Source organism: Rhinatrema bivittatum, chromosome 6 (assembly GCF_901001135.1).
Source record: "Rhinatrema bivittatum chromosome 6, aRhiBiv1.1, whole genome shotgun sequence".
NCBI classification, from domain to species: domain Eukaryota; kingdom Metazoa; phylum Chordata; class Amphibia; order Gymnophiona; family Rhinatrematidae; genus Rhinatrema; species Rhinatrema bivittatum.
The window spans coordinates 324,479,190-324,551,278 of record NC_042620.1 but is presented as its reverse complement, the minus strand read 5'-3'; the positions used below and the strand labels follow the sequence as shown (position 1 = coordinate 324,551,278).

The 72,089-nt window shown below is 46.1% G+C and overlaps 1 protein-coding gene across 1 annotated transcript; it reads left to right on the top strand.

Moving 5' to 3' along the window:
• The first annotated feature begins 36,038 nt into the window (after positions 1–36,038).
• On the top strand, positions 36,039–64,299 carry NKRF (NFKB repressing factor). Its single transcript, XM_029607610.1, has 3 exons — positions 36,039–36,427; positions 37,489–37,610; positions 61,839–64,299. Exons 1-3 carry the CDS (start codon positions 36,189–36,191, stop codon positions 63,995–63,997), a joined length of 2,520 nt encoding a protein of 839 aa, XP_029463470.1. The 5' UTR covers positions 36,039–36,188; the 3' UTR covers positions 63,998–64,299.
• Positions 64,300–72,089: the final 7,790 nt, after the last annotated feature.

The following is a 72,089-nucleotide window of genomic DNA, read 5'->3' as shown; positions in this document are numbered from 1 at the left end:
AATACAACAATCTAGGTAGGACATTCATTTTGACAATGGCTATATGGCCGAGCCATGAGTATGTACCTTGATTCCATCTGGATAAGTCCATTGTGATGGATTGTATAAGAGCAGCATAATTCAGAGAGTATAACTGAGTGGCTTGTGACCCTATGCGGACCCCCAGATATTTTAATGCCTTTGTCGCCCATTTAAAAGGATATTTCTGAGTGAGGGGGGACACCTCAGACAGTGGAAGAGACAGGTTGAGTATCTCTGACTTATCATAGTTCACCTTAAGACCCAAGACTGATGTGACGGCAGCCAATTCTGACATAACTCCTTGCAGGGAAGAGGATGGGTCAGTTAAGGTGAACATGATATCATCAGCAAATAAAGATATCTTAAAATGATGAGAACCTTGCTTGACACCTGTGATTGCGCTAGAGGATCTGACTCGTGTGGTAAAGGGTTCAAGAAATAAGGCAAAAAGGAGAGGTGACAAGGGGCAGCCCTGTCTAGTACCTCGGCCAATAGAGAAGGACTCCCCATAACCACCATTGACCTTTACACGGGCATGCGGATGTTCGTAAAGCTTTTTAATCCAATTAATATAATGAGCTCCAAAAGCCATACATTGTAATGTATGAAAAAGGAAAGACCAATGAACCAGGTCAAATGCCTTTTCAGCATCTAATGATAGCAAAACAGCAGGTGTGTATGTGCTATGTGCCAGGTCAATAATATCTACTATTCTGCGCACATTTATCAGCAGCTAGACGGCCAGGTACAAAACAGACTTGATCAGAGTGTACTAGACACGGTAGAACTCCGTTTAAACGTGCTGCTATAACTCGCGCCAAAATCTTTTGATCTAAGTTTATTAACGAGATGGGTCTATACGATCCACATTTAGTGGGCTCACGACCTGGTTTGGTTATGACAGATATGCCTGCTGTATTAGCATATTTAGTAATGGAGCCTTGCCCACGTAAAGAGTTAAACATAGACATAAGGGGGCCCACTAAAGTGGTAGCCAGGGTATGGTAGTATGCACTAGTAAACCCATCCAATCCCGGTGCTTTTCCCAATTTAAAATTTTTGACAGCCTCCATGACTTCCATTTGCTCAATGGGTCTATCTAGAAACTCCTGTTGGTCCTTTGAGAGAGCTGGAATAGTCACTGTGTCCAGATATTGAACTATATCTGAGGCATTTATGATATCATCTCTGGCATAAAGTGTGGCATAAAAGTCGGTGAAAGATTTACGAATGTTTGAGGATGTGGTTTCTATCTTCCCCTGATTGTTATGTACTTTAGCTACAATTGTATGGGCTCGTGCGGACTTCAATCTTTGAGCAAGGTAACTCCCCGTCTTATTACCTCCTTCGAAGAATTGCTGCCTAAGCATATTTAGATGATGGCTAATAACCGCATCATCAAGGGCTCTAATCTCATCCTTCACGTGTAGCTTACGATTATAGATAACCGTAGAATTAGATGTTATATGTTGCCATGTTAGAGTATCCAGCTTTGCCACTAAAGAGTACGTGTGCGTTCACGTTCCCTGTTGCAGTAAGCTGCTCGTGAGATAAGTAAGCCTCTCGCCACAGCTTTTGAGCACTCCCAAACAATAGAAGGAGACATGTCACCCTGTTGATTAGTCTGAAAATACTCTTGCATTTGACTAGCAAGATGGTGAGTGAATTCTTTATCTTTGAGTAAAGCATCATTAAGTCGCCATGAGCAAAATCCCCTATCCGGGTCCTGGAATTGGAAATTCACCCATATTGGGGCATGGTCGGACCATGTGATAACATCAATCCCCGTGGAGTGTACATTATTTTGTAAATATGCAGATACAAATAGGTAGTCAATACGCGAGTATGTACTGTGAGGAGATGAAAAAAAAGTATAGGAGCGGGAGTGGGGGTACCTCTGTCTCCAAATATCTATTCGACACCATTTGTCCAAAAAAACTTGCCATTCCCTTCTCATACTACAAGCAGCTCCACTTTTAGAGGAGGTAACAAGTCTGGGATTTCTGGTAGCATTAAAATCCCCCCCTAAGATCAAATCCCCCTCCAGATGTTGTATAAGAAGCTGATCAATAGTGGACAAAAATGATAGTTGATTGGTGTTGGGGAAATACACATTAAGTAGTAGGGATGTGCATTCGGATTGACCGCATATGGAAAACGCAACTCAATATTTTTTTTTAACTTAAAAAAAAGATGGGGCGTATACGAGCAGATTTCCGACATAAATGAACATAGATATGTCGGATACGGCGAATCGCCATGCGCGCGCTTTCTCGCCGCCATTACCTGCGACTCGAGCTCGGAGCCCCGGATTACCTGAAAATGGCGGCGCCCCTGCGGTAACCATGCCAACCTGTCTGACCCTGTCCTGTGAGTCTCAGTGACTCACAGGAAAGGGTGGGACAGGTCGGCATGGATACCGGAACGCAGCGAATCTGCGTTCACCTTTTCAGAGAAGCACTGAATGCAGCGAATCGCGCTGTCATTCCGTGCTTCTCTGAGGATTTCCTGACGAGCCAGCAGCACTATAAAAGCAGCAGCAGCACGAGGACTGACGGACATTGTCAGCGATTCAGTGGGGAGGTGGGATCGGGATCGGGATCGTGCAGGGTGGGCTTAGGCAGGCTGAGGCAGAGAAGATAGCAGAACCCGATTTGATAGACAACACAGAACAGAACCAGATTTGATAGACAACACAGAACAGATTCTTTGTTAGGGAAAAAAAAAAAAGAACATTCTTATTGAGTGAGTCTGTACATTTTATCCTGGGCAGTGCCAGGCAGGGCTGGCAGTACTCTGCCTCATATTTGCTATTTTTAAACAGACTTAAAAGCATTCTCCTTGAGTGGTTCAGTGCTGGCTGGGCAGCAGTTCCAGGGCTGGGAGTACTCTGCCTCATATCTACTTTAGTTCTATGTGCACTGCAGTGCACATAGACAGACACATTCCGTGCATTGCCAGGCAGACAGTGAGGCAGTGGGCATTGTAAACAGAGTGAACATTGCCCTTCAGCGAGTCTGTTACATTTGCTATTTTTAAACAGACTTAAAAGCATTCTCCTTGAGTGGTTCAGTGCTGGGTGGGCACTGGGCAGCAGTTCCAGGGCTGGGAATACCCTGCCTCATATCTACTTTAGTTCTATGTGCACTGCAGTGCACACAGACAGACACATTCCGTGCATTGCCAGGCAGACAGTGAGGCAGTGGGCATTGTAAACAGAGTGAACATTGCCCTTCAGCGAGTCTGTTACATTTGCTATTTTTAAACAGACTTAAAAGCATTCTCCTTGAGTGGTTCAGTGCTGGGTGGGCACTGGGCAGCAGTTCCAGGGCTGGGAATACCCTGCCTCATATCTACTTTAGTTCTATGTGCACTGCAGTGCACACAGACAGACACATTCCGTGCATTGCCAGGCAGACAGTGAGGCAGTGGGCATTGTAAACAGAGTGAACATTGCCCTTCAGCGAGTCTGTTACATTTGCTATTTTTAAACAGACTTAAAAGCATTCTCCTTGAGTGGTTCAGTGCTGGGTGGGCACTGGGCAGCAGTTCCAGGGCTGGGAGTACCCTGCCTCATATCTACTTTAGTTCTATGTGCACTGCAGTGCACACAGACAGACACATTCCGTGCATTGCCAGGCAGGCAGTGAGGCAGTGGGCATTGTAAACAGAGTGAACATTGCCCTTCAGCGAGTCTGTTACATTTGCTATTTTTAAACAGACTTAAAAGCATTCTCCTTGAGTGGTTCAGTGCTGGGTGGGCAGCAGTTCCAGGGCTGGGAGTACTCTGCCTCATATCTACTTTAGTTCTATGTGCACTGCAGTGCACACAGACAGACACATTCCGTGCATTGCCAGGCAGGCAGTGAGGCAGTGGGCATTGTAAACAGAGTGAACACATTCTCCTTCAGTGGTTCAGTGCTGGGTGGGCAGCAGTTCCAGTGCTGGGAGTACCCTGCCTCATATCTACTTTAGTTCTATGTGCACTGCAGTGCACACAGACAGACACATTCCGTGCATTGCCAGGCAGGCAGTGAGGCAGTGGGCATTGTAAACAGAGTGAACATTGCCCTTCAGCGAGTCTGTTACATTTGCTATTTTTAAACAGACTTAAAAGCATTCTCCTTGAGTGGTTCAGTGCTGGGTGGGCAGTGCCAGGGCTGGCACTGGCAGTTCTCTGCCTCATATCTACTGAAAAGGAAGCTTGTTCTCTGTGCACTCACTGCACACACACAGACAGACACATTCCGTGCATTGCCAGGCAGGCAGTGAGGGAGTGGGCATTGTAAACAGAGTGAACATTGCCCTTCAGCGAGTCTGTTACATTTGCTATTTTTAAACAGACTTAAAAGCATTCTCCTTGAGTGGTTCAGTGCTGGGTGGGCAGTGCCAGGGCTGGCACTGGCAGTACTCTGCCTCATATCTACTGAAAAGGAAGCTTGTTCTCTGTGCACTCACTGCACACACACAGACAGACACATTCCGTGCATTGCCAGGCAGGCAGTGAGGCAGTGGGCATTGTAAACAGAGTGAACATTGCCCTTCAGCAAGTCTGTTACATTTGCTATTTTTAAACAGACTTAAAAGCATTCTCCTTGAGTGGTTCAGTGCTGGGTGGGCAGTGCCAGGGCTGGCACTGGCAGTACTCTGCCTCATATCTACTGAAAAGGAAGCTTGTTCTCTGTGCACTCACTGCACACACACAGACAGACACATTCCGTGCATTGCCAGGCAGGCAGTGGGCATAAACAGAGTGAAGATTGGCCTTAAGCGAGTCTGTTCAATTTGTTATTTTTAAACAGACTTAACCGCATTGTCCTTGAGTGGTTCAGTGCTGGGTGGGCAGCAGTTCCAGGGCTGGGAGTACCCTGCCTCATATCTACTGAAAAGGAAGCTTGTTCTCTGTGCACTCACTGCACACACACAGACAGACACATTCCGTGCATTGCCAGGCAGGCAGTGAGGCAGTGGGCATTGTAAACAGAGTGAACATTGCCCTTCAGCGAGTCTGTTACATTTGCTATTTTTAAACAGACTTAAAAGCATTCTCCTTGAGTGGTTCAGTGCTGGGTGGGCAGCAGTTCCAGGGCTGGGAGTACACTGCCTCATATCTACTGAAAAGGAAGCTGGTTCTCTGTGCACTCACTGCACTCACACAGACAGACACATTCCGTGCATTGCCAGGCAGGCAGTGAGGCAGTGGGCATTGTAAACAGAGTGAAGATTGGCCTTCAGCGAGTCTGTTCAATCTGCTATTTTTAAAAAGACTTAACCGCATTGTCCTTGACTGGTTCAGTGCTGGGTGGGCAGTGCCAGGGCTGGCACTGGCAGTACTCTGCCTCATATCTACTGAAAAGGAAGCTGGTTCTCTGTGCACTCACTGCACACACACAGACAGACACATTCCGTGCATTGCCAGGCAGGCAGTGGGCATAAACAGAGTGAAGATTGGCCTTAAGCGAGTCTGTTCAATTTGTTATTTTTAAACAGACTTAACCGCATTGTCCTTGAGTGGTTCAGTGCTGGGTGGGCAGCAGTTCCAGGGCTGGGAGTACCCTGCCTCATATCTACTGAAAAGGAAGCTTGTTCTCTGTGCACTCACTGCACACACACAGACAGATACATTCCGTGCATTGCCAGGCAGGCAGTGAGGCAGTGGGCATTGTAAACAGAGTGAACATTGCCCTTCAGCGAGTCTGTTACATTTGCTATTTTTAAACAGACTTAAAAGCATTCTCCTTGAGTGGTTCAGTGCTGGGTGGGCAGCAGTTCCAGGGCTGGGAGTACCCTGCCTCATATCTACTGAAAAGGAAGCTGGTTCTCTGTGCACTCACTGCACTCACACAGACAGACACATTCCGTGCATTGCCAGGCAGGCAGTGAGGCAGTGAGCATTGTAAACAGAGTGAAGATTGGCCTTCAGCGAGTCTGTTACATTTGCTATTTTTAAACAGACTTAACCGCATTGTCCTTGACTGGTTCAGTGCTGGGTGAGCAGTGCCAGGGCTGGCACTGGCAGTACTCTGCCTCATATCTACTGAAAAGAAAGCTGGTTCTCTGTGCACTCACTGCACACACACAGACAGACACATTCCGTGCATTGCCAGGCAGGCAGTGAGGCAGTGGGCATTGTAAACAGAGTGAACATTGCCCTTCAGCGAGTCTGTTACATTTGCTATTTTTAAACAGACTTAAAAGCATTCTCCTTGAGTGGTTCAGTGCTGGGTGGGCAGCAGTTCCAGGGCTGGGAGTACTCTGCCTCATATCTACTTTAGTTCTATGTGCACTGCAGTGCACACAGACAGACACATTCCGTGCATTGCCAGGCAGGCAGTGAGGCAGTGGGCATTGTAAACAGAGTGAACACATTCTCCTTCAGTGGTTCAGTGCTGGGTGGGCAGCAGTTCCAGTGCTGGGAGTACCCTGCCTCATATCTACTTTAGTTCTATGTGCACTGCAGTGCACACAGACAGACACATTCCGTGCATTGCCAGGCAGGCAGTGAGGCAGTGGGCATTGTAAACAGAGTGAACATTGCCCTTCAGCGAGTCTGTTACATTTGCTATTTTTAAACAGACTTAAAAGCATTCTCCTTGAGTGGTTCAGTGCTGGGTGGGCAGTGCCAGGGCTGGCACTGGCAGTACTCTGCCTCATATCTACTGAAAAGGAAGCTGGTTCTCTGTGCACTCACTGCACACACACAGACAGACACATTCCGTGCATTGCCAGGCAGGCAGTGAGGCAGTGGGCATTGTAAACAGAGTGAAGATTGGCCTTCAGCGAGTCTGTTCAATCTGCTATTTTTAAACAGACTTAACCGCATTGTCCTTGACTGGTTCAGTGCTGGGTGGGCAGTGCCAGGGCTGGCACTGGCAGTACTCTGCCTCATATCTACTGAAAAGGAAGCTGGTTCTCTGTGCACTCACTGCACACACACAGACAGACACATTCCGTGCATTGCCAGGCAGGCAGTGAGGCAGTGGGCATTGTAAACAGAGTGAAGATTGGCCTTCAGCGAGTCTGTTCAATCTGCTATTTTTAAACAGACTTAACCGCATTGTCCTTGACTTGGTCCGTTCATTTTGTTATTTTAAACAGACTGAGCATTCTTCTTGAGTGGGTCTGTTAATTTAGTTATTTTAAACTGACCGAACATTATTATTGTGGGACAGTGGGCAGTGTTACCACTAGTACTCATTGACATTAAATCCATAATGTCAGGGAAAGGGAGATGCAAGCGACTTAGTGGGAATGGCAGCGGAGGCACCGCAAAAGACACCAGCGCAACACCACCAGTACAGGTAAAAAGGCAACTGTCGCAATCAAACGTCTTTGTAGGGGATGGCAGTTCCATGGCAAAAAAAAAGAAATCAGACCATGAAACTTTGCAATCGCCAGCACGTGTTTCTGGCACTGTAGTTTTGGAGGAGAGTGAAGAGGAGGCAGAGTCTAGCCAGACAAAAGTTACACACCCAAGAGCAGCCAGGGGACAGAAGTGTCCTGCAAAACTTCGCGGTGACAAGGTAGCGCTGGCACTGTTAGCTTCTGATTCAGAAGAAGAATCTTCTTGGATGGGATTCTCATCAGAAACGGAAGATGTAATACCTGAGCAATCTTCGGTAGAATTGTCAGTTAGTCCTGTTTTAGCCTCCACCTCCAGAAGTCTGCGGCAGGGGAGACATTCCACTGATATCGAGGAGGAGGAAGAGCTGTCAGAAGGGAGACAGAGGGTGACTGTTGCCCCCGCTGGCATTGCTTCGCCAGGTGCAGTGGGTGCACCACCCACACCCAGTAGTACCTCAACTCCAGTGCCACCATCCACCCCCAGGGCGGGAAAGAGAGGAGGATCACAAAAGAAATCTGCGATCTGGGCATATTTTAAAGTGACAGAAGACCCGCGTTATGCTCGGTGTAATTACTGTGCCAGGGATATTAGCAGAGGCAAGCAACTGGGACATCTGTCAAATTTTGGCATGGAGTATCATATTAAGAGGCAACACCCAACAAGATTACTGCCATCTGGGGATGGTAGCATTTTCCGTCAGGGGACCCCTTCCCCTTCCAACCAGGGTGCAGTGGTAGGAAAGCAGCAGAGTCAGCCCACGCCCTCATACCCTTCTAGCAGTCAGGCGGCAGGCCAGAAACCCACTGACATGTGGGAGAAGCGACAATGCACCATGGAGGAAATGGGGTGGAGTGCGGTAACGCTATCCCGGGGTAGGAGGCAGGCAGCCGCAAAAGTAGTAACCAGGAGCATTGGGGAAATGATTGCCCTTGATGACCAGCCCCTGCAGTTAGTGGAGAATGTGGGTTTCAAACGTTTCTTGAAGGTCGTACTTCCAAATTACAAAGTCCCCTCCAGAACCACATTTAGTAGAAAGGTCATCCCCAGCCTGTACAAGCACTGTGTCAGTCGCGTGCAAGCACTGCTAGGAAAGGCAGACGGAAGAGTGCATTTCACCTGCGATATCTGGACCGCCATGAATGCTGCACACTCTTACCTCTCTCTGACAGCACACTGGTGGGACATGGCAGAGGCAGGGGCAGCCAGCAGCTCTATTACTGAACAAGCATCAGGGTGGAGGTGGGCTTTACTGAACACCCACCTGACGGACCATTCCCATACCGCTGCCAATATTCTAGCATGCATCAGAAAGATGCTGGCGAGCTGGAAAGTACACCAGCGAGACAGTAAAACGCGGGCAGGCTTTTTTGTCACAGACAACGGTGCAAACATGGTTAAGGCAATAAGCGATGGGCGGTTTAAGAACATCCGATGTTTTGCACACACTCTGCATCTGGTAGTGAAGTCAGGTTTGGGCTTGGAGTCCAAGGACAAGGAGACTGAATACCTGCGTCGGTTAATACACAAGTGCAGGAACATAGCAGCACACTTCCACAGAAGTGTCAGGGCGGGGCAGGTTCTCCGAGAAAAGCAGACTGATTTGGATATACCTCAGAAGCGTCTCATTCAAGACGTTGCCACCCGGTGGAATTCAACCTTTATGATGCTGGAGAGGTTACTGGAGCTGCAGACACCCCTTCATGAACTTTCTGGTACAATAGACATAGGTGTGCAGAATCCCCTAGGGCATCACGATTGGTTAGTCATGAGTCAGCTGGTAAAAATCCTGCAGCCCTTCAAGGACGTCACGGAGGAGCTGAGTTCCAGAAGTTCCACCTTGGCTGACATCATCCCTATAGTGAAATTCCTGGATGACCATTTGGAAGGCATTAAACGGCAAGAGGGAATGACTGCTGAGGTGCTGCAGTGTGTGGACGTTTTGCAGCAGCAGGTGAAAGACAGATTAAGGCCTTTAACAGAGGACAGCACATACATGCTCGCCTCTGTCTGTGATCCCCGTGTGAAAGGTAAACTCGCCCTACAGACCAATTGTCTGTCATTTGTGAAGGAGCTGTTGTTAGCACAGGTCCGTGAACAGGAGCACCATAGGCGGAGACAGATTAGGCTTGAAGCACAGGTGGAAACAGCAGGCACGTCACAGAGTTGTGCTGCTGCTAGCCCTGGCAGGAGAAGGACTGTGTCAGTGACAGATACTATTATTAGTGCGTCCACCTCAACGTCAGAATGCCCAAGGCATGTTGGCCATAAAGATACATCAGTTGTGCAACGGGCGAGAGAGAAAGTAACTGGATTGAGTGACTCTCAGCCCTCCCAAGCACAGGAGGAGACAGCAGCAGAGCTGTCAGTGACACGGTATCTCTCAGAGCCGATAGAGAACACGCAGACAGATCCGCTGGCATATTGGGCACACAAGTCCACTGTCTGGCCACACCTAGCCAAAGTGGCTGAAGGATATCTGTCATGTCCACCAACCAGTGTGCCCAGTGAACGTGTTTTTTCAATGACAGGGGATATCATGAGCCCTCACCGCTCAAGGCTGTCACCGGTCTTGATGGAAATGCTAGTGTTTTTGAAAGTAAACCTGCCATTGCTTGGCTTTCCCGATTTTCCTTGTGAATGGCAAGATGAATAAAAGCTATTGAAAGGAGCCTTGCAGCAGTTCCAATTGCCTCCTATGCTCAAGATAATGTAAGCACTGCAGCACATGTTCTTGACATGAATCGCTGTGCCTGACCGGCATCTACTGTGCAGCCCTTGTGTTCCCACAAGTGTTTTAACTCCATTGCTGTTCCTGCCTGTACCTCCAGGCATTGTGTTCCTACTGGTGTTTTAACTCCATTGCTGTGCTTGCCTGTCCCTCCAGGCCTTGTGTCCCTAGCCGGGATTGACCTTTGTCCTCCAATGATGTGCCTGTTCCTCCAGGCCTTGTGTCCCTAGCTGGGCAGTTCCGTTTTGTTATTTTAAACAGACTGAGCATTGTCCTTCAGAGTGGGTCTGTTGATATTGCTATTTTAAACAGACTGAGCATTGACCTTCAGAATGGGTCCGTTAATTTTGATCTTTTAAACAGACTGAGCATAGTCCTTGAGTGGGTCCGTTAATTTTGTTCTTTTAAACAGACTGAGCATGGTCCTTCAGAGTGGGTCCGTTCATTTTCTTATTTTAAACAGACTGAGCATTCTTCTTCAAGGCCGAAGTGGAGAAGGGTTCCATGTGAACAGCAGTTCAACATGGGTCAGTCGGTCCTAAGAGATAGGCGAGAGCCGTTCCGAAGGGACGGGCGAAGGCCTCCGTCGCCCTGGGCCAATCGAAAGGGAGTCGGGTTCAGATCCCCGAACCCGGAGTGGCGGAGATTCGGCGCTGGGCTCTTCCCTCTTCACTCGCCGTTACTGAGGGAATCCTGGTTAGTTTCTTTTCCTACGCGGCTTGTGTCCCTAGCTGGGATTGACCTCTGTCCTCCAATGATGTGCCTGTTCATCCAGACCTTGTGTTCCCACGCGTATTCTTATTTCTGAGAGATTTTCCGATTCCTTTGTCATCAGCTAAAGTGCATAAGATGCGTTGATGAATAGTTTTGAAGATGACACATCTGGCTTTATAGATGATACGGAAGTGGACGGGTAGCCAATGTAACTCTTTCAGAATGGGAGATATGTGGTCTCTCTTTCTTGCGCCTGTTAGTAATCGGGCTGCTGAATTTTGAACCATCTGTAGTGGTTTGGAATAGGATGAGGGCAGACCTAGCAATAGGGAACTGCAGTAGTCTAATTTCGCGAAAATGACTGCTTCGATGATCGTTCTGAAGTCTTGAGCATGGAAAAGAGGTCTTATCCTCTTCCGAACCTGGAGTTTATAGAAGCAGTCTTTGGTTGTTTTGTTGATATGTGCCTTGAAGTTTAGCCGGTTGTCTATTATCACTCCTAACTCTCTAACTTGTGTGGTAGGTAGGTTGGTGGGAAGAGTAGTGTTGGAGATATTGTTTTCAGGAGAGATGAGTAGGATTTCTGTCTTGGATGAGTTTAAGATGAGGTGTAGGTTGTTTACTACTTGTTTGATTTTCTGGTGGCATGTTTCCCAGTACTCAAGAGTTTTACAGTATGTGTCTTTGATAGGGATGATGATTTCAATATCATCTGCGTAAAGGAAGTACTTTAGATTGAGGTCGGTAAGAAGTTGGCAGAGAGGAAGAAGATAGATATTAAATAGGGTCGGAGACAATGAAGAACCTTGAAGGACTCCTATGACAGAGTCAAATCTTGAGGATTCCTTGTTTTGGAGTTTAACTTTGTAACCTCTGTAATTGAGAAACGTTTTGAACCAGGATAGGACGGTGCCGCTGATTCCTATGGACGAAAGCTGGTTTAGGAGGATGGCGTGGTTGACCGTGTCGAACGCTGCGGAAAGGTCTAACAAGATCAATAGGAAAGAGTTTCCTTTGTCGAGGCCCATTAAGATATAATATTATATCTTATAGTTGTGGTTTGGATCATATTCTTTAGGTGAAGACGGTTGTCTATAATTACTCCCAGGTCTCTCACATGGTTGTGGGTGAGAAGGTGTTTGTGATGGATCTGAGATGGGAGGTTTTCTTGCTTGTAGGAAATGAAGAGGAGTTTAGTTTTAGAGGCATTGAGGACCAGGTTTACACTGTTGAGGAGATTAGTGGTGGCTTGTAAGCTGTTGTTCCAAAGTGCGATGGCTTTGTTAATAGATTCTGTTATGGGAATAAGAATCTGAACATCGTCTGCATAGATGTAGTGAATGAGGTTAAGACTACTTAACAGTTGGCAAAGGGGAAGGAGGAAACGGCGGGGGAAACGGCAAAGCTGCTGCCAGGGGGGGCTATAACACGCGCCGCCGGAGCGGCGGGCCACCTGCCCCCCCCTGGGCCTTCCCAGCCGACACGGAGCCGGTTGCAGCGCTCCGCCGCGGAGGAAATGCGCCCTGCGGCCGTCCGGGAGGCGTTACCCGCCCCCCCGCGAAAGGGGTGGGGGATCCGCCGAAACCCCGGTCCCACCGAACCCGAGGGTTCAATCCTCCAGGCGGACTGCACGCACCCCACCCGTTTCACTCTTAACGGTTTCCCGCCCTTTTGAACTCAGTCTTGAAAGTTGTTTTCAACTTTCCCTTACGTACTTATTGATTTTATTGATTTCCTTTATTTTTTTTATTCCTGGACGGGGCCGGGGCCGCGGACTGCACGCACCCCACCCGTTTAACTCTTAACGGTTTCCCGCCCTTTTGAACTCGGTCTTGAAAGTTGTTTTCAACTTTCCCTTACGTACTTATTGATTTTATTGATTTACTTTATTTTTTTATTCCTGGACGGGGCCGGGGCCGTCCGGGAGGCGTTCCCCGCCCCCCCGCGAAAGGGGTGGGGGATCCGCCGAAACCCCGGTCCCACCGAACCCGCCGGGTTCAATCCTCCAGGCGGACTGCACGCACCCCACCCGTTTAACTCTTAACGGTTTCCCGCCCTTTTGAACTCGGTCTTGAAAGTTGTTTTGTCCGGGAGGCGTCCCCGCCCCCCGCGAAAGGGGTGGGGGATCCGCCGAAACCCCGGTCCCACCGAACCCCGCCGGGTTCAATCCTCCAGGCGGACTGCACTGCACCCCCCACCCGTTTAACTCTTAACGGTTTCCCGCCCTTTTGAACTCGCTCTTGAAAGTTGTTTTCAACTTTCCTTTACGTACTTATTGATTTTATTGATTTACTTTATTTTTTTTATTCCTAGGACGGGGCCGGGGCCGTCCGGGAGGCGTTCCCCGCCCCCCCGCGAAAGGGGGTGGGGATCCGCCGAAACCCCGGTCCCACAGAACCCGCCGGGTTCAATCCTCCAGGCGGACTGCACGCACCCCACCCGTTTAACTCTTAACGGTTTCCCGCCCTTTTGAACTCGCTCTTGAAAGTTGTTTTCAACTTTCCCTTACGTACTTATTGATTTTATTGCTTTACTTTATTTTTTTTATTCCTGGACGGGGCCGGGGCCGTCCGGGAGGCGTTCCCCGCCCCCCCGCGAAAGGGGTGGGGGATCCGCCGAAACCCCGGTCCCACCGAACCCGCCGGGTTCAATCCTCCAGGCGGACTGCACGCACCCCACCCGTTTACCTCTTAACGGTTTCCCGCCCTTTTGAACTCACTCTTGAAAGTTTTTTTCCACTTTCCCTTACGTACTTATTGATTTTATTTATTTATACCGGCATTGCATCCTCTGTAGGCTTCCCTGGTGGGTCTTGTGCATTTGAATAAACGAAGAGGAATTTGTAGGTCGATTATGGTGTGTTGGTGAATGATTTCTTATATCAAGGTGATGGATTTGTAAATGACTCTGAACTGAATTGGTAACCAGTGGAGGTCTTTTAGGACTGGGGAAATGTGGCCTCCTTTCCTAGTGTTTGTTAGTAGACGGGCTGCTGCGTTTTCAACCATTTGGAGTGGTTTTGTGTATGAGGAAGGGAGTCCAAGTAATGTAGAGTTGCAGTAGTAGAAAATGAGGGCTTGGAGGATGGTTCTGAAGTCTTTGGCGTGGAAGAGTGGTCTTATCCTTTTTTAAACTTGCAGTTTATAGAAGCAGTCTTTGGTGGTTTTATTGATATGGGATTTCAAGTTTAGTTAATTGTCGATTAGCACACCTAGATCCCTCACATGAGTAGTTTGTAGGTTGGTTGGGAGACAAGCTGTGAGATTGTTGTCAGGAGTTATGAGTAATACTTCAGTTTTAGAGGAGTTTAGTACCAGATTTAGGTTTTTGAGGAGGCTTTTGATTTCTAGGTGACAGGAATCCCAGTATTCGAGGGTTTTTGTGTATGATTCTTTGATGGGGATCAGGATCTGGATGTCGTCAGCATAGAGAAAGTGTATTAAATTGAGGTTGGTAAGGAGTCGGCAGAGTGGTAGGAGGTAAATATTAAAGAGTTTAGGGGATAAAGAGGAACCTTGTGGGACTCCGATGGCCGAGTCGTGGCGTGGTGATTCTTTGTTCTGGATTTTTACCTTATAACCTCTGTTGGTTAGCAACAATTTGAACCAGGCGAGCGCCAATCCAGAGATTCCGATTGCTACTAGCTGTTTCATCGGTCTCGTGCCAGTATTCAGCCTTACACGGAGTTTACCACCCGCTTTGGGCTGATTTCCCAAAGAACCCGACTCAGAGAAGACCCGGTCCCGGCGTGCCGGGGGCCACTACCGGCCTAACACCGTCCGCGGGCTGATCCTCCATCAGAAGGACTTGGGCCCCCGAGCGGCGCTGGGGAGGCGGTCTTCCGTATGCCACATTTCCCGCGCCCGCCGGACAGGCAGGGATTCGGCGCTGGGCTCTTCCCTCTTCACTCGCCGTTACTGAGGGAATCCTGGTTAGTTTCTTTTCCTCCACAGCTTGTGTCCCTAGGTGGTCCCTGCGGGTCGGTACGGCAAGAGCGGTATTCAAACAGCAAGCACTGGGGTATGAAAATACAGACCCCTGTGTACTTACTTGGTAGAGGTTTTGCTAGGAGTAAGAATTTGTTGAGGATAATGTCAGTTTCTTAATAAGATCTCATGCTTTGACTGTTGAGGAGATTAGTGATGGCTTGTAAGCTGTTGTTCCAAAGTGCGATGGCTTTGTTAATAGATTCTGTTATGGGAATAAGAATCTGAACATCGTCTGCATAGATGTAGTGAATGAGGTTAAGACTAGTTAACAGTTGGCAAAGGGGAAGGAGGAAACGGCGGGGGAAACGGCGAAGCTGCTGCCAGGGGGGGCTATAACACGCGCCGCCGGAGCGGCGGGCCACCTGTATATACAATATATACAGCTTCTGAGCAGAGAATTTATTGATGGTGCGTGTTAGGTGGAGTTCGGGAAGGCTTGCCTGAAAAGCCATGTCTTGAGTCTTTCCAGAAAGGTTAGGAGGCGAGGTTCATTTCTGAGATCTCCCCGTGTACAACATTTTGAATTAAACATGCCACTTTATATTGTATGCGATATTGGATGGACATGCACAGCATTCCAGGTCAAACCCTTTTAGAGACGTCAAGCCTCGACAGACAAAGTAAAGAGTAAGAAATTGTTGAACTTGGAGGTGGACCCTTGTCCGGGGGAAACGGCGAAGCTGCTGCCGGGGGGGGGGGGGGCAATAACACGCGCCGGAGCCGGTATTTACCCTTAGATGGAGTTTACCACCCACTTTGGCCTGGATTCCCAAACAAACAGACTACGAGAAAACCCGGTCCCGGAGCACCGGGGGCCGCTACCGGCCTAACACCGTCCGCGGGCTGAGGCTTGATGAGAAGGACTTGGGCCCCCGAGCGGCGCCAGAGAGGCGATCTTCCGTATGCCACATTTCCCGCGCCCGCCGGACGAGCGGGGATTCGGCGCTGGGCTCTTCCCTCTTCACTCGCCGTTACGGAGGGAATCCTGGTTAGTTTCTTTTCCTCCGCGGCTTGTGTCCATAGGTGGGATTGACCTCTGTCCTAGAATGATGTGCCTCTTCATCCAGGCCTAGTGTTCCTACTGGTGTTTTAAGTCCATTGCTGTGCCTGCCTGTTCATCCAGACCTTGTGTTCCCACACGTATTATTATTTCTGAGAGATCTTACAATTCCTTTGTCATTTTCTGAAGTGCATAAGTAGGGTAGCTAAATGAGGAGAATATTGGAGGGGCGAAGTTCCATATTCAAAGCTGAGTAGCTGTACTTATCTAGTGAAAGTTTGAAGGATCAGGGAAGGCTTGTAAGAATAGCCAAGTTTGTTAATAGATTCTGTTATGGGAATAAGAATCTGAACATCGTCTGCATAGATGTAGTGAATGAGGTTAAGACAAGTTAACAGTTGCCAAAGGGGAAGGAGGAAACGCCGGGAGGGGGGGCTATAACACGCGCCGCCGGAGCAGCGGGCCACCTGCCCCCCCTGGGCCTTCCCAGCCGACCCGTTGCCGGTCGCGGCGCACCGCCGCGGAGGAAATGCGCCCTGCGGGGGCCGGGGCCGTCCGGGAGGCGTTCCCCGCCCCTCCCCCACCCCCCGCGAAAGGGGTGGGGGTGGGGGATCCGCCGAAACCCCGGTCCGACCGAACCCGCCGGGTTGAATCCTGTGGGCGGACTGCACGGACCCCACCCATTTACCTCTTTACAATTTCACGCCCTCTTGAACTCCCTCTTCAAAGTTGTTTTCAACTTTCCCTTGCGGTACTTACTTATTTATTTTATTTATTTAAGGTTTTTTTATACCGGCATTCATGAAATCGTTCACATGATGTCGCTTTACAGAAAACAGGGGTGCAAAGAAAACAACCTATAACATAATACACGTGGTGAAGAGATGCAGTTACAATTAACTGGGGCTATGAACTGGGAGTGTAAGAAATAAAGAGGGATAGAGGAGGTTAATTATATACATGTGTAGAATATAAAAATATACAAGAGTACATTACAAATATGGCGTCCAATATATACAGCTTCTGAGCTGAGAATTTATTGATGGTGTGTGTTAGGTGCAGTTCGGGAAGGCTTGCCTGAAAAGCCATGTCTTGAGTCTTTTCCGAAAGGTTAGGAGGCAAGGTTCATTTCTGAGATCTGGGGGGATGGAGTTCCATAACGGTGGACCTGCTGTGGAAAGGGCTCAATCTCTAAAGGTGCTGTGATAAGTGGTTTTGGAGGGTGGAACAAGGAGGCATCCTCTGTAGGCTTCCCTGGTCGGTCTTGTGCATTTGTATAAACGGAGAGGAATTTGTAGGTCGATTATGGTGTGTTGGTGAAAGATTTTGTATATCAAGGTGATGGATTTGTAAATGACTCTGAACTGAATTGGTAACCAGTGGAGGTCTTTTAGGACTGGGGAAATGTGGTCTCTTTTCCTAGTGTTTGTTAGTAGACGGGCTGCTGCGTTTTGAACCATTTGGAGTGGTTTTGTGTATGAGGAAGGGAGTCCAAGAAATGTAGAGTTGCAGTAGTCTAATTTGGAGAAAATGAGGGCTTGGAGGATCCTGGTTAGTGTCTTTTCCTCCGCGGCTTGTGTCCCTAGCTGTGATTGAACTCTGTCCTCGAATGATGTGCCTCTTCATCCAGACCTTGTGTCCCTAGCTGGGATCGACCTCTGTGCTCGACTGCTGCGCCTCTTCATCCCGGCCTTGTGTTCCCACAAGTGTTTTAACTCCGTTGCTGTGCCCGTTCCTGCAGGCCTTGTGTTCCTCTGGGGATAGGGAAATACATACAGTAACTGAGTGTAAGCAAGTATGATTTGCATTGAATACAAGAATGTCAGTATATAAAAATGACAAATAAATATAAAAATAAATGAAGTGCTATAAACTTTTTAAAAAAAGAATATAAATCCATAAAAAAAAAATTGTACTATCCGAGTATCAGTGTTCATCCATGTTCCTACTGGTGTTTTAACTCCATTGCTGTGCCTGCCTGTTCATCCAGGCCTTGTGTTCCCACAGGTGTTTTAACTCAGTGGCGGTGCCTGTTCATCCAGGCCTTGTGTTCCTCTGGGGATAGGGAAATACCTACAGTACCTGAGTGTAATCAAGTATGACGTGCTAGAAACGTTTTCGAATAAGAATATAAATACATTAAAAAAACACATAATTACTATCCGAGTATCCGTGTTCATCCAGGCCTTGTGTTCCCACAGGTGTTTTAACTCAGTTGCTGTGCCCATTCTTCCGGGCCTTGTGTTCCCACAGGTGTTTTAACTCAGTGGCGGTGCCTGTTCATCCAGGCCTTGTGTTCCCACAGGTGTTTTAACTCAGTGGCTGTGCCTGTTCATCCAGGCCTTGTGTTCCCACAAGTGTTTTAACCTGGTTGCTGTGCCTGTTCATGCAGGCCTTGTGTCCCTAGCTGGAATTGACCTCTGTCCTCGAATGATGTACCTGTTCATCCAGGCCTTGTGTTCCCACACGTATTCTTATTTGTGAGAGATCCTAGGCTCCAATTCGTTTGTCATCAGCTGAAGTGCGTAAGTACAGTCTGAATTCACTAGACGCCAACGGAATTCACTAGACGCCAACGATATTCACTGGACGCCAATGTAAACACCGGGTACACACAACTCTAGGGGTGGACCCGTTCCAGGGAGTCCTTCCCTGAACAAGCATGAGGGTGGAGGTGGGCTTTACTGCACACCCACCTGACGGACCATGCCCATACCGCTGCCAATATTCTAGCATGCATCAGAAAGATGCTGGCGAGCTACCAGTGTTTTAACCTAGTTCCTGTGCCTGTTCATGCAGGCCTTGTGTCCCTAGCTGGGATTGACCTCTGTCCTCGAAGGAAGTGCCTGTTCATCCAGGCCTTGTGTTCCTACTGCTGTTTTAACTCCATTGCTGTGCCTGCCTGTTCATCCAGACCTTGTGTTCCCACACGTATTCTTATTTCTGAGAGATCCTCCAATTCCTTTGTCATCTGCTGAAGTGCGTAAGTACCGTCTGAATTCACTAGACACCAACGGAATTCACTAGACGCCAACGATATTCACTGGACGCCAATGTAAACACCGGGTACACACAACTCTAGGGGTGGACCCTTTCCAGGGAGTACTTCCCTGCACAAAGGAAAGGGAACTCTCTCCTGGGCCAATTGATAAGAAAACCACAATTCTGCAGCCAAAAATAGGCTGGAAATCCTTCCCCCATTGACTTTAATGGGCGACATATGTACATATACCCAACTCATTAGATTTTTTTTATGTCCATATTGGCCGCAAGTGGGACCCCCTTTCGGACATAAGAAATATGAACATAAAATTTTGCTCTGCACATCCCTATTAAGTAGTGTGATAATCCGAGATCCAAACCTAATTTTTAAAAGGATATATCTGCCCATCGGATCAGAGATCTGCAACATTAACTCATGGACAAAAGAATCAGAGATCAGTATGCCCACTCCTGCATATCGAGAGTTTTTGTTACTAGCCGCCCAATATGAGCAGGTATATGATGGGAAAGATAATAGACACTCATGACATTTTCTAACATGAGTTTCCTGCGTGAAGGCAATAATAGCTTTCTGACTTTGTAATTCCTTCTTTAATAGTAAACGTTTTCTCGGAGTATTTCGCCTCTTCACGTTAAGGGAAATAATGTGAGTCGCCATCATAGGAATGAGAGTGGAAAAGCCTCCAAGAAAAGTGGCATACCCTGCTGTGAGTCATGTTGCAGCTCCCAAAAATCACCCCCAAAAGCCATTGTACATCCAGCTATCAAAAAGTATTCCCCATATTTCTTCCTATGTAAATAGAGAAAAAACCAGTTGCAATCCCCAATTATCCAAGAATATTCTGCCATTCTTCTGCAGAATATCTTATCTTAGGAGGACTCAAACATCCAAAACAGAGAGGACACCTTCCAACACAATCATCCTCCACAAACCCTTTTGCCCAGTAGCCTCGATTCTGGCTAAGATGGCCGTCTCTGCTCTGCACGCCGACCTCCTTGGCGTTCCCGGGACGGCAAGGGAGATCCCGGTCGCCATCTTGAACCCAGGCATGCGTGCGCGCGCCTGCCTCCTTCTTGTGCACGTCATGGTGGGAACCTCCGGGGGCGTCCCCTCCGCATAATGTCACTGCCTATGTGTATTTAAGCTAATCGGACTTTCCTACCTACGAGTTAGCAAGGATTCCATCTTGCTATTCCTTTCTCTGAGACGCTTTGTATCGCTGCACCGGCATTCCTGGCTGAGTGACTCAGGTACCCGCTCCTTGGGAGCCTTGCTGCACTCAGGGCTATCTGCTCCTCGGAGAGCCTCTCCTGCCTGCCTCCAGTCTACCCTGCACGGCGGATCACTACTGGAGCTACCACGCACAAGATTATCAAGAAACCAGGATTCCCCGGGTTACCCCGCCCTGCGGACCACTACTGGAGAATCCATCCCAGGTCTTCTAATTCCAAGACTGAGTTCACAACCCGCTCCTCGGGTTTCTCTTTGCTGTATAATAAATACTCTCTGATTCCTGTGTTCTTCACTACTGAGACCCCGCCTGTCATGGAAAGTCCCCAAGAGCTCCTCCCTGTGGGTGGAGTCAGTTCTCTCCATTACCCAAGGGCCCACAAAGCAAGTTAAAACATAACAGACTGCTAACTCCATGGACCTGGCTCAGCTCGCAGCCTTACAGGCCATTCCTGACCTGGCCCAATGGATTTTGGAGCAACATAGAACTTTGGAGTCTTTGACTACCGCCTTTAATCAACTGAATACCAGACTGCATGCTTCTCCTACTCCTGATTTGAGTGCATCACCCCTGGTGGTTACCGGGTGGATTACAGTTCCTTTACCTGCCCCTACTCGTTTCTCAGGAGACTCCCTGTTGTGTAGGGGCTTTCTAAACCAGTCCTATATGCACTTCTCCTTATAACCGCTGTACTTCCCTACAGCAATTACCAAGACAACGTATATCTTGTCCTTGTTGGATGGGAAAGCCCTGGCTTGGGCTTCACCATTATGGGAACGCAATGATCCAGTCTTGAATGACTTGCCTGGCTTTTTGACTCTCTTCAAATCTGTATTTGATGATCCTGGTTCAGCACTCCTACACCTCCATCAAGGGACTAAACCATTCCTGGACTATGTAATCAAATTTAAAACCCTGTCTTCTGAACTCCTATGGGATTCGGGTTGTTTAAGAGCTATCATTTTAGAAGGCCTCAACTCTCGTATAAAAGATGAACTTGCTGCACGGGAGTTGCCTGACACTCTAAGCTATCTTATGGATCTCGTCGGAAGGACTGGCCATCGTATCCGAGAGCGATCTGCTGAGGTAAAGCCTCCCAAGAAACACTCTTCTGGAGGTAATCGCATTCTCTCCTTACCTTCAGCTCTGGCAGCGGCGGACTCACGATGTTGGACTGGCCCGGGTATTCGCCACCCAGGCCGGCCCAGGACACGTCACATGGTCTGCCGAGCACGGCTCTGTCACGGCTGCGCACGGCACACCACGTGACTGGAGCGATCGGCCCACTGGGGGATGCCCGATCCCCCGATAGGCCAATCCGCCCCTGAGCTCCGGTTCAGACACTACCCAATCCTGAAGAAGAGGACGAACTCATGCAATTAGGCCAGAGTCACTTAACTGCCAAGGAGAGACGCTTTTGCAAAAAGATGAGCCTCTGCATGTATTACGGAAAGACTGGCCATGCAGTCCAAACTTGTCCCATCTGTCCGGGAAACATGCAGACCTAGGATCCGCCAGAGGACTTTTCCTAGGTCTGACTGCACCATCTCCTCCATTGACTCTCCCGGTCTCTATCATCTCTGGGCTGCTCGAGTCGAACACACAAGCACTAGTTGATTCCGGTGCAGGTGGGAATTTTATTCTGAAAAGATTGGTAGAACAGCTACGCATTCCTACCGAACCAGTACCCACACCGCTGCTTCTCTCATCCATTCACAGTGAGCCGTTGCCAGGAGACGTTTCGCTTACCACGCAACCCGTCTGCCTACGCACTAGGTCCCTGCATACCGAAACCATCACATTCTTGATCCTCGAGAAAGCTATCCACCCTATAGTTCTGGGTATCCCATGGTTTCAAGACCATGGGGTCCGACCTGCCATGACAGATGCTTAAAAAAGGTAACACCATTGCCATGCTTGGCTACTTCTACTGCTCTCCCTGGTCTACCACCACAGTATACATCATTCCAAGATGTATTTTCTAAACAAGCAGCTGATGTGCTTCCACTACACAGACCATTCAACTGTGCAATTAACCTGAAACCGAACACAGCGTCACCCAGAGGAAGAGTTTATCCACTCTCATTATCTGAGACCAAGGCCATGTTGGCCTACATTCAAGAAAATCTACAGAAAGGGTTCATTAGACCATCTAAGTCACTGGCGGGAGCCGGATTCTTTTTTGTCGGCAAAAGGGATGGATCCCTTCGCCCTTGCATATTTCTTTATTTATTTCCAGTTAAACTATTATTACTTTATTTACTATTATGTTAAATTGTCAACCAGTTATACTGTTCCATATGTTCTACGGTTCCATGTAAAGCTCCGCTCTCTGTTGAGCAGTTCTTCGTTTTATGTAAACCGGAGTGATTTGTAGTCCCTACAAGAACTTTGGTATATAAAAATTAAAAATAAATAAATAAATAAACTATAGAGGTCTGAACCTCTACCACTAATTTTAAAATTGTTTGATCGGCTCCAAGGCGCAAAGATCTTCACGAAGTTAGATTTAAAGGGCGCTTACAACCTGGTTCGCATTCATCAAGGGGACAAATGGAAAATGGCCTTTAATACTTGCGATGGCCACTTTGCGTATTTAGTGATGCCATTTGGCCTGTGCAACGCTCTGGCCGTTTTTCAAAATATGATGAACGACATCCTGCGAGACTTGCTATACCAGTGTGTGGTCGTATACTTGGACGACATCCTCATTTCTTCCAGTAATGTCCAGAGCCATCAAGCTGATGTTATCAAAGTCCTGCAGAAGCTGCGAGATTATCGTCTATACACCAAGCTCGAGAAGTGTGCATTTCATAAAGAGTCTGTTCCTTTCCTGAAATACATTGTGTCCAACAAAGGCTTTCAAAAAAGCATACAAGACTGGCCTCAGCCTACTGGTATTAAAGCAATCTGCCGTTTCCTAGGCTTCACTAACTATTATCGCACATTCATCAAGAATTACTCGACCTTAATGGCGCCACTCACTGCCATGACAAGAAAAGGAGCCAACCCATCACAGTGGTCTCCGGATGCCATCTCTGCCTTTCAAGCTCTTAAAGAGGCATTCCTCAAGAAACCCTGCCTACGTCATCCTGACCCTCTTCGGCCATTCATCGTGGAGGCTGACGCCTCAGATGTCGGTGTAGGAGCCGTGCTCAGTCAGCACAGTGATACGCATATGCTTCATCCCTGCTCATTTTTTTCAAGATGCTTTTCACCAGCAGAGAGAAATTATGGCATCGGGGACAAAGAGTTGCTCGCTGTCAAGCTTGCATTCGAGGAATGGCGTCCCTGGTTAGAAGGTGCTCAACACCAGATAAGTGTTCACTGATCACAAGAACTTGGAATATTTACGTCATGCATAGAGACTTAACCATCGCCAAGCTCAGTGGTCTTTATTCTTCAACTGATTCCATTTCTTGCTCAAATACCGTCCTGCTGATAAAAACATCCGGGCAGATGCCCTCTCACGCTCCTTCACACCTGAAGATGTCCCTGACACACCCCGTCACATCATCAACCCGGAGAAGGTAGTTCTGGCTGCTAACCATTCTGTTCCAGTGGGTAAAACAGTGGTTCCTCAAAACCTTTTCTCCACGAATTGCTGAAGTGGGCTCCGCCTCTGCCGCTGGTGGTGCATCTTGGGGTCAGCGATTTTGACAGCAACAAATCATCAAAAGGTTGTCTCGTCAGTTGCTGGATGTTATTCAGAAGGATTTGTCTACTGTTGTGTTGTGGTTGCCTAATTATGGTGGTGTTATGGTCTGACATCATTCCAAGGCCAGTTTATTGGAATCAGGTTCTTTGGGATTGCAGCTGAGCCAAGCTGAACTGGCAGGTTGTTCGTGGCTGTATAAACAGGGGGGCAGTCATGTGATACATGAGTAGGCTTGGGATTTTTGTTCTGGCCTGTTACGGCTGGATGGGGTGCATTTAGCTGATATTGGGCAGGATTTGTTGAATAATGCTTTCCAGGAGGCCTTGGAAGCTGTTGTATTGTGGGAATCTCAGGCTCAGTTTTGTCAAGGGTCATGGGGATAGGTTTTCATCTACCCCATGACTTGCACCAGACCAGAGAAGGCATGAGCATGTGCAGTCTTTTAAAGATTATCTTTTTAAGTACTTAGTAGCCAGAATGCAAGGAGCAAAATATGCTGGGGTAGGAATCTTTATTTCCCAGAATCTAATTCATGAGTATCTTCTTCATATTTCAGATCCCCAGGGGCGCTATATACTTTTAAATTAGAAATTGTCAGGGAAATTTTTACCTTGTTGAATATCTATGCTCCCAATTCAGATCAATATACTATTTTGTGAATGTCAGAGAGTGTGCTTGAGAACCATGCAGAGGGATTGGTAGTAGGGGGCGGAGATTTTAATTTTGTTAGAAATTATGGGCCGGATTTTAAAAAGGTTACGCGCACCGGGCCTGTTTTCAAAAGGACCGGTGACGCGCGTAAAGCCCCGGGACACGTGTAAGTCCCGGGGCTTTACTAAAAGGGGCGGGGTCGGGGGTCAGATGCTCCAGGCACTGCAGCCATTTGCTGCTGTGCTTGGGATCGCGCGCAGGCAGTCGGCCAGCGTGCGCAACTTGCGCCTGCCCAGAGGCAGGCGCAAAAGGTAAATTAAAAATTTTGTGGGAGGGGGGTTAGAGTAGGGCTAGGGGGGAGGAAAGGTTAGGGGAAGGGGTAGGAAGGTCAGGTTAGGGGGAACGGGGGAAGGCAGCGCAGCTCGGGGCACGCAAGGTGCATAATTGTGCACCCCCTTGTGAGCGCCGACCCCTGATTTTATAACATGTGCGCGCACCGGGTAGCATGCGCACATGTAGGCTGGGCGCGCTTCTTTTAAAATCTACCCCTATACACTTCCCGCTCTAATTTAACTTCCGGTTTTAAGGCACGAATGGAATTGACTTCCTTGCTGGCACACTGGGGTCTGTGGACATCTGGAGGCAACACTATGCTACCTCCAGATCAAATACTTTTTACTCCATACCTCATGGGATGTACTCTCGAACTGACTATTTCTTAACAGATTAATTACTACAGAATAGAGTTATGGAGGTTGTTGGTGACATCGCGTGGTCTGATCACGCCCGTATTTGGGTTACGATACAGCTCAGGGATTTTGATTCTGGGCAACGATTTTGGTGCCTAAATGATAGCTTGCAACAAGATGCAGTATTTTGTTAAACCCTTATCTCTAGACTCAAAAATTACTTTCACCTGAATACTTCCCACACTGTATCAGCTGGCACTGTCTGGGAATGCTCCAAAGCTGTCATGAGGGGGTCTCTTTATAGCATATGTTTCTTTATGCATGCGAGAGAATAAGCACAGGCCTGAATTAATGGATAGAAAAGCTATTCTTTCATGGCTTCACATGGGATCACAAACTTCCTCAGTGTTCCAGCAGCTGACCGCTGCTCGATGTGAGCTAAATCTCTTGGAGTCCACTCAAATAGCATTTAAACTTGAACGCACCAAACAGACCTACTGTGAGGGAGGTAAGAAAGCGAGGAGAATCCTGTCCAGGAAATGGAAAGCTCTATCCATCCAGAACACCATAGCCAAAATAAAAGTCACCATTGGCAAAATAGTGACTTCCTCTTCTGCTATACAGAGATGCTTTTCTGATTTTTATACTTCCCTATATAGCAAGGCGGGGCCACTAATAATGCAGCTATGCCAGGGTATTTGAAGTCAGTATCACTCCCTTCTTTATCAGAGGATCAAATGCAATATTTGGATGTGCCTATAAGCACGATAGAAGTTCTACAAGCATTTAAATTACTTAAAGCCGGGAAATCCCCGGGGTTAGATGGGTTTTCAGGCAGCTACTACAAACAATTTTCTTCCATATTGGTGGGACCTTTAACTAATTTTTTCAATAGCATTAGAGATGGAGCTATCCTTCTAAAGCATTCAAACACTGTGGGAATCACGAATATTGCCAAGCCAGGCAAGGACCCCACTTTGTGCGGGTCCTATCGCCCAATATCTCTAATTAATGTGGACCTTAAAATTCTTGCCAGAGTGTTGGCAGGACGATTGAATGGGGTTCTCTCAGGTTTAGTACACATGGACCAGGTGGGTTTCATCCCTCAGCCCTTACGGATATTTTATGGGGGGTCAAGAAGGAGTATATCCCTTTCTTACTTCTATCCATTGACGCTGAAAAAGCATTTGACATAGTTCATTGGCCATTTCTTTTTCAAACACAAGAGGAAATGCGGTTTGGCCCTTTTTTTTTTTTTTTTTTAACTGGATCAAACAACTCTACCATGATCCCCAGGCTCGAGTTAAAGTTAATGGGGACTATGGTATTAGTTTTCCTGTGGCGAGAGGAACGAGACAGGGGTGTCCCTTATCCTAGCTTTTGTTTGCTTTATTCTTGGAACCTTTTGCTTCCAGAATTCGTGCATCCAACGAGATCACTGGGATTCAGAGGGGGGCCCTGAATCTTAAATTATCCCTCTTTGCGGATGATATTTTATTTACCTTAACCAATCCCTTACTGTAACTGAGGGGCGTTACAAGTGAACTCAAACATTTTAGCGCGGTTTCTGGATTTAGAGTCAATTTTGACAAATCAGAAATATTAAATGTTAGTCTAGCAGAAAGTGAAGTTGAACCAGTTGAAAACTGCTTTTCGTTTTAAGTGGGTCAATAACTCTATTAAATACTTAAGGAAACAGATTGGCCCTGATGTGCAGGATCTCTTCACTTTAAACTACCGCCCTTTAGTGAAGGCAGTGGAGAAAGTTTTCCTTAGATAGGATAGAGACCAATTTTCCTAGCTTGGTCGAATTGCCATTATAAAAATGAATATTCTCCCTCGTTTTTATATTTATTTATCACACTTCCAATTTTTATTAGTTCTGCCATTCTTTGCGCCTAGCAGAAGAAGTGGAGAACTTACTTACCTGATAATTTCATTTTCCTTAGTGTAGACAGATAGACTCAAGACCAATGGGTATTGTGTGCTCCTGATAGCAGCTGAAGACGGAGTCAGATTTCAATCTGACGTCAGCACTACATATACCCGTGCAGGAAGCTCTGCTCTTCAGTATTCTCCTCGAAAAGCAATTGTGGATATATGTGTGTTTGAATAACTTGATTAACTTGGTTAACTTGATTAACTTGAACTGGTTGACATGAATTCTAGCTGGAGACCACCAGGGCACTCAACCGAGAAACGCCGACACCCGGTAATTATGGGTGTCTTAACTAGGGGTAAAGCGTGGCTTACCCGTGCTTGTCTTCCTCTCGGGGATTGTCACCCGAGGTTTCCGTATTCTGAGGCAGCCATGGGCGGGATACTGAGTCCATCTGTCTACACTAAGGAAAACGAAATTATCAGGTAAGCAATTTCTCTATTTCCTAGCGTGTAGCAGATGGACTCAGGACCAATGGGATGTACAACAGCTACTCCTGAACCGGATGGGAGGCTGCTCGTGGCCCTCTTAGTACTGCCTTTGCAAATCCCGGGCCTGGACATCCAGGCGGTAGAACCTCGAGAAGGTGTGAATGGAGGACCATGTCGCCGCCCGACAGATCTCGGCGGGTGACAGCATCTTGGTTTCTGCCCAGGACACTACCTGGGCTCTGGTGGAATGGGCCTTGACTTGTAGAGGTGGAGGCTTCCCTGCCTCTACGTAGGCCGCCTTGATTACTTCTTTGATCCAGCGGGCTATGGTTGCCCGCGTGGCTGCTTCCCCTTGTTTCTTCCCGCTGTGAAGGACGAATAGGTGGTCTATCTTTCGTACAGATTCCGACCTTTCCAGATATTGGTCTAGTAGTCTGCTGACGTTAATATGACGAAGAAGGTGGGCGTCTTCCAAGTCCTTATGCTCGTCTGGAGATGGCAGTGAGATGGTTTGGTTTAGATGGAAATGAGAAACCACCTTTGGAAGGAAGGAAGGGACAGTGCGTAGCTATATGGATCCCAGTGTGAATCTGAGGAATGGTTCCTGACAGGATAGTGCTTCAAATTCGGAGATGCGACGGGCTGAACATATTGCCACTAGGAATGCCGTCTTCAAGGTTAGAAGCCGTAGAGACCGCCCGAGTGTAGGTCTGAAGGAAGCTCCCGCTAGGAAGTCTAATACTAGATTGAGGTTCCATAGCGGTACCGGCCACTTTAGTGGTGGTCGGATGTGTTTGACACCTCTCAGGAAGCGGGAGACGTCTGAGTGTGAAGATAGACTGATGCCGAGCACTTTGGCTCTGAAGAAAGCCAATGTGGCAACCTGAACCTTGATGGAGTTGAGAGACAACGCTTTCTGTAAGCCGTCCTGCAGAAATTCCAGGATAGTGGGGATTTTGACTGTCTGCGTAAGTATGTTGCGGTCTTCACACCAGGCTTCGAATATTCTTCATATTCGTATGTAGGTTAGAGATGTGGAAAACGTGCGTGCTCTGAGCAAGGAATCAATCACTGCCCCTGAGTATCCGCTCTTCTTCAGACGTGTCCTCTCAATGGCCAGACCGTAAGAGAGAATCGAGTTGGGTCTTCGTGGAGGATCGGTCCTTGGTGGAGCAGATTCCTGTGTGGAGGTAGGGACAGGGGGCTCCCCTCCAGAAGCCTTTGCATGTCTGCGTACCATGGCCTTCTTGGCCAATCCAGGGCCACTAGAAGTACTAGTCCCCTGTGGTGTTCTATCTTGCAGATGATCCTGCCCAATAGTGGCCATGGAGGAAAGGCGTATAGCAGGTCTTCCTGTGGCCAGGTCTGGACGAGGGCGTCTGCGGCTGAAGAAGTTGGGAACATGGGTGTTGCACCAGGTTGCCAGAAGATCCATGGCTGGAGTTCCCCAGCGGTTTATTATCAACTGGAATGCTGTGGTCGACAGCATCCATTCCCCTGGGTCTAGTATTTCTCCTCTGCATATAATCCGCAGTGACGTTGTCTTTTCCCATGATGTGGGCGGCTGAGATTCCTTGCAGGTTTGCTTCCGCCAACGCCATTAGGGGGTCTATTTCCAGGGACACCTGTTGGCTTCTGGTTCCTCCCTGGCGGTTGATGTAGGCCACTGTGTGGCATTGTCCAACGTGACTCTGACAGATTCTCCCTGGAGTCTGTGACTGAATCGTAGGCAGGCTAGTCTGACTGCCTGGGCTTCCAGTCGGTTGATGTTCCATCCCGACTCTTCCTTGTTCCATTGCCCCTGGGCCGTCATTTCCTGGCAGTGGGCTCCCCACCCTCGTAGGCTTGCATCCGTGGTGAGCAAGACCCAGATCGGTGGGGATAGCCTTACTCCCTTGCTCAGATGGTCTTCTTGTAGCCACCACAGAAACTGGATCCGTACATGCAGTGCTAACGAGGCGAACTGTGTAGTCCTGGGACTTCGGGTTCCATCGTGACAGTAGAGAACTTTGTAGTGGTCACATGTGAACCCTTGCCCATGAGACGAATTCTAGGGTCGATGTCATGAGGCCAAGGACTTGGAGGTAGTCCCATACCGTGGGGCGAGTGCTGTTCAACAGTTTTCTCAACTGGTCCATCAATTTCCTTCTCCTTGTAAGGGGAAGGACAACCTTGTCTTGTTGGGTGTCGAACAGGACTCCCAGGTATTCTAGGAATTGGGAGGGCTGCAGGCAGCTCTTGGTTGTGTTGACGACCCACCCGAGATTCTGCAGAAGATTCTTGACTCTGGTGGTCGCCTGATGACTTTCTTCTGGAGATTTTGCCTTGATCAGCCAATCATCCAGGTATGGGTGTATGAGGATTCCTTCTTTCCTCAGTGTCGCTGCCACTACCACCATGATTTTGGTGACCGTCTGAGGGGCAGTGGCTAGTCCAAAGGGTAGCACCCGGAACTGGTAGTGGTGGTCCATGATCTCAAAGCATAGAAAGCGCTGGTGGTCGTGATGGACCGGGATGTGCAAATAGGCTTCTGACAGGTCCAAGGAGGTCAGAAATTCTCCCGGCTGTACTGCCCTTATGACCGAACATAGGGTTTCCATGCAGAAGTGTGGTACCCTCAGGTAGCGGTTGACAGACTTGAGGTCCAGGATGAGCCGGAATGTTCTCTCTTTCTTGGGGACGATAAAATAGATGGAATAGTGCCCGGTATTTTGTTGGTGCGCGGGAACTGGTGTTATAGCCTCTAGGGAGAGCAATCTTGTCAGTGTGGTTTCCACTGCCGTCCTCTTGGAGGGAGTCGCAGGGGGATTTCACAAATTTGTCTGGGGGGATGTTGTGGAAGTCCAGATAGTATCCCTCTCGAATGATGGTTAGGACCCACTTGTCCGATGTTATCTCGACCCATCTTTGGTAGAATAGGGCAAGCCTGCCCCCTATGGCTTCTTCCTGTGGATGGGTCTGTTGATTCTCATTGTGGGGTGTGGCTGGGGCCTGGACCTGAGCCGGCTCCCCTCTTGTTGTGTTTATTCCAAAAGGGCTGGCCCCTGCCTGCGGGGTGAGGTGCTTGATATGTATTCTTGTACGGTCTGAAGTGTTGTGATTCTCTGCCCTTGGATGTTCGGGGAGAAGGGGCGATGGCTTCTTTTGTTCTTGTCCTTCGGTAGCCGAGGTACTGGGGATTCGCCCCATTTGTTGGCTAACTTCTCCAGTTTGCTTCCAAACAGGAGGGCTCCTTTAAAGGGCATTCTCATGAGTTTCATCTTGGAGGTCGAGTCGGCTGACCAGCTTCGGAGCCAGAGTTGTCTTCTGGCTGCCACAATGGATGAGACACCCCTGGATAAGGTGTGCACCAGGTCGGACGTCTCATCCATGAGGAAGGATATCGCTGGTTCTAATGTTTCGACAGGGGCGATAGCGTTCCTGGCAAATGATAAGCAGGCACATGTCACCACGGCACAGCAGGCAGTGATCTGTAGTAACATAGCCGCTGCATCTAATGACTGTTTAAGGATGGATTCCTGACGTCTGTCCTGACGTCTGTCCTGGGCATCCTTGAGTGCCGTTCCTCCTTCAACTGGAATGGTAGTGTGCTTCATGACAGCGCAGACCATGGCGTCCACTTTGGGGAACACCAGGAGTTCTTTGGCTGAGGGTTCCAGTGGATATAGGGCTTCTAGGGCCCGTCCTCCTTTGAAACTGGCCTCCAGAGCATTCCATTCCAAGTCGATCAGTTGTTGTATGGCCTGCAGCAATGGGAAATGGCATGAGGCCTGACGGAGCCCAACCAGCAGAGGGTTTGTCTTTGGCTCGGCTGTGGCACTTATGCCTGGGATGGCCAGCTCCTTCAAGCTCAGGGACATGAGATCTGGTATCTCGTCTCTGGAGAAGAAACGCATCACGGTTCAGTATGGTTCCGTTCCTGGAGGGATTTCTCCTTCCTCCAGGGAGTCTGGTTCTTCCTCCGAGGTGTCCGTGTCCCCTAAGAGGAGGCTTTTGTCCGGAGGGGTCACGACTCGGGGAGGCCGAGAGGAGCCTGGAAGGTTTTGGTCTTCTGGTGGAGGCTGTGGCTTGTATTGCCAGTGGCACCGATTGTGCCTGGACAAAGGTTTGCAGCTCTTTGAAGAATTCTACCCAGGAAAAGGGTGCCACTGTGCGCACCGGCTTAATTTGTGCGCCCGGTGCCATTGAGCGTGCCACTGTGCGCCCGGCACCTTTGTGTGCGTTGTCGCTGTGCGCATGGCACAGGTGCGAGCGCCACTATGCGCACAAGTAGTTTATGCGCCTGGCTCTCCGCTGTGCGCACGGCTCAATTGTGTGGACAATATGGCGATCAAGGAGGGGAGATGGTGCCGGCAACAACCCCCCCCCCCCCGGAGGATCTCCACAAGGGAGTACCTTCGTACTGAATCAGGGTCTAGCCCAGACGGGGCTGCTCAACCCGATGGGACAGACACCAGAGGGCGATCTGTGCGGCTATCTGAGCCTCGGAGACCGGAGAATTTAAGAAAAGTTTTCTACCTTACCTTGTCTCGGCGCTTCCCGGTCTCGTGCCGGGTGGTCTCCAGCTGCGGGGGGAGAGGGAAATACCTTCACCGCCACGCTTAGTATTGCACCCGCTGCCTCTCAGCCACTCCCGTTCCTGGGGTCTAAGTCCACGCTGGGAACCGGCTACCGGACCGAGGCTTACCTCTGAGGGATCTCGGAAATCACCTCAGGAATTCTCGACTGGAGGAGGGACCCTTAGGTATCACCGCAGGAGAGCGGGGCTCATCTTGTAGAGGTAAGATTTTGGAATTTTCTTTCTTCTTTGGTTTGGATTTCCTAACACTGTGCAAGCGTGTGTAGAGTCCCAAACTGCTAAGGAGACGGAGAAATACTAAACAGCAGAGCTTTCTGCATGGGTATATGTAGTGCTGATGTCAGATTGAAATCTGACTCCGTCTCCAACTGCTATCAGGAGCACACTATATCCATTGGTCCCGAGTCCATCTGCTACACGCTAGGAAAATGTTTGATTTTATTTGGAGAAGACGTCCTCCCAAGGGTCTTACGTCTTCTTATGTATCAGCCCAGGGATAGGGGAGGTTTGGGAGTACCTAACCTGGCCTGGTACTATGCAGCTGCTCAACTCAGGGCTCTTCTAGACATACATAGGATGGCTACCACTAAACAGTGGGTTCAGTTTGAACAGTATATAGTAGGGGGGGGCGGGGGGGGGGGGGGTACCCCTGGCTGCATTGCCATGGCAGCCTTGAGACACCTGGTACCAGTGTAGAGACCCTCCCTTTTCACTACATACAATGCTATGAGTGTGGTCTAAATGGAAAGCTCAGTTAGTAGGGAGGAGGGATTAATTCTACTCCTCCCACCTTTTCCACAACAGGGCTTTCCCAGCGGGGTACCTTAACAAGGTCTTTCAGACGTGGCGGCTTCAGGGAATTGAACAATTTGAGCATGTGTTGTCTGGGGATACCCTCATGTCCACTGGAGACTTAATTGACAAGTACCAGTACGCTGGATTTTAGTAGATACGCGCGGAGCCACGCGTATCCACTAAAATCCTGGATCGGCGCGCGCAAGGCTATGAATTCTGTATAGCCGGCGCGCGCCAAGCCTGCGCAGCCTACCCCCGTTCCCTCCAAGGCCGCTCCGAAATCGGAGCGGCCTTGGAGGGAATCCTCTAATGCCCTCCCCTCACCTTCCCCTCCCTTCCTCTACCTAACCCACCCGCCCGGCCCTGTCTACACCCCCCCCCCTTACCTTTCTCCGGGGATTTACGCCTCCCGGAGGGAGAAGTAAATCCCCGCGCGCCAGCGGGCCGCTAGCGCGCCGGGACGCGATCTGGGGGCAGGTCCGGAGGGCGCGGCCACGCCCCCGGGTTGCCCCGTGCCGTAGCCACGCCCCCGGGCCCGCCCCCGGAACGCTCCCGACACGCCCCGAAAACGCAGCGCAGTTCGGGCCCGCCCCCCGACACGCCCCCTCCGAAAACCCCGGGACTTACGTGAGTCCCAGGGCTCTGCGCGCGCCGGTAGGCCTATGTAAAATAGGCTTACCGGCGCGCAGGGCCCTGCTCGCCTAAATCCGCCCGGTTTTGGGCGGATTTAGGCGAGCAGGGCTCTTAAAATCCGCCCCTAAAAAATCTGTTATAAATGCATACATTTTAATTATGTATTGGAGGAGGGACCCGCAAAGATGTAAGGGTAGCCTGGGGCGCCGACTACCCTTGCTTTTATATAAATATACCTATCCTGAACTTTTGGTTGCTATTGGTAAGAAGTGGCCAACCTATGTGAAAAAATGCAGGTCTTGCCATCCTCTCCCCATAGCAACTGGGAACTTACTGTACAGGACAAGAAGGAAGATACTGGAGGAAAGATTGTGTTAGGAAGGCAGGGAGGAAAAGTGGGTAGAGGGAAAAGAGGGGGCCAAGGGGCATAATGGTGCTGGAGAGAGGGTGAGAAGATGGGGGTTTAAGTAGCACAAGGAGGAGGATATTATGCTGGAGAAAGAGAGAGAGACTTGGTTATAGGTGGAGGGATTGTGAGAGACTGGTGGGTACAAGAAGGGGCAGAATATTAGGGAAAAGATGGGACTGATTGAGAGCCACAGATTGATGGGTGCAGAGGGGGCGGATTAGAAGAGACTGGTCAGAATGAGGTGAAAGAAGACTAGTAGGAGGATTGAGAGAGAAAGGTGAAAAAAGGAAGGGAATTGAGAGACTAGTGGGAACAGAGGAGCAGAAATGAGAGTGGTGGGGATAGGCTGGGGTAATTGAAAAACTGATAGGACTGATACAGATTGGGAGGGACAAGGTGGTACTGAGAGACAGGGAGACATGATAAGTCTGTGATATGGTGGGAGGATTGAGAGGCTTGGGATAGGATGGGGATTAAGAGGCTGATGGGGATAGGGGAAGAAATGAGATAGAGACTGTCTTGTGGGGAGAGGTGGGGGATTGAGAGAGACTAGTGCAGACAGGATTAGGAGACACTGCTGGAGATAGATTGAGGGAGGTGAGAGAGACTGGTAGAGAGAGGGAAGATGAGAGAAAGGTGAGAACTGGATGGGGAGACAGATACTGCTGGGGGGCAGGATGGGAGATTGAGATTCTGAGAACAGGGTGGGGGAACTGAGAACAAGAGGGAGGCTTGTGAGAGACTGGTTGGTACAGGTGGAGGGATTGAGAGAATGGTAGGATTAAGAAAAGTATAGGGTGGGAAGACTGAGAGGCTGCTAGGAACAGGAACGAAGACAGACACTGATGGCGACAGGAAGACAGGCCGATTCAGTAAAAGTCACAGGAGAGCAGGTGAGCGTCCGCTCTCCCGGCGCGCACACAGGCCACTCTCCTGTGCGCGCGATTCAGTATTTAAATGAGAGCCCGCGGTAAAAAGAGGCGCTAAGGACACTAGCGCGTCCCTAGCGCCTTTTTGGACAGGAGCACCAGCTGTCAGCGAGTTTGACAGCCGATGCTCAATTTTGCCGGCGTCGGTTCTCAAACCCACTGACAGCCACGGGTTCGGAAACCGGATGCCAGCAAAATTGAGCGTCCGGTTTTCAACATATGAGGCTCTTTGCTACTGTGCATTCTATTTTCTTGGCTCTTGGTGCAGGAAAGATTGGCCAGCCCTGCTATCGATTGAATGCCTCTGGCGATTAGGGGTACAATGGAAAAAGTATTTACTCAATTTTTGGTAGATCCCTAGTTTTTGTAAAAACATTATTCTAGTTTCTAACCTTTACATATGTTTACCTATCCAACAGGCCATCGAAAACGCACGTCCAACCCCACCGAACCTAATAGCACCCGCAACATGCAAATGCATGTTGATGGCCATATTAGGTATTCCCCCGCGATTCAGAAAGCAAAATGTGCAGCCAAGCCGCATATTTTATTTTCAGAAATAAGCGCCTACCCAAAGGTAGACGTTAATTTCTCCGGGCACCGGGAAAGTGCACAGAAAAGCAGTAAAAACCATGATATTAAGTCGGAGGTCCCGAAAGTTAAAAAAAAGAAAAAAATTTGAAATCGGCCCGCGGCTTGAAAACCGGATGCTCAATTTTGCCAGCATCCGTTTCCGAACCCATGGCGGGTTTGAGAACCGATGCCGTCAAAATTGAGCGTCGGCTGTCAAACCCGCTGACAGCCGCCGCTCCTGTCCAAAATGTGGCGCTAGGGATGCGCTAGTGTCCCTAGCGCCTCTTTTTGTCGCGGGTCCTCATTTGAATACAGAATCGCACGCACAGGAGAGTGGCCTGTGCGCCCACTCTCCCGCGACTTTTACTGTATCGGCCCGCAAGAAATCAGGATGCTGTAGATTGAATGGTGCGTGAGATAACGAGCACAAACAGTGAAATCATAAGCTATTTGTTTTTTTAGGAAAAAGGCGCCAAATAACTCCCCCCCCCCCCTTCATGAAAGCACATCTAGCATCAAAGTAACCGCGCTCCAGATCCCATTACACACCTCAAGCATCTGAGGCTAGACCTGCAGCTTGCCATACTACCGCCAGGTGGCGCGATGCAACAAGGACCAATCGCGGCTGGCACCCTATCACATGACTCGAAAGCGGCATCACGTAAATTACCATTCATTTTTTTGCCGGGCCGGTACGCGCGCCCTCCCAGCACTGCCGAGGTGACGAACACGCACGCTTATCGACATCTTCGTTGTACGTGCGCGCCGGGCGCCAGCGTCTTTGTTGCGCGGGCCTGCGCGCGGCGCTTCCGTTTCCCGGCGTCACTTGCGGCGCGCAGCCTGGCGGCCGCATTGGAAGCGGCAAGAAAGATGGCGGACGGGCAGGCGGGGGGGCCTGTGTGGCGCCGGCTGCAGAAGAGCCAACCCCGGTCGCGGGACCCGCCGCCCGGCTCTCTGGAGCATCTCCGGCAGTACAACGAGAGCGACAAGCAGTGGGCAGCGCGAAAGCACTTTTTGACCCGCCACCTGCCGAGCTACCCCGGCAGCAAGCTGGAGCACCTCATCGCGCTCTCGGTGGTGTGGAGCAACCACATCTTCATGGGCTGCCGGTAAGCACAGGGAATGGTCTCTGAGGCCCCCTTCTCACAGCATCCCTGGCCGCTGGGCCTCGGGAACCCTGTCCCAGCTCCTCCCCTTCCTCCCGGCGCTTCTAGCGGACCTCTCGCACTGCGCATATGCCTCGCCGGGCCGCTTCTGCCGCCTTCCGCTCAGAGACGAGGTTTCTTAGCTGTCAGCGGAATGATTGCCAACCGATTGGGGATGCGTGAAGGCATGGGGGTGAAAGTTACTGTGTGCAAAGAAATCTTTTGGTTTGCTTGTCTGCACCTGCTTGCTGACCTCATCTTTTCAGTTGGCTGAGCAGGAGCCGTACTTTTTCTGATACATTAACTATATTTATTTTCTTGCACTTATTTTATGATTCCTTAGTTCTAACATGCTTGGATTATGACATGTTCCAATGATATCGTGTTCTTTATGCTTGCATAATAACATATTCAATGACAGCACTATTTAAGTTACAGAGTGTGACTACCTGCAAGATTTCTCTCTACCAAAGATAGTCTTTTTTTTTTTTTAACTTCCTCCTTAGTATTCCACCATACAGGGTCCCTACTTAGTTATCCACCTTTCCATTCTCCTAACCAGAAGGCTCAGTAGTTAAATAACAATATTAGCATAGCTATTGCTGAAGCATTCGGCTTCATAGATCTCCTATGTAGTCCACCTCATAGACATGATTATATGAGCCCATGCATTTCCACTAGAACTTCTAATAAATTGCTGGAACTGCAGGCAGTTATGTTGTAAATATAATTATTATTTGCCATACTGTGTAAGCATACAATATATTAAAAATTGTGCTTGCATTGATGTAGTTGGAACATTTGTGAATACCCAGTCTGCCCACATATAGGAAGGCATTATAAAGAAAAGCACTCCCAGTATTAGTGTTTTGGATTTTCTTAAGGTGTTCTTTTGTGAATGTGCTTTGATTTGTTCTACGTAAAGCATGCTTGAATAAAAACCAGCAAGGTATAAGATGAATGTTAATTAAGATAGCATAAAAACTTATTGGGTCCAGTGTTATATTTGATTATTTTCATAACAGGTATGGTGAGCAACTTATGCAGAAAGTTTTGCAGATGGCTGAAGGTATAGATATTGGTGAGATGCCCTCATATGAGTTAGTACCTGGCGCTAAGGGGGCAAAAAGGCCAAGCTCCGCAGATGGTAAGTATAGGCTCACTGTATATCTCATCTTATTCTTCTCAGTGTAAATTGTGCAGATTTATCATGGGGAATGTGTTGTGATTCTAGAGCAGTGGTTCTCAATTCAGGTCTTGTGGGACCAACCAGCTAGTCCAGTTTTCAGGATGTCTTCTATGAATATGCATATGAGAGATTTCAAACGTATTTCATGCATAGTCATTGTGGTTCTCTTGGAAACCTAACTGGCGGGTGGTCTCTAAGGACAGAGGTGAGAACCACTGCTGTAGAGGACATGACATGGTTAGTTAAACTAATACTTCAGAGGCACCAGAGCAGATCCATGAAAGATAATGTTATATTGGAAATGTTAAAGTATGAAGGACATTTAGAAGATCAGACAATGAAATGTATTCTGTTGTCTTAAGAACATAAGAATTTGCCTTACTGGATCAGACCAAGGATCTGCTTTAATCACATCCTCTGGCATTTAATTTCAGAGCTTAATTATGCATTGAGTGAAAGAATTTTCTCTGATTTTGTTTTGAATGTGCTACTAGGAGTCTCTCCTAGTCTTTGTATTTTATGAAAGAGTAAATAACAGATTTACATTTACCCATTATATTCCACTAATGATTTTATAGACCTCTATGATGTCTTGCCTCTGCTGTCTTCTGAACAGCCTTCATCTGTTTAGCCTTTCTTCATAGGGGAGACATTCCATCTCCTTTAACAGTTTGGTCTCCCTTTTCTGTATGCAACTATAACGTTTTTGAGATGCAGTGACCAGAACTGCACATAGGACTCTGGGTGCAACCTTGCCATGGAACAATACAGAAGCTTTGTGACATTTGCTGTTTTTTTCTTCATTCCTTTCCTAATAATTCCTAATACTAAACCAAGGATTTCAAAATATTGTCCATTATGAGGCCCAGGTCCTAATATAGAACCTAATATTGTGTAACTACAGTTTTGATTAATTTTCCCCATGTGCATCGTTTTGCAATTGTCCATATTAAATTTCATCTCCTATTTAAATATCTAGTCTTCCAGTCTTTCAAGGTCTACCTGCAATTTTTTACAATCTAGTTGTGATTTAATAACTCAGAATAACTTTGTGTTCTGTGCAATTTTGATCACTTTACTTACTACTTGTTCCCCTTTCCAGTTCATTTATAAATATATTAAAAAGCACTCATCCTAGCACAGATCCCTGAGGCACTCCACTGTTTACCCTTCTCCACTGAGAAAACTGACCATTTAGTCCTACTGCCTGTTTTTGATCTTTTAACCAGTTTGCAATCCACAATAGGACATTACTTCCTATCCTGTGACTTTTTTTTTTCCTCAGGAGTCTGTCATGAGACACTTTTATTAAACACCTTTCTTAGCATTCAAACAGTTGATCCATGACTAGTGGATTATGCACATCTACCAGGAGATGGAGCAAAGCTGATGTCATGAGGTGTGTGTGTGTATGTATATATGTATATACACACACACACACACATATGTATATACATATACACATAGAGGTTTTTCTGAGGTGAGGGACTATAAGGTATCATAGGAGAGCGGATCAAATTAATTTTCTTTTTTTCTTTTTAAAATTTCTTTTTTAAGCAATCCCTAGTAGGGAGATGCACATCCACCATCTGCTGGAGACAGGGAATACTAGTGGGCTGATGTCAGTACAGGGGTATATATAGAGAATACTAGTGGGCTGATCCACTAGTATTCTCTATATATACAAAATTTCTACATAAATTTGAGCGTGACACGCTGTCAGATTGTGAAGTGGAAATAATTATATGCAGGATCAAGATTGAAATTTGACAAAAGAATCTATTTGTGTAGGTTCATTTGACATCAGAAGTCATCCCCTGATGCAGCCTTAATTGGCGAAACTCGGCCGGAGTCGGGCTCTGTAATTAAATATTAATAAATCTTTCCACGGTATAAGGTTGTCCCCTTGTTGTTTTTTGCCTTTGTGATTCTCCCAGTGCCAGGAGATTTGCTTTCTTGTGGTTTGCGCCACCATCTCCTTCATGGTGTAGTTGTGGAAGCACACCACGATGTGTCTGCTCTGGTTAGGCAGGGGAGCACGTAAGGCTTTGTGAGCTCTGTCGAGTTTTATAATTGGAATTTCAGCATCTGCCTCATTTTGGAAAGACAACAGTAGAAATTGACAAAATCTTGTAATTAGTGCACTGCGATCTTCATTCTCTGGAGACTCCTTGAATCCCCGAAAGCGCAAATTGCTGCTTCTGGTTTTGTTTTCCAAATTGGCCAGTTTGGCTTTTAGGCTCCGATTGTCAGCTATCAGGTCAGTACACACTGTATTTAGATTTTTAGCTGTTTCGAACTGGCAGTCTAGCCTTGTGTCAGTAATCCACCTGATGACCCAGAGTCGACACTTCTTCCCGTAGCTCATCCATATGTTCGAGCATTTCTTGGCAATATAGTTTTATGTCCTTTCGCAAGCTCGCAAACCACTCGCAGAATTTAGTCCTGGTGGGTACCTCTGAGTCTTGGTGTGCTTCAGCCTCCATATTAGGAGCTACTTCCTCTGGTTGCATCATGGAGGTGCCATCTTGGGAGTCTAGCATGCCGCTGTCGTGGACCTCAGTTTCTATTTCTCCCTCTTTGCTGTAAGAACAGCGTCAAAAATCAATATTTTTGCGCTTGGAGGACATAGCACTTGCCTCTGTCATACTGTAAATAAGTTTCATATGCTAAGTTCTTAAGTGCACATGCCCCTTAACATTGTTTATTAGTTTGTTTGCATATCTAATCCTAATATGAATGCAAATAGTTGTAACTCTGCTTGCTGACTCTCTTCTCCTGTACCTTTGTATATCATCCAGTTAACCCCCCTCTCCCGTTCATTGTAATTTCCTTTCTCAGTTACTTGTAAACCGACATGATGTGTCCTACGAATGCCGGTATAAAAAAGTGTTTAAATAAATAGCAGCGATTCCAGCACAGATATTTAGTTTTACTGCACAAGACTGAGTATTGTAGTGGCTTCGATTGAGATAGATTAATGGAGTGGGAGCTGCCATTTCCGCCAATGATGACCATACCATACTGGGTCAGACCAAGGGTCCATCAAGCCCAGTATCCTGTTTCCAACAGTGGCCAATCCAAGTCACAGGTACCCAAACGTTAAATAAATCTCAAGCTGCTATTGCTTATTAATTAATAGTTTATGGATTTTTCCTCTAGGAACTTATCCAAACCTTTTTCAAACCCAGTTACACTAACTGCTGTAACCACATCCTCTGGCAATGAATTCCAGAGCTTAACTATGCACTGAGTGAAAGAATTTTCTTCAATTTGTTTTAAATGAACTACTTGCTAACTTCATGGAGTACCCCCTTGTTCTTCTATTATCTGAGAGAGTAAATAACTGATTTAGATTAACTTGTTCAAGTCCTTTCATGATTTTGTAGACCTCTATCATATCCCCCCTCAGTCGACTGTTCTCCAAACCGAACAGCCCTAACTTCCTTAGCCTTTCCTCATAGGGCAGCCGATCCATGCCCCTTATCATTTTGGTCTTCCTTCTCTGCACTTTTTCCAGTGCAATATCTTTTTTGAGATGTGGTGACCAAAATTGCACACAATACTCAAGATGCGGTCTCACCATGGAGCAATACAGAGGCATTATGATATCCATCGATTTGCCATTCCCTTCCTAATAATTCCTAACATTCTGTTTGCTTTTATGATTGCCACAGCACACTGAGCTGGCGATTTCAATGTATTATCCACGGTGATGCCTAGTTCTGTTTCCTGGATGGTAACTCCTAAGGTAGAACCTAACATTGTATAACTACAGCAACGGTTATTTTTCCCTATATGCATCACATTGTACTTCCCACGTTAAATTTCACCTGCCATTTGGAAGCCCAGTTTTCCAGTCTCGCAAGATCTTCCTGCAATTCATCACAATCCGCTTGAGATTTAACTACTTTGCATAATTTTTTTGTCATCTGCAAATTTGATCACCTAATTCGTCAATCCACTTTCCAGATCATTTATAAATATATTAAGAAGCACCGGTCCTAATACAGATGCCTGAGGCACTCCACTGTTTACCTTTTTCCACCGTGAAAACAGATCATTTAACCCTATTCTGTTTCCTGTCTTTTAACCATCTTGCAATCACTCTTGTTTGGGAGTGAGTTGGAAAAAATGGCCAATAAGTGGGGTGAGTCCCAGGTTACCAGAGAATTTAAAGCAGGTACCACACTAGTTTGGCGCGAGAGGTCATGCTATGAGTTTCAAATGTTTTCGACCCAACAGCGGAGTGGCTTCTCAGAGCGTTCGTCCTTTGGGTAGGTCTCAGTCCTCAGTCCCCAGGTAGCTCAGATGGGGTGCGGGCTCAAGCAGCAGTGCCCCCCAACCCCCTCAATAAGGTATGCCGACCCACCCCTGGGAACAGGCGAATAGGGGGTCGCCTGTCTCTCCTTCTTATCGGAAGTGGGTCAAGGATACATCAGACCAGTGGGTTCTGGAAGTGATAAGAGACTGCTTATCTTGGGACAATTGACTTCTTGGCATATATATTGACACCCAACAGAGGTTAAATAACCTGAGAGAGGGTAAACCTTTGCTTGAAAACTTTTGTGATAAAGCGAATACCATTAAAGGTCTAGTCTCTAAATTATATATGCTTTTTAATGGGCTTGTAGCAGAACCCTTCCTGCATATCCAGAAGTGGGACTTGGATCTAGGGATGTCCCTTAGTCAAGCGGATTGGGATCTTGCTTATGAGGGAGCTGGTAAGTGCTCCATCTCAGCTCAGTTAGAGGAGAATTGTTTCAAGATATTGTATCATTGGTATATTACCCCAGATAAGCTCCATCAGTTGTATAATCGGATATCTTCTGGAGAAAGTGTGGGTCTTTGGGTACCTTTTTCACATATGGTGGCATTGTAATAAAATAATTCCTTTTTTGGAAGCAAGTTTGATTGGCTAGCAAGTTTGTTGGGAGCGGATATCCCTCTTGAGCCATGGTATGTTCTATTGAATTTACCAGCTCTTTGCAGGTTTATATTGCAGCATGCTGTATGATTGCTAAGTATTGGAAACGAGCCAATATGCCACCTTTTCAACAAGTTATAGACAAACTACATACACACCATTGTTCGGCATCTTTAACTGCTGTCTGCCATAATTGAGTGTCGTCTTTCAGGGAAGTGTGGGGACTCTTTACTGACTTCCTTGATGCCAGAGTCTACGAGTTTGAGGACATGTACAGCTGTCTATCTTTAGCGCTTGCTTTAGTCTTACTTCTTTCTCTTTCCTTTCTCTTAACTTTTATCTCTCTTTTTTTAATACCTATGGGGGACGATTGCCTTGTCTTTTGTCTTGAGTGTTTACAAACTTTTACTGAAGGGATAGACCCTTTACTATATTGACAGTATGCTCCTTTATTGTGACTACATTATTGCTTTATCTTCTGTTCTTCACTGCATTTTAATTCAGCATTTCTTGTAATGTATGGCTATAGTTATTGATATTTTAATGTTTGTATTCTGGACTTGATTTCTGTTGAATTATATTTCCGGGATGGTGATCACGTGCTGCTAATTGACAACACTGTGCATTCTCCAAGGGTGGGCTGGGAGGGGTATTATGTTATTGTTGCTGTTCCTCAGATAAATTGATGTATATGTTTGATTACATCATTAAATTTGAATGGCTGATAAATTTTAATAAAAAACTTCAAATATTAAAAAGAGGAAGACAAGGCCAAAAAAAAAAGGCTCCCCTTTTCATTGGTTCCTGGACTAACTGCTCCATGTAGCAGTCATTCATTTCATCTAGAAACTTTTCCTCCATAGCATGCCCTGATGGTACATTCACCCAATCAATTTTGGGTCATTGAAATCTCCCATTATTACTGTGCTGCCAGATATATTAGTTTCCCTAATCTCTGTTAGCATCTCATTGTCTGGCTGTTCATTTTGAAAGGGTGGGTGGTAGTATCACCCACCACTACACTCTTCCCCATGACACATGGAATTTCCATCCGTAAAGATTCTGTTGCGGCTGCCGACATTTCCTCCATCTGGTGAGAGCTCAGCTGATGCGAGCCCTTTAATTTCTTCTACTTGCCTGCTGCCAGCGTGACATTGAAGGGAGCGCCTGAGAGGGATGCCTACAAAATCGGCGTCTGGATGGTGCACCACCGCTGCTGGCGAGCCGCCAAAACCGGGCACGTGGATTTGGGAGGAGAGTATGGATTTTCTTTTTTCTTGGTTTGAAGCTCGGCAGCCATGGGAAATTGGAGATATTAAGACCAGATTTGTGTCTGAATTGCAAGTAGTCAACTACAGGTGAATTACCTTATTTTTACTAGTTAGAAGTGGCTTTTCTTCCTCTTGGTAATGCCACACACCAAGAGGAAGGCAAAATTGAGAGAAATTTCCTCTACTCCTAAAGTAAACTTGAACCAGCCAAGTATCCAGGACTGCTTTCAAAGGCCCCCTCGATGACACCAGGAAGTGAGGTCGCAGGAGGTTTAAACCAGGAGCAGGGGATAAACCTCCAGACATATGAAACATCTTTGAGCCCTGGTGCACCAGCAGCACCAGAGCCTCCAACCCGAAAAGGAGGGGGAGAACGTTTGTTTGAGGACCCCAATTAAGTATGGATTTTACATCACTTTGTGATCAGAGGGGAGCCAGAAGGGTTATCTTGCTCCTCGGAGAACCCTGAAGGAATGGGTTCCAGAGAACAAACAAAGTGGTGAGTTTTCACAGCAATATGATGAATCTGGGAAAACTCCAATGGAGAAAAGAATTGAAGGAGATCAAGTAAGAACTATGATTGATTTACCATTTATTACACCTAAGAAGTTTACTATGGAAGAAATTGGAGTTATGATAATATCTATGCAAAAGTCTATAAATAACTTTTGTGCAAGAGGCTTTGAAGAATAATAAGGTTTTGCAGACCAAGGTGGAAAAGCTAGATAGCTCAGTAAATACTTTAGAGGTTAAAATTGCTGAAATAGAAAAAATCCAGGGCAATTTAATTAGATCTGAAAAGATTCATTTAGATAAGATTGAACTTCTAGAAAATCAAATTAGGAAACCCAATCTTAGGATACTGGACTTTCCAAGGACACATTTGATCTCTCCTAGGGATCTCTTCAAAAGTTACCTGATAAATATATGAGGTATACAGAGACTGCATTTCCCAATTTCAGAAGGAAGAGAGTGTTCAAGATCAAAGACAGGTAAACCAATTGGATAGTAATTTGAATCTCTCAGAATTGATAGAAAAATCTTTTGAAGTGAATATTAGTACACGAGCAACTCTTATAGTACAATTTTCATTTGTTTCAGAGAGAGATCTAGTTCTTAGATCGTATTTTAGGCATCAAAACACTAATTTCCATGGCCAGAATGTCAGGATATTTCCAGACCTCGCCCGAGACACACAAATTAGAAGAAAGGAGGTATTACAAAGAGGGGCTAAATTTATTTTTAAGGTTTCCCTGTCGATGTATTGTTATATTTCAGGATACTAAATAAGTATTCATTCAGCCGGAACAACTGCGCTCTTATTTGAATTCACATTCTTAATCCATTCGATTATTCAGCTGGTAGAAATTAGTTCAGTTGGGGAGAGACACAAATGATGTAAATTTTATATTACAAGTATTTAACTGCTCCTTGTTTCCTTTCTCCAAAATCCCAATTATCTTATGATTGTATTTCTAGATAATACATTGAATGTTAATACAAATTGTAGATGTTATAATTTCTGATTGAAAATTCTGCATAACATTTGTGTATTGTATCTTAAGATATGTAAAAATTTAATAAAAATAAAATAAAAAAAGATTCTGTTGCGCATCTAAGGGTAGATTTTAAAACATGCACGTGCACAAGGATGCAGCTATTTTATAATGTGCACGCATTGGCGTGAGCATGTTATAAAATACAATTCCCCCGCACACACTTGTGCCAGATTTTAAAATCTGCGCACTCATTTGCGGGTGGGTTTCCTCTAACGCGCGCAACAGGGAGGGGGGGGATATTAGAAATATTCGGCAACACAACAGGGCCTTCTCCAGTTTCCTCCCAGTCCTCTCCAATTAAGGAGGGAACTTCCCTAGCCCTATCCTTCCTTCCTTCTTCCCTCTTCTCTCCTCCCTGACCCCAAAACTAATGCTAACCTATCCCCAATTTTTATTTTTATACTTGCTGCTCCTTGGGAGCAGAAGTAAACCCCGTGCACCAGCTGGCTGCCGGCGCGCGCTTCCCCGGGACAGCATATAATGACGCTGTCCTGGCCTGCCCCTTTCTTTAGGCCCAGCACTTCTGCACATGCGCGTGGTCTGGCCCTTTCCAAAATGTGCTCCGTGCGTGGGGCCCAGCCACGCGTGTAACCTCCGATTTTTTTTATGCACGTGGGCCTCTTAAAATTAGGGCTTTAGTCTCCTGTAGGATCTTTATCCTGTTAGACTTTTTGCAACCCCTGAACCAAGTTAATCCACTCTATCATTGCAATATAATTTGTATCCTGATGTAGCACTGTCCCATTGGTTATCCTTCTTTCACCAGGTCTCTGAGATGCCAATTATATCCACTTCTATGGTATGCATTCTAACTCTCCCATCTTACTTTAGTCTTCTGGCATTAGCATATGGACATTTAAAAATGTTTTTTGTCGGTATTAGCAATCTACTTATCACTTGTCAGGGGTATTTTGGAATCTTTTAATTCAGATGGTTCTTTACTTATAGGCACATGAGCTGCTATTGCTTTTATTGGAACTTCTCTCTCGGGATTCCCTAAGGTCTCTTTTAGTATCTTCTGAACCATGTGCTACTGAGCCACTATCAACTTCCCCCCATGTTCTAGTTTAAAAGCTGCTCTATCTCTTTTTTTTTTTTTTTTTTTTTTTTAATTTTATTTATGCAATTTCAAAATACATCAAGGAAACCTTGAAAAAGAAAATCACAAGCTGATACCAAAGAAAAAACATAGGTAATAAAAATAGCAAGAAAAATATGAATTCCAGCTAAAGATCAAGTCCATAATAGTGGATAATCCAAGATTTCAATCTTAAAATAACAAGAGAAGAAAAAACTTCAATCTTATAACATAGGAAAATGAGACAAGTTCACAGCTAGACTCCGTGGGTACACTCAAATGAAAACTAAAATACTCATCTCGGTAAGAACATCAGGCACATCAACTGGGGGCTGCAAAGGAGCAACTTTATCAGCCAAAAAAAAAAAAGTTGACAAGTTCAAAGAATACATACACAGCATTCCTGTATTTAACACAGCATTTACAGAGAACTTTAAGAAAAAATTGAGCCCCCAATTGCAAAATCCTAGATCTTATTAGGAGGAACAGCTTCCGTTTGTGTTACTGCCACATCTGGAAAGGCCTTAGTAAAATATTGGAGAAAAGTACTGTCACAATGCCTAAAATACATTCTAAAGATCCAGTCTCTATCGGAATCCAAAACCAAAAAAGAAGGTTTTGCTAATGCATAACAAAAAATTATCAAAGATAGGAGAGAATTCCATGGATCTTCTCCTCTCAAGCTGTTTTTTTAGACAGAGGTAAATAATATATTCTGGCAATGGGAGGGCATTTTCAGGAATCTTCAAAACCTCCAACAAATACTTTCTAAACATGTCCCTGGGAGAGGTCATAGGGACACATGGAAAACTGACAAAGCGTACATTTTTACGCCTTAAAGTATTTGCCAGATTTTCCATTTTGTTGGAGAGTACAATGGTGTCTTTAACCAGACTATCTTGTATAGATTTAATGTGAGAAAAGCCACTTTTAACATCAGTTGCTGAGCCACTTCCACATTCATCTTGTCTAAAACCACCACTCAAGATTCCAGGGAATGAATCTCAACTTGCAAGGTCCCAATTTGAACAGAGATAATCTTACCCAAGCCTTCTATAGCCTCCCAGATGGTCTCAAGATTAAATGCAGCTGGTCTCATATGGAAAAAAGGCTCCTGCTGAGGAGTGCTCACAGGTGAAGAAATGATAGAAGTTGCACCTCCAACAGCCCCTTCTGCGATGTTGCCAAGTCCCCATGTCAGTAAAACACCACCGATATATTGGAACTCATGGTTAGTCTCCATTCCTCTGCATTTCCTGATCTCAGAGGAGTCACTGCAGTGTCATCCACCAGTGACTCACCCAACTGCATCAAGGAGCCTCGCTGTCACTGAATCAGCGGGAGGTGTTCTTATCACTAGACTTAGCGATGTCACAGAGCCAGGTGAAAGGAGAGGCAAACTTTCCCCTCCAGATATCTTCAACAGCTGTTCAGTCAATGGCGGTTGACCCTGGAGAACGTTAGTGCCCATCGGTCCATGAAGAGTAGAGGCAGGTAAGGCCATAGGGATAGCTGTAAATCTGCCCTTCCTCTTGTAGTCAGAAGAAATAAGGATAGGAAGAAAAATTGAGTTCAGCCTACTAGCTGCTTGCCACAGACATCTAGAATTCTCTATCTCTCCTTTTTTTGAAGGTTAGTGCCAGTAGCCTGGTTCCACCCTGGTTAAGGTGGAGCACATTCTTTCGGAATACACTCTCTTCCCTGAAATGTTGTCCAGTTCCTAACCAAAAAAAAGCCCTCTTCTCTGCACTATCATCTCATCCATGCATTGAGTCTCTGGAGCTCTGCTTGCTTTTGGGATCCTGCGCGAGGAACAGGGAGCATTTCAGAGACTGCTCCCCTGGAGGTTTTGGATTTCTACATAAAAACCTAAATTTGGCTTCCAGAACCTCCCTCCCACACCTTCCTATATCATTGGTACCCACATGTACCATGACAGCTGGCTCTTCCCCAGCTCTGTCTAAAATCTTATCTGGGTGATATGTGAGGTCTGCCACCTTTTTACTAGGCAGGCAAGTTAGCAAGTGATCTTTAACATCCACCATTCACCCAGCTATTTGTATTCCTAAAAATTTAATTGCTAACTGTGACTGCTGACCTAACCCTTCGCTCTTGGGCATAAGCCCTTGGAGAGACATCTTCAGCATGAGAGAATAATGCAGAACCTGAAGAGCAGCTTCTTGCTACATGATCACGTGCTGCTATATGAGGGTAATGCTTGTTAATCAGGTGACCTTGTTCCTTCAAAGCTATTGGATTGGAGTTGGGACTTGGCTACTATGTCCCTGAAAGTCTCCTCTATACACCTCTCTGTCTGCCTTAGCTCCCCTAGATCTGCCACTCTAGCCTTCAAAGATTGGAGAGCCAGGAGCTCTCTGCACCAAGCGCACCCATAACCTCGCTCCAACTGATAGATAATCATGCATGTGGCACTCTGTGCAAAAGGCTTGAAGGACCCTTTCTCGCTGCTGGACTGTTAATGGCATCTTAATATTGCTGAGTTCCTAGTAAATTTAGGTTGCTATGGGAGTGGGGATGTGTAAATCATAAACCTTTTAAATTTGTGATGTATTTAAAGTAGTTCATGTGCCTATAAGTAAAGAATCACCTGAGCTAAAAGATTCCACATTATCCCTGTGAACTGAAAAACAGACTCTAATACAGACAAAAAACATACTTTGAAATGTCTGTATGCCAATGCCAGAAATCTATGAAGCAAGGTGGGAGAGTTAGAGTATATAGCTGATAAGATAGACTTGATTGACATCTCAGAGACATGGTGGAAGGGGATGACCAATGGGACAGTGCTATACTAGGGTACAAATTATATCGCAATGATAGAGAAAAGCAACTTGGTGGAGAGGTAATGCTTTGTCTGGGATGGCATAGAATCCAACAGGATAAGGATCCTCCAAGAAACTAAATGCACAATAAAATGTTTATGGTTAGAAATTCCATGTGTGTTGGGGAAGATTATAGCGATAGGAATATACTTCGTCCACCTGGCCAAAATGATGAGACAGAAAATGAAATGCTAAAGAGAAATTAGGGAAGCTAACCAAATTGGTAGTGCAGTAATAATGGAAGATTTCAGTTACCCTAGTATTGACTGGGTGAATGTAACATCAAGACATGCTAGTGAGATAAAATTCCTAGAAAGAATAAATGACTGATTTATGGAGCAGTTGGTTCAGGAACCGACGAGAGAGGGAATTAATTTAGTGGAGCGCAGGATTTAGTGATGAGACCTCTTGACATTAGTGACCATAACATTATTAAATCTGAATTAATGACTGGAAGGGGGGCAGTAAGTAAATCCATAGCTCTAGCACTAGATTTTCAATAGGGAAACTTTGCTAAAATAAGAAAAATAGAAAAAAACTGAAAGGTGCAGCTACAAAGATTGGGAGTGTACAACAGGTGTGGACATTGTTTAAAAAATACCGTCATAGATTGACAAACTGAAGAGCAGTTGGGAATGGTATACTTCCCAAGGTTCTGAAAGAACTCAAAAATGAAATTTCAGACCTGTTGCAAGTAATTTGTAACCTATCATTAAAATCATCCGTTGTATCTGAAGACTGAAAAGTGGCCCTGATATATAAAAAGGGCTCCAGAGGTGGTGAAAAACTGTGAAAACTACTATAAAGAATAAAATCACATAATATATAGACAGACATTATTTAATGGGACACAGCCATCATGGATTTACCCAAGGGAAGTCTTGCTTTACAAAATCAGCTATATTCTTTTTGAACGGGTGAATAAGCATGTGAATAAAGGTGTATTTGAATTTTCAGAAGACATTTGACAAATTCATTCAAGGCATCTAAGAAAACTAAAAAGTCATGGGATAGGAGGAGATTTCTTTTAGTGGATTGCAAACTGGTTAAAAGACAGGAAACGTAGAGTAGGATTAAATGTTCTGTTTTCACAGTACAAAAAAAACCCAGTGGAGTGCCTCGGGGATCTGTACTTGGACTGATGCTTTTTAATATATTTATAAATGATCTGGAAAGTGGTACGAAGAGTGAGGAGAGCACATTTTGTAGATGACACAAAATTATTCAGAGAAGTTAAATCACAAGCGTGTATTGTGATAAATTGCAGGAGGACCCTTACGAGACTGGAAGATTGGGCATCCATATGACAGATGAAATATAATGTGGACAATTGCAAGGTAATGCATATAGGAAAAAATAGTCCTTACTGTAGCTACATGATGTTAGGTTCCATTTTAGGAGTTACTGCCCAGGAAAAAGATCTGGGCGTCATAGCTGATATTATTGAAATCGTCTGCTCAGTTTGCTGCAGCGGTCAAAAAAATTTAACAGAATGTTAGGAATTATTAGGAAGGGAATGGCAAATGGAATGGAGGATGTCATAATGCCTCTGTATTGCTCCATGGTGAGACCGAACCTTGAATACTGTGTACAATTCTGGTCGCCGTATCTCAAAAAAGATATAGTTGTGATGGAGAAGGTACAGAGAAGGGCAACCAAAATGATAAAGGGGGTGGAACAGCTCCCCTTTGAGGAAAGGCTGAAGAGGTTAGGACTTTTCAGCTTGGAGAAAAGACGGCTGAGGGGGGAGGATATGATGGAGGTCTATAAAATCATGAAAGGACTTGAATGGGTAAATGTAAAAGTTATTTACTTTTTCAAATAATACAAGGACTGAGGTGCACTCTGTGAAGTTAGCAAGTAACATTTAAAACAAATCATACAAAATTCTTTTTCAGTCAACACACAATTAAGCTCTGGAATTCATTGCCAGAGGATGTGGTTAAGGCAGCTAGTGTAGCTGGGTTTAAAAAAAGGTTTGGATAAGTTCCTGGAAGAGACATTCATAAACTGTTATTCAATAGGAATAGCCATTGCTTGTTACCAGAATTATTAGCTTGGGATCTATTTAATTGTTTGGGTACTTGCCAGATACTTGTGACTTGGATTGGCCACTGTTGGAGACAGGATACTGAGCTTGATGGACCCTTGATCTGACCCAGTATGGCATATCTTATGTTTTTATGTAATGTTAATTTTCCTAGCACCTAGACAGATGGATTCAGGACCAGTCGGTTATGCACCTCTACCAGCAGATGGAGACAGAGCAAACTGACATCATAGTATATATACTCCTGTAGTGACAGCCTGCCAGTATGCTTTGTCTCCAGCAGATGGTGGATGTTCATTTCCCTACTGGGGATTGCTTTAGAATTTGGAAGGAGAAATAAAAGAAAAATGAATTCACCCTGCTCTACTGCGGTGATACCAAATGGTCCCTCCCCCAGTTAAGAATTCTTGAGGTGATTTTCATGGTCCCTCAGATGAGTGCCTTGGTCCGGTAGCTGGTTTTTCAGCCAGCGTGAACTTAGCTGCTTGGATAACTGAAAAGGCAATAGGTGAAGGAAGCCAAGCGCAGCGGTGATGGCATATGCCATCTCCCTCCACAGCTGCAGCTAGGACGGGCTGAGCTCAGGTAAGATTAAAAAAAATATAGATATTTAAAATAAAAAATACAGACACATAAGGAGGGTTTTTGTGTAGGGCTTAACCTGGACGCCCAAGCCGACGCCTGCCTAAGCATCCAAAAACTGGAAGCACAGTCAGACGCACTGACTGAGCCGATGATCTTGAAGAGGGCAGCCAAACGCATAGGCAAAGCACGCGAAAACACTGCTGCAGTCTACCACTCGGCACACAGGAAAAAGCCTCAGAGCGGGGCCTAGCAGACAGGTCTCCTTGCTCAGCGCGCCGTTCCAATGTTCATCCCGATCCGAGGGAGGTTAAAGGACGTGGGCAGCCTGGTGGGTTGAGCAGCCTCTGTCGTCTAGGCCCCACTCTGAGGCCTTTTCCTGTGTGCCACATGGTAGGCCTTGGCACTGTTTTTGTGTGCTTTGCCTGTACATTTGGCTGCCCTCTTCAGGATCGTTGGTTCGGTCAGTGCATTTGACTGTACGTCCAGGTTAAGCAGCATCCGGGCTAGATGCATGCTTACCTGTGCTTACAATTTGGGCACATTGTGCATTTATCTTTGGGACGCCTAGTTTTGTGGCACCTAGATTTTGGATTAATTATAAAAAAAAAAAAAAAGAGAGAGAGAATGGTGCCTATAGCTAAGAAAACTAAGCGCCTTTCCCTATGCGCTGCCTGTCATATTAGGGCATCTCAACCCGAATATGACAGGCAGCGCAGCAGTATTTGGAGGCTCAGGGAGAATTATCTTCTTCTGATTTTACTAAACCTGGTTCTTCCCAGCCTGATGAAGGTTTGGGTAAAGACATGTCAGGAGGGAAGCCTGATATTGGAACTCCCTTAACTGGTCCATCAGTGGGGGAGGGTAGCTCAGGGAGCGCAGCACAAGATCTTCCTGGTTTGGATCCTTCTGCCTTTTCTTGGGTAGAATTTTTTCAAGGATTGCAAGCCTTTCTTTAGGCACAATCCTCAGCCCAGTCCAATCCTGCCAGGGCAGAGCCGCAGCCTGGTACTGCTGTTAAGCACTATAATGCACTTAGATCAGCAGTAGGACTTTCCCATAAGGATCCAGATGGCATGGATGATGAGGCCAATCCTGACTTCCTGGAGGATGGGGAAATTCCTCCAGGATTGGAACCGTATTAGGACTATGTTGTGGTTCTTTCATAGAGATGAGCTGCCGGCTCTGATTTCCCAGACTTTGAAGATGCTGGAAGTACCTGGGGCAGATTCCAATTCTGAGCCAAAGAAAAATCCCATTTTGGTTTCCTTGCGTAAACCCTCTTGTTTTTCCCTGTCATCGAAGCTTTTCAAGAATTGATTGATCTTGAGTGGGGTGCTCTGGAGGCTAATTTCAAAGGGGGTCGAGTTTTGGAAGGTCTTTTCCCCTTGGATCCAGTGATGAGAGCACATTTTCATTTTTTAAAGGTGGACGCACTTATTTGTGCAGTCTCCAAATGGTCGGGAGAGAGGAGCAGCCTTGAAGGATGTTCATGATAGGAGGATTGAGACCATCCTTAAACAAGCATTTGAAGTAGTGGCAGTGACTTTGCAGATAGCTTCTTGTTGTTCCCTGGTGGCTCCCTCTTGTTTACTTCTCTCAGGAGGTCGATGACTGGAGTGAATTCTAGGGCAGTTATGGAGCCAGCAGCTGTGATTTGGTCTGCATTTCAGCCAGAGTGGTGGCTTCGATAATAGCAGCCAGGCGTCCATTATGGCTGAGAAATTGGTTGGCTGATGCAATCCCTAAGGCTAACCTTACAGAACTGCCCTTTGAAGGATCGCTGCTATTTGATAGCGAGTTGGAGAAACTGGCAGTAAGTGGGGAGAATCCCTAACTCCTAAGTTGCCGGAGTATAAGAAGCAGTAACCGCTCTCCTTTACCATGAGAGGTCGTGTTAGGGGATCCAAGCGTTTTCGACCCTACAGAGGAGCGGCTTTTTAGAGTACTCTGCCCTTCTGTAGGTCTCAGTCTATCATCCTAGACATCTCGGGCGTGGCTCGGGCAGTGGATCCTCCTGAGCCTCCCAATGAAGGTTTGCCGACCCACCCCCGGGAACAGGAGATAGGGGGATGCCTCTATCTTGTTTATCAGAGGTGGGAAGAGATCACATCATATCAGTGGGTCCTGGAGGTGATATGAGAAGGATATGTGAAGGAGTTTCGCAGTATGCCTTGGGGCATGTTCATGGTGTCTCCTTGTCACTCCCCGCAGAAGAATCAGGTGGTGGAATCTACGCTGTCAAAGCTCCTCAGTCTGAGGGCTGTGCTTCCAGTACCCACGTCTTAAGAAAATACAGGGCGAAATTCCATTTATTTTTGTGGTGCCCAAGAAGGAGGGCTCCTTTCGTCCCATCCTGGAACTCAAAGGAGTCAATCGTCATTTGTGGGTTACTTATTTTCGCATGGAAACATTGCGCTCAGTGATAATGGCCATGCAGTTAGGGGAATTTCTGACCTCCTTGGATCTATCTGAGGCGTACCTCCATATTTCCCTCCAATTGGAGCACCAAAGTTTTCTGCATTTCGTGGGTGTTGAGGTGCCTTTATCAGTTTTGGGCACTATCATTTGGTCTGGCCATCGCACCCAGAATTTTGTCCAAAGTTATGGTGGTGTTGGTGGCAGAGTTGAGAGAGGATGGGATCCTAGTACACCCATATTTGAACGACTGGCTGATTCGGGCCAAGTCTCTGGAAGAGAGCCACCTGGTGACCGCAAGGTAATCTCCCTGTTGCAAGAACTCTGTTGGGTGGTGACCTTAGCCAAGAGCAGACTTCAGCCATCTTAGTCGTTGGAGTATCTGGGTGTTCGGTTCAGCACGAGGCAAGGCAGAGTTTTCCTGCCAGAACCTTGTATTCAGAAGTTGATGATACAGGTGCGTTTCTTGGTGAACACTATTGCCCGACAGGGTGGTCCTATCTACCGGTACTCAGTTTGATGGCAACAGCCCTGGAAATGGCGCCGTGGGCGAGGGCACACGTGTCCTCTTCAGCACTCCCTGCTATCTTGTTGGAACCCGCAATCTCAGGACTATTTGATTCGGCTCCACCTGCCGTTGGACGTCTGCTTTCACCTCCAGTGGTGGTTGCAAATGGATCATCTGAGAAAGGGAGTTTCCCTGATATTGTCGAATTGGTTGGTACTCACAAGAGATGTGAGCCTCCAGGGTTGGGGAGCTCACTGTCAGTAACTAACAGCACAAGAGTGCTGGAATTCAGAGGATTTTACTTTGGAACATCGATCAGCTGGAAGCCTGGGCGGTCCATTTGGCATGCTTGTGGTTCAGCGGCAGGCTGCAGGGTCGAGCAGTCAAAGTAATGTAGGACAATGCAACGATGGTGGCTTACATCAATTGGCAGGGAGGAATCAAAAGCCAGCAAGTGTCACAGGAGATAGATCATCTTATGGAATGGGCAGAAGTGCATCTTTTGGAGATCTCGGCCTCGCGCATTGTAGGCAAAGACCATTTAAGAGCAGACTTTCTCAGCAGGGGGAGTCTGGACCCAGGAGAATGGGTATTGTCAGACAAAGCATTTCAACTGATAGTGGATTGCTGGGGCCTTCCGTTTCTAGACCTGCTAGCGACTTCTCGCAGTGCGAAGGTTCCTCAATTCTTCAGTCTCAGGAGAGATCCGAAGTCCTTGGGTATTAATGCTTTCGTGCAGGTCTGGCTGTATGCCTTTTTCCCGTGGCCCATGTTGGGCAGAATAGTTCAGAGGATCAAAGGCCACAGGGGCTGCTTTTGGTGGCACTGGATTGGCCCAGAAGACCATGGTATGCAGGTTTGCGAAGACTCCTGGTAAACTCCCCCCTTCAACTTCCGGCACACTGGAATCTGTTGCAGCAGGGACCTGTCCTTCACAAAGATCTGACTCAGTTTTGTTTTACAGTATAGCTCTTGAGGGCTCGCTTGTTGAGGTGTGGATTTTCTACTGCAGTGATTGCCACCTTGCTACGAGTATGAAAATTCTCTACTTCCTTAGTCTATATGTGGGATTGGCGAGTGTTTGAGGCTTGGTGGGAGGATCAAGGAGTGTTTCCTCGTTCAGTTAGGATCCTGCTCATTTTGGAATTTTTGCAGGATAGATTGAATAAAGGGTTGGCCCTTAATTCCTTGAATGTACAGGTAGCGGCTCTTGCCTGTTTCAGGGGTCAGGTGAATGATGAATCCTTATCGTCTCATCCTGATGTGGCCTGTTTCTTGAGGGGAGTGAAACATCTTCGTCCTCCCTTGCGGTTACCGGTACCCTTGTGGAGTCTTAATCTGGTGTTGGATTTCTTGGCAGGCCTTACGTTTCGACCATTGCGTAGCCTTTCATTGCGATTACTGACCTTGAAACTGTTTCTGATGGCAATATATTCTGCGTGTCGAATTTCTGAGCTGCAAACCTTGTCTTGCTGGGAGCCATTCCTTTAGATGACTCCAGGAGCGATACAGCTGCGTACTGTTCCTTCTTTCGTGCCTAAAGTGGTTTCAGAGTTTTACTTGAATCAGACCATTTTCTTGCCGTCTCTGGGTAAGGAAATAGATGTGGAGGAATATTTCCTGTTGTGTCCCTTGAATATCAAGAGACATGTCCTGAGATATCAGGAGGTTTCTAAACCTTTCTGAAAGATGGATTGTCTGTTTGTCCTTCATGGTAGAGGTAAACAGGGCGAGCCAACTTCACAGACTACAATAGTTCGCTGGTCATGGAAGTAGTCATGGCCTCTGAAAAGCCATTGCCTACTCAGGTTTGGGTTCATTCCACTAAGGCTCAGGCAGAGTCATGGGCGAAGGTTAGATTGTTGTCTCCCGTCAACATTTACCGAGCTGCGACGTGGTCCTCCTTACATACCTTTTACTGGTATTATTGTCTGGATGTGCTGGCCAGGGAGAATGCAGCCTTTGCACATGCGGTATTGACTGGACCATGGACAGCCTCCCACCCTATTCGAGAGTAGCATTGGTTCATCACACTGGTCCTGAATCCATTTGTCTAGGTGCTAGGAAATGAGAAATTACTACTTTTCTGATTAATTTCCTTTTTCTTAATCTAGATAGATGGATTCAGCTTCCTGCCCTTGGCTCCTGTATGATTGTGTTATAGTCCTCTTGTGTGGCTATGTGGTCCAGAGATAACTGGTAAGTGGTCATTCAGTCCCTAAATTTGTGTTCATATATTATTTGCCTGAGTTCAGTGTTTCCTGTTGACTGAGAACTGAAATGGTTATCTGTTTTTAATCAAGTTTTTTGCTAGTTTGTCCACAGTTGCTTTTGAAGAGAATACTGGCAGGCTGATGTCACTGCAGGGGTGTATATACTGTGATGTCAGTTTGCTCTGTCTCCATCTGCTGGTAGAGATGCATAACGGTGTTGCTCCTCAAACGGTCAAAATCCCACTGGTTCTGGAATTTTTACAGGACAGCTTGAATAAAGGGTTGGCCCTTAACTCCTTGAAGGACCAGGTAGCAGCTCTCTCCTGTTTCAGGGGCAAGGTAAACTGACCCATCTGTCGGCGCATCCGGACATGGCCCTTTTCTGAAAGGGGTTAAACACAGCCACCCCTACGGTGGCTGGTTCCCTTGTGGAATCTTAATCTAGTTTTGGAGTTTTTGGTAGGGCCTTCCTTTCAACCGCTGCACAGTCTTTTCTTGTGCTTATTAACCCTGAAAATGGTGTCTTTGGTGGCGATATGGTCAGCTCGTCGCATCTCTGAATTACAGGCATTGTTGTCGGGAACCGTTCCTCCAGATCACTCTAGGAGCATTATAACTTCCTACCATTCCATCCTTCTTGCCCATGGTAGTCTTGGAGTTTCGTTTGAATCGGTCCGTTTCGTTGCCATCCCTAGATAGGCACAAGGACACGGAAGAATACCGCCACCTCCGCCATTTAAACGTGAATAGATTTGGTGCGGTATCTGGAAGTTTTCGGAGCTGGTGCACAAAATGGACTGCTTGCTTGTTCTTCACGGTGGAAGGAGACAGGGCGAACCTACTTGACGGGCTGCCATAGCTCGCTGGATCAAGGAGGTGGTCACAGGAGCCTATATAGAGGCAGGCAAGCCATTACCCTTTCAGGTTAAAGCTCATTCCACTAGGGCTCAGGCAGTATCCTGGGTGGAAGCTAGACTGCTGTCTCTCGTCAGCATCTGCCGAGCAGCAGAGAACCTGGAGAAGGTGTGTAAGGAGGACATGGTCCTCCTTACACACCTTCTCCAGGTTCTATCAGCTAAACATTCAGGCCCAAGAGGATGCAGACTTTGTAAAGGCGGTGCTAACCAGGCTGCGAGCAGCCTCCCACCCCGATCAGGAGTAGCTTTTGTACATCCCATTGGTCCTGAGTCCATCTGGCTATACGCTAGGAAATGGAGAAATTACTTACCTGATAATTTTGTTTTCCTTAGTGTAGACAGATGGACTCAGCATCTCGTTCACTGCTACCCAAGAACACTGCCAAGGAATTGTCCGTGAAATGAATATCGATTCCAAGAGATTACGAGTAAGCTGTCACCCAGTCCCTAGATCAGGGCATCTATAATCTTTCTGGGATTCAGCATTTGTTTGGTTGAGTTCAGATAGTTAAAAGTTTTTAATCAGGTTTTAATTAAGTCCTTTCAATAGTATGTCCACAATGACTTTTGAAGACACTGAAAGGCTGAGGTTACTGTAGGGGTGTATCTAAAGTGATGTCAGCTTTGAAATCTGACTCCATCTCCATCTGCTAGCAGGGGAGCATATAACCCATTGGTCCTGAGTCCATTTGTCTACACGAATCAGGTAAGTAATTTCTCCAATTTAGAGTTTGTATTTCCCATGCTGTTCTCAGTAGTCTGTCCTGCAGAAATGATTTAAACTGTGTAAGACCTTTGCAGTCAATCTGATTGCTTCCAACCCATCAATCAGCAATGCATGATTGACATCCCTCTGTATCTAAGCAGATCATTTAATACTGTAAAATCAATTGATACATCTAAAAGTATGTTTAAACTTTGATTTATCATCTGTGATTAGAGTACCTTTGTGGCCTTAATGGTCTTTACATATTTTGTTGCTTGTACTTTATATTCAATTCTTGCTTCCATTGTTTTTGATTTATGCCACTGCACTCTCTCCTCCAATTTCCTCAAATCTGAATTAAACCATGGGACAGACATTTTTCCTGCACAAGAATCTTTTTTTCAGTAGCAGCTTTACCTAATGTAGACTTCATATCACTGTTTCGTAGTTCTGTTAACTTTTCATGATATTCTACAAATATATGCCCTGCTGCAAGCCTTCCCAAATGTTTAGCCAACATGTGAATTTTCAAGTGCTAAAAACTTTCATGATTCCAGAGGATGACCAAACCAAATTAACAGGTGTTGATTCCCCCTCCAACAATCACTCCACTCACACCCTCGCCACAGTCCAGCTGATCTCCTCTTTCAACCTCCACCCCTTCCAGAGGACCTTTTCTCTGAACCTCAGCCCTGCAACTGATCACCTCTTACATCCCCTATCCTCACCTCCCTAGCTCACCCCCTCCAGCCCTTTCTACATCTTCCCAACTAATCCTCTCCCTATCACCCCATCCCCTCCAGCCTCACACATACCCCTCTCAGCTGATCTTCTTGCATACCCCAGCTCATTTTTCATCTCCCAGTTAATCCTTTTTCCCTCTCACCCTCCTTAGGCAATCCCTCTCTTAGTAGATCCTCAAACCTCTCCTGCATCTGATCTCTTCCTTCAAATAGCCCCTTCTCCAAACATTCCCCTGACCAAAGTCAATGGCAACATTTTCCTTGAACCCTGGACCAAAGTTAGATCACAGCTGGTAGGAAGAGAGGGCAGGCTGGTGACAAGGGCAAGTTTTTCTCTTGGGTAGTTTTAATGGTGGATGATAGAGGAGAAATGGCAACCTTCACTGGAATCCTCTCTTCCTCTCATGGCTTGCCCCAAGCCCAGCAGTGATTGGCAAGCAGCAGTAGCTTTAGTACTGAAAGTCTGTGATTCAGTGCCAACTCCCAGGCCCTGCAATGGCTCCACTCCCTCTTCACATAGGGCTTCTTGTTATCACAGAAATTCATGTGAGGGTGAGAGAATAACAGGATTAGTGCATGCTGATTCACTGGCCTCGTGCATTCCCCTGCTGATGGCACCTGAAGAGTGCTGCCTTTTCAGGCACTTATGACCCCCAGCTGAACGTTTTGTGACTCCATTTAGAATTGCAACCCACAGTTTCATAAGTTCTGCTCTATTGTGATTGCAAATTCACTAAGGACTAAGTTGTTTTCAAAGAGTGAATTGTTCACTCATTGACAGGATTCTTGCACTACTAGGCTCCCTAACTTAAAACAAAATATGAAATCATCCAGTCATTCTACTGGCATTATGGGCACATCCTGGATTGATATCCTCTTTGCCCCATTTGAGCAATAAAGAATTAAATCCAGGGTGTGTCCTGCTTGGTGTGTTAATGCATCAGCAATTTGGGTAAAGGCCCATCTTATATGTTTTATTGTCCAGGCACTAATCTATCTATAATTTTTTTATTTTATTGTAAAAAGTATTTAAACATTCATATATCCATATACAAATGAACCTCAACAAACATAGCTGTACAGGCCCCAGACAACCCAGTCCATCCATTCCATCCTCCTCCCCTTCTCCTCTCTTACATCGAGTCACAGGATCGTATCACAGTTTATAGAAACAAAAAGATATAGTAAAAGTACAAGATTTCAACCAAAGTAAATAGGTCTGCCAGATTCTGTCAAACTTCTCAACTGCATCATGTCTAAGAGCAGTCAATTTCCCCATATAAATAACCTTAAGAAGGCGCAGGAAAATTGACACTAAAGCGGGGATATCCGAACTCTTCCAGCAAGCCTCCATCGCATCTGGCAGCAATGTTGATTTGTGATGATGTTTGTAGCAAGGGCACCAGGTTGAGGACCGAAAGACTTAGAAGGAAAATTTTAGGGTCCCTTGGGACAGAAGTACAAGTAATGTCATATTGGGCATTAATTTTAGCTTTGCTTGACTACTATAGCTCTGTTTATTGCAGCCTCCTTTTACAAGCACCTTTAAAGTTTTGCAAGCTGTAGAGAATTCTGCAGCCCATCTTGAAATCAGATGTGGGAGAAGGGATCATGTGATTCCCTCTTGGTAGAATTACATTGACTACCAACTACTTGCTTCAAGTTTACATTTATTACATTAGGTTTTACATGAAGATGGGCCTGATTTATTTAAGATCTTTATTGGTGTATGTTCCAATTTGGCCATTACGTTCTATGGAAGGGTGACAACTTGTGCCAGCCCCCTTTAAGGACTGTCATTTGCAAGTAACCTGCAGTCCTCAAATGTAGAATGTTATACTAGACAAGAGATTGGTCTTCTGTAATTTAGAAAGAAGCTGAAGACTGTATGCATAGAAGCACATGCTACTGTTAACTGAACTGATATAATTTTAATGAATATTTCTTGTTTTATTCTTCTGATTTTAATTTGTATTGTGTTTCTTATTGCATTGTGATGTTTTATGTGCCCTTATTGGAATCTGCCAAAAATAATTTTACGAATATAGCGGAATACAAATGTGTTAAATAATCCGTAAAACAAGTTGCAATACCATGCAAACTCAATATCCCAAGGTATATCAAAACCTCCCACAATTACTAATTCTGAGCATTCTACAATAATCTCTGATTAAGGTCGGCCCTTGTTTCACTGGCATTATTTGGTGCTCAGTGTATCACCATTCTGCTTATATAAGAACTTTTCCATAGTGGCTATAACATTAGTCTTTAGTCTATGAAAATGTCTGCCCCTGTATTATTGGTGTTTTGAATTTTGATTATGCTGGCATTAGATGTTTGTTTTTAATACACATATTCATTACTACCATAGGTCAAGAGCCTTCTAAAAAACAAGCTACTGCCAATTTCCGTCCAAAACCTCGCTTTGCACCTGTACATTTTGTTGCCAGCACTACAAAGGAAGAGGATAATAAACTGTTTGAAAGCAAAGAAGGAACTTCAGACAGTCAGACTCTGAATTCCTTTGGTGATTTGCTAACTTCTAACAGCATGCTGCCAGACAAATCTGGAAACATAGCATGGAACAGCATCAAGAAGGAGGGAGAGAACTCCCAGTGTCACAGGCAGCTCCAACAAATAACGCCATCTATTTGTGACCCTTCCACATCCAGCATGTGTGATTCTCAAAGCAAGAGCTCAAATGAGTCTGGCAGTTTCATAGCCAAAATGGAACAGAGCTACTCGGCAAAATTTGAATCTCATTGCTCAACTCTTTCCAAAAACTTCCGAGCCAATGTGCTTGACATGTGGACAGATGGCACCAAACGGGGAAGGAAGGGTTTTGGTTTTACAAAGACCACAAAAAGCCAGAAAAAAGGCAAAGCGCTTTCAAACAACATGTCTGACATTAACCAAAGTGATTCAGCAGATCCAGCTAACAAACAAACTTTAATCACGCAACTCTCTGCAGCAGTAGCAAGCAATCTCTCCAACCCAGAAATGGTAATTGCTCCCGATAAAGTGAACTATGCCTACATGTTAACCCGCAGTATTCAAGCTTGTAAGACCAACCCTGAATACATCTACGTTCGTTTAAAAGAAATCTCGCCTGCTGACCTTCCAAGAAACAAGAAGCTTCCTGCAGATGGCTATGCTTGTGAGGTGAGGTGCCAGAATGTTTACCTAGCCACAGGCTACTCTGGCAGCAAAAACGGAGCCAGGGACCGAGCTGCAGAGCAGGCCATAAAGTTATTAATGAATCCTGTAGAAGTGAGGACTGCTCAGCGCAAGTTTAATCACACCTACCGAGATGACATAGTTGTGTGTCCTTGTGATGCACCCACATGCGAGTTCCCTCCAGCTCTGAAGCAGCTGCAAGACTCTCAGCTTAGCAGCAAAGACTCTACAAGCAGGAGCCAGCCTGCTGAGCCCAGCAAAACGTCTACAGGCACAAAACACTGGTCTAATTTTATCCTTACAGAAAACGCCAATGATGCGATAGGCATCTTGAACAATTCTGCTTGCTTTAACAAAATGACAATAGAGTACAAGTATGAGCTGATGCCCACTCATGTCTGGTGCTGCAGGGTGTTCTTGCAGGACCATTGCCTGGCCGAAGGGTATGGTAATAAAAAGAACAGCAAACACGCAGCTGCTGAGGAGGCACTGAAATTACTCCGGAAAATGCAGTCTAACCTACCAAAACCCAAAGCAACCCAGGCTCAAGCTCCGGGCAGTTCATCTGCAAATTCTGAACAGAGGAAAGATTTGAAGGATATTGTAATTTATGAGAATTCGTCAAACTCTGTATGTACCTTGAACGACACAGCGCAGTTCAATAAAATAACAGTGGAGTACACCTTTGAGCGACTGACGGGTTTGCAGTGGAAGTGCAAGGTGTTTTTGGGCAGTCAGTATGTTGCGGAAGCTATCGATTTCAGGAAGACAGTGAAGCACATTGCTGCAGAGGAGGCAGTGAAAGTCCTGAAAAGAACCCAGCCCACCGTGATCAACAACCTAAAGAAAGGTGGTGCCACCGACGAGGCAATTTCCAGAAGTCAGATTCGGGGCCGCTCAGCAGAAGAGGCTTACAGACAGCAGATTAAGGAGGATAACATAGGGAACCAGCTGCTGAGGAAAATGGGCTGGAGAGGCGGAGGCTTGGGCAAGGAGGGCGAAGGCATAGCTGAGCCTATTTGCGTTAAGGAGCAGTTTGCAAGGGAAGGACTTGGGCTCGACCAAGAAAAGAGTAATAAGATTTCCAAAAGAGACATAGAGCAGATAATCAGAAATTATGCCTGTTCCTATAGGCAGGACGATTTAACTTTCTCCACAGAACTTACCAATGACGAGCGTAAGCAAATACACCACATCGCCCAGAAGTACGGCTTGAAGAGTAAATCTCACGGGCAGGGCAGTGAAAGGTTTTTGGTAGTGAGCAGAAAGAGACGCAAGGAAGATCTTATAGACCAGCTGAAACAGGAAGGCCAGGTTGGACGATACGAGCTCGTTATGCCGCACACCAGCTAACTTGTCTGTCATGTGGTTTCATTGCTGTATACAGACTGAAAGACTGCTTAATTCCCCCATGGACAGATATTGCAGGGTACATCCATACTAAGATTAGATTTTACTTTGTCCATTTAATTCCTAATCCTTTGCTAAAAACTGTAATGTCTGTAGTGCCCAGTAGCATTTGCAAAAGGCATCGTAGTACAGTTTTGAAGGTCCTCGATCACCATCTCATATTTCAATAGTTTTTAAATACCGAGTCACTTGTTCATTTTGAAGATGTGGGGGTGGAGGGGGGAATTAAAGGACATCAAACTATAGTTTCTGACGTTTGGCTTACTTTTTTTTTTTTTTCTTTTAAAAAAAAATAATTTTGTGTTTTGTGAAGTCTGAAAACCATTTGTGAGGATTCCCTGCCATGGATGTATACTTTTTTTTTTTTTGTTGGCAACAGATTCCAGCCATGTGTTGCATTTTATCTGTTCTGTGAATCTGAAGCTTTAATAACCTGGAATGTTCAGATGAAATCATACTTATCTACAACGTGTAATTTCACCATTGGTTGAATAATATAACTTTATCTTTTAAGACTTCTTTTTTTGGATTTTGCTTTTGTCCTGAGCTTTGTACTTTGTATCAGCCTTGAGAGAGAAAGCTCTGGTGAGCTTATTGGCATTTGAACTCCTTGTGATAGCATCTTGAAACACTATGGTGCTATGCAGTGCTTTCTTTCTAGGGTAAAAGGTGTCTGAACTCACATGGAGCTTGCAGGGGTTTTATTATTTTCTGGCTATTTTTTTTATATTCCGCCTTTGACACTTCAAAGCAGATTACATTCAGGTACTGTAGGTATTTTGAGGGACAACATGGCAAATCAAGCAAGTGGAGGAAGAGGTACAGGTACTCAGTACTGGCAAGTACTCCCTTGGGCTATGAAGAGAGACAGTGATTGCTTAAACAAGTAAAACTGTGGATATATATATAAAATGGAACATGTTTTGATCCTGAGCAGGAATCTTTTTCAAGATTATGCTGCTCAGGATTGAAACAGTGACATGAAGGACTGTATCTAAATACAGGTGGTCTTGTGTAAGTAATCGGCGTGCCTGGGGTTTTCTTTATTGCAGGTTTATTGGAATAGTCTTGGCTCATGTCTTTTGTGACCAGTTCATTAATTATTTTTCTTTTTTGACTTCAAATCTGGGCCAGCCATTGATTTATTTATTTATTAATTTTTTATTACCTTCTAGCACATTGGTTAAATCTTGCCACAGAGAGTAGGTGAAATTTGAACTTCTTGATTTTTTTACAAATAAACTTTGTTGAACGGAAACCAAAAAAGAACAGTTGGGAGGTGATACCCTGACACATGAGAAGTCCATCCTCGATAACCTTATCAAATGCTTGCATTTAATCTAAAGTCCCAGTTCATTTCTATATTTTGGTTATGCTGAAAAGCAGAGCAGCTTATGATTCTAGAATGGTGTTGCCTACATGTGGACTTGCAAATGTTTTAAGAAGCAAACTTTCTGGAATAAGATCCCTTTCGCAGGTAATGGCACATTGTCTGAAGAGGATGGTGACCTTGGTGGTTCTTAATATTTGCATCTCAAACTGTTAACCAAATAAAATATTGGTGAGCAATTCCAGGATTGCCCACCAATTGGATTTTCAGGCTGTCCAGAGTGAATATGCATGGGAGAGATTTACATGTATTGCCTCCATTGTATGCAGATAGCTCATTCCTTATGAACATCCCTGAAAACAAGACCAATTTTTGGCTTTTGAGGACTGGAATCACCAACCACAGCAATAAGATTGTTTTCAATTAACTAGGTTTTTTTTTTTTACAGAGTTTTCTTTGTCTATTTTCCTTCCCTTTCTCACATTACATCCCAACTCTTAGTACTTGCGTACAGAAAATATCTTCTCAGCCTTATGCAATGATAGAAATTCTGTTCAAACAGACCTTGCAGTTGAGGGGGAGGGGGGGCTAGGTTATAAGGGGCTCTAATGGCCTCCTGCCCCCCCCCCCTCCCCCCAGGAGCGCTGACCAGGCAATTGTAGACAACAGAAGCAAAAATAAGCATGTGGTCTTTGAGCTAATGCACTCTTGCAGGCTCTGCAGCAGCCCTGCCCTGACATGGATTTCTGTGTTACGAAACCAGTGTGGGAGGCAGAGCTGCTGCAGGTCTGAATGCACACCTGCTGAAACACTTCCTGCTGATTTGCATGTACCGCAGATGGGGAAATATATTCCTGCATGGTTCTGACAGGATTCACAGTTCAGGCCCCTTGTTCCTGACAATCTTTGCCAAGGTAAGAATAAAACTGCTAAGAGCTATGTACTGGAGAACCTTGTGATGAGTTTTAATCTTTTTGTTCTGCCCTTCCAGATTTCCTCCCAGTTTCTACAGAGATCAACACAGGCAGCTCCTATAAACCGGCAGTGTGAGTGCAGCATGGAATCAGTGTGCATTCATTAAGTGTGCACTGAGAGTGAAGTGTGAGTGAAGCTTATGAGTGGAATATGGATGCAGCATGTATGTAGCTTGAGCAAAATTTGTGAGTGTGTGGATATGGTGTGGGTGAAGCATGTATGCAGATTGGTGTAGGATGTAAGTGACATATGAATGTTGTATCCTTGGTACACAAAAATGCCTATTGTCAGAGTGGTTTGTGAGGATAAGATAGCTAACAATCCTAGTCTGGATGAAGTTTTTCATGGATAGACTGGGACTTTTCCATTATTATGTGGCCCTGGAATTTTCTTCTGCCCAAAAGGTCTCTAGTGTTCCAAAAACTTAGTGTTCCATTACAGGAGACTTGAAGCGCTGCCTGCTGTGTTCTGTGCAGACATACTTACAAGCAGTAAGAATCCACCATCTTATTAATTTGTTACCATCTATCTACTGTTGTATCTTCAGCGGGGCATGTTGTAAACTGTGAGGTTTGGGTGGACCCTTGGACACTGTGGCAGCTGACCACGCCCATGGGGGGGGAAGTCCTGTGAGGAGCCACAGGTCAGGCTTAGCTCAGGACACACAAACACAGAGTTTGATCTTTTATTAGACTATGTAAGGAAGCCACCAGAGGTGGCAGTAGTGAGCAGCTGGAATAGCCCGGCAGAGCTGATATTCCTCATGCGCTGGAACAGCGACTCCTCCGGTAGCAGTGCTGTAGTGGAGAGAACTGAGAGAATGAGTACAGTGGAGAATATACAAGACCCCAGTATGGAGATCCCCAGGTTAGGGAGGGCAGACCCTCGAGGAGTGAGTATCTGAGAGCTGGGAGGCTTGCAGATGATGTACTCACGCAGTGGTTCCACGGAGATGGCACTGGGGCTGGAATGGAGGCAGGCCTTCGAGGAGCGAGTGCCTGGTTCCAGGGAATAGCTCTGAGGTGAAGATGGTAGTACTCACTGATGTTGAAGATTAGCGAATCCTTCCAGGCAGAAGAGAAGGTAGGAGTAGGCAGCGAGTCAGGGAACATGGGCCCTCGAGGAGCAAGTACCGGTTTCCTGATAGCGACCTGGAAAGCAAGTGAGGCCCCCGAGGAGCAGGTACCCCGTTAGCGTTAGAGTCCAATGGAAGATTGGAGAGGCAGAGTAGCTGGGTACGGAGAGCGAATCCCATCTGTAGGATTCCTGTAAGATTACCCCCTTGCTAACTCAAAGGCTAGCAAACATTGTAGGCTTTAAATATCCAGGCAGTATGACGTCATCACGGGGGGACGCCCCGGGGGTTCGCACCAAGTAGGAAATAAGAAGGGCCGCGCAGTGCACGCGCCCTATGGTACAAGCGGAGCATGGCGGGAGGCAGCGCCCAAGCCGGTCCGGAGACGCCGGAGAGGACAGCAGGAAGACGCCGCGGCAGCCAGGTATCCATCCGCAGCATGAGGTGCAAAGAAAGAGAGGTAGGCGGAGTGAAGCCGTCAGAAAGGGATGGTTGCAACAGGGAATGAACCCCTATCTCCTCTGTTTCGAGGACCCTCTACAAAATTATTCCACTAGCCTTTTGTGTAAGATCCAAGTGCAGAGTTTGAGTGTGAACCGAGGACTCTCCTTTCTTGGCCTTTGGGCTAAGATTGCGAAACACTACATTCCTCTTCAGCCAGCCAACCAGACCATTCCAAATGCATGGGCTATGCCCACCAACCAGTAAATGAAGACAGACACTAACAGGCTTGCTGATGTTGCTCTTTATAGGCTCCGGTGCTAAGCTCAGCCTGCTAATATTTTCTGTCCCCATCAGATGGTAGGCAAGCATCCTGTGCTCTGAGCTAAGGCCTGGTTAGGCTTTTTCAAGAAGTGTTGATCCGAAAGGGTAGCTTCTGAAGTGAAAGTTCAGTATTCCCTCCCTCAATTGAGCACACTAGACCAGGGGGCTTCCAGATTCTGGAATCTAGGCTGATCAGAACTTGAGGATCTTGATCTGTATTCGCCCTCTCCCCTTTGCTCCTTTGGGTTTCCTGCTCTCCTTCTGAGGGCTCTTAGGGGGGAAAAAAAGGGGCTTCTCAGGAGGAAGAGAGGGAGTTGATTGCTGGCAAGCCTTATTGGCCTGCTTTTTTTCTGTGTGCTTTTTTTTCCTTTTGGGTAATAAAATGTATTTGGGGGGGGGGGGGGGGGAAGAGGAACTATCTAGTATGAGATGTGGAAGGGAGAGAGGCTAAGGAGATCTCATCAGCAGAGGCAAGCAGCGGTACTGGGGTGTTTTTAAAGGGCCTTTTTGCATGGCAAACGTGCGGTCTCTTTATAGGGAAGGGGGTATGGCAACTTCCCCTGACCGCAGTAGAAGGACCATGGTTTGTGCTGCTTGTGAACTGCAGCAGGGAGAAGCCGGTACTCTTTGCAGGGCTTGCATGGAGGAGCAAGAAAACGGGCAGTAAGAGGTTTTGTTTACCCATGGGTGTCTGCATCGATGGTGACTGAGGTCCTGCTTGTTCCTGGTGGGATGTGTTGCGACAGGAATGGTGGTAATTTTGGAGAAACGGCAAGGTGCAGAGCAGGAGCCTGGGCTGCATTCTTTGTTTCCCGCAGTCCTGGATACAGCTTCAGGAGCAACTCTAGTAGTGATTTTTAAAGGGACAGTACCTTCTCCTACTTCAGAGAGAGTTTGTTCCTTGACCCTGGCTTCAGAATTTTCTGAGGGGTCTGCATCAAGTCTTTTGTTCAGGCCAAAGCTCAGCTCCAGGGGCGCCTCTGGTGGTTCCTCCTCCCTCTGGGTTTCTTCTAGGGAGTCGGAGCACAAGAAGAGAAGGGAGGAGGTTGTGGATGAGAAATCATCCAAGTCTGATGCTTCTGTTTCAGAATTTGAAGGTCTGAGAGGAAGTGATTCCAAAAGGAAAAGGGGGGGGGGTGGGGGGAGGGGGGAATAATCCCCCTGGTAAAGATGATAGTTCAGCTATGGTAAGACTGTTTCAGAAGCATGAACTTGGCTGGTTTGTTCTCCCTTTTCTGCCAAATTATTAAAATTGAAGATGAAAAGGTGGAAGACTATTCTGTCATGATGAGTTTGAGCAAATACTTTTACGCAGATCCATTTAAGAGTTGATTCAGTTGGAGCAGGATGCACCTAAAGCGAACTTTTAAGTGCAGTATCCATTAGTCTCTCAGGAAAACTCAGATGAGATTTCCAATGGTAGATGAATTGATGTGTTCAGTCACCAAGCAGACTATTATTCCTGTAGAAGGTAACGAAGTGCTTAAAGATGCACAGCATAGAAAAATAAAGGTGGTTTTGAAGCTGCTAGCATGACTCTGCAGGTAGCAATATGTAGCTGCTTTGTGGCCCGAACACTTTTGCACGTGCCCCAGCAAATTCAAGAAAAGGTTTTGGAGGTTTCAGTGGCAGTCTTGCCGGAGATGGCTCAGATGGAACTTGGTGACCTTCTTACGAGAGTAAAGCGTTTTAGTTCATCCTTACCTGGATGATTGATTCAGGCAAATCAGTTCAGGAAAGCAATGTACTAACTTAGAAACATAGAAATGATGGCAGAAAAGAACCAAATGGTCCGTCAAGTCTGCCCAGTAAGCTTATGGTAGTATCTGCTGTGCCGTGTAGGTAACCCCATGCTTATCTTTTTCCCAGACCATAAAAGTCAGGGCCCACGTTGGTTGCTGTTTGAATCCAATTCCCTGTTATAACTTGCTGTTGAAGCAGAGAGCAATGTTTGAGATGCATCAAAGTATCAGTCTTATTGATTAAGGATAGTAACTGCCACATTAGCAAGTTACCCCCATGATTGTTTCCCCCAGACTGTAAAAATCGGGGCCCTCACTTGCTGAACGAATCCATTTCCCCTTTTCCCCTTGCTGTTGAAGCAGAGAGCAATGATGGAATTACATCAACAGTATCAAGGGTAATAACCACTGTACTATCAAGTTACTCCATGTACTAAGAACATAAGATATGCCATACTGGGTCAGACCAAGGGTCCATCAAGCTCAGAATCCTGTTTCCAACAGTGGCCAATCCAAGTCACAAGTACCTGGCAAGTATCTAAACATTAGATAGATCCTAAGCTACTAATGCTTATTAATTACCGTAATTAGTTTATGGATTTTTCCTCTAGGAATTTATCCAAACCTTTTTTAAACCCAGTTACAATAACTGCTGTAACCACATCCTCTGGCAATGCATTCCAGAGCTTAACTAAGTGCTGAGTGAAAAATAATTCTCTTCATTTCCATCCTTTAGGGATCCACAGTATTTATTCCATGCCCTTTTAAATTCTTTTGCTGTTTTGGTTTTCACCACCTCCTCCGGAAGAGCATTCCAGGCATCCACTACCCTCTCTGTGAAGAAATATTTTCTGACGTTGGTTCTGAGGCGTCTTCCTTGGAGTTTCATTTCATGACCCTTAGTTCTACTGATTTCTTTCCAATGGAAAAGGTTTGTCGTTTGCACATCATTAAAACCTTTTAGGTATCTGAAGGTCTGTATCATATCACCCCTGCGCCTCCTCTGTTCCAGGGTATACATATTCATATCCTTCAGTCTCTCCTCATAGGCTTTCTAATTCTGACATCACACCATTTTGGTAGCCTTTCTCTGGACCGCCTCCATCCTGTCTATATCCCTTTTGAGATGAGGGCTCCAGAACTGAACACAATACTCCAGGTGAGACCTGAACAAGGGCATCACCTCCTCCATTTCCTTACTGGTTATTCCTCTTTCTATGCAGCCCAGCATTCTTCTGGTTTTAGCCATCGCCTTGTCACATTGCATCGCCATCTTCAGATCGCCAGAAAGGTCCCGCTCTTAGTCCATGCACATCAGCCTATTTCCTCCCATCTCATACCGCTCTTTTGAATTACTGCATCCCAGATATGACTCTGCACTTCTTGGCATTAAATCCCAGCTGCCAAATTCTCAACCATTCTTCAAGCCTACATAAATCACTTTTCATTCTCTCCTTCAGGCGTGTCCACTCTCTTGTAGTTCTTGATATCATCTGCAAATAGACAAACTTTACCTTCTATCCCTTCCGCAATGTTGCTCACAAAGATAATGAACAGAACCGGTCCCAATACCGATCCCTTGAACACGCTGAAGGTGCATGTGGCTGCTATAGCATCTTATCAGAGCTGAGTGCAGGGGAGACTGCTCTCTTCTCACCTAGATATATATTTTTCACTCAACGCACAATTAAACTCTGGAATTCGTTGCCAGGGGATGTGGTTAGTGCAATTAGTGTAGCTGGGTTTAAAAAGGGTTGGATAAGTTCTTGGATAAGTCCATTAGAACATAAGAAGAACATGCCATACTGGATCAGACCAAGAGTCCATCAAGCCCAGCATCCTGTTTCCAACAGTGGTCAATCCAGGCCATAAGAACCTGGCAAGTACTCAAAAACTAAGTCTATTCCATGTTACTGTTGCTAGTAATAGCAGTGGCTATTTTCTAAGTCAATTTAATAGCAGGTAATGGACTTCTCCTCCAAGAACTTATCCAATCCTTTTTTAAACTCAGCTACACTAATTGCACTAACCACAGTGAAAAAACTTTCTCTGATTTAGTTTTAAATGTGCCACATGCTAACTTCATGGAATGCCCCCTAGTCCTTCTATTATCCGAAAGAGCAAATAACCGATTCACATTTACCCGTT

What these genes read in the sequence shown, in the direction of transcription:
- NKRF (XM_029607610.1), top strand. Translation starts at nt 36,189, where the DNA reads ATGGCGGACGGGCAGGCGGGGGGGCCTGTGTGGCGCCGGCTGCAGAAG. An exon ending in CACATCTTCATGGGCTGCCG is followed by an intron (nt 36,428 to 37,488) that starts GTAAGCACAGGG and finishes TTTTCATAACAG; the next exon opens with GTATGGTGAGCAACTTATGC. An exon ending in AAGGCCAAGCTCCGCAGATG is followed by an intron (nt 37,611 to 61,838) that starts GTAAGTATAGGC and finishes TTACTACCATAG; the next exon opens with GTCAAGAGCCTTCTAAAAAA.